The sequence below is a fragment of the Neltuma alba genome, unplaced genomic scaffold (assembly GCF_004799145.2).
Source record: "Neltuma alba isolate B1F8T4 unplaced genomic scaffold, ASM479914v2 tig00005136_pilon, whole genome shotgun sequence".
Classification (NCBI taxonomy): Eukaryota; Viridiplantae; Streptophyta; class Magnoliopsida; order Fabales; family Fabaceae; genus Neltuma; species Neltuma alba.
The window spans coordinates 145,087-217,175 of NW_021633993.1; the positions used below are offsets into that span (position 1 = coordinate 145,087).

General features: G+C 34.2%; 2 protein-coding genes and 1 pseudogene across 2 annotated transcripts in view; 1 reads left to right on the forward strand and 2 right to left on the reverse strand.

The window, feature by feature from the left end:
• Positions 1 to 199, reverse strand: part of LOC114746901 (zinc finger BED domain-containing protein RICESLEEPER 2-like) — a 1,785-nt gene extending 1,586 nt beyond the window's left edge. The window contains exon 1 of the mRNA XM_028935178.1: positions 83 to 199. Within this exon, the coding sequence (XP_028791011.1) occupies positions 83 to 199 (117 nt within the window). The remainder of the gene's footprint in view (positions 1 to 82) is intronic.
• Positions 200 to 31,568: 31,369 nt separating this feature from the next.
• LOC114746902 (subtilisin-like protease Glyma18g48580) lies at positions 31,569 to 36,263 on the reverse strand. Its single transcript, XM_028935180.1, has 11 exons — positions 36,171 to 36,263; positions 35,884 to 35,993; positions 35,134 to 35,231; positions 34,852 to 35,016; positions 34,623 to 34,746; positions 33,759 to 34,308; positions 33,151 to 33,245; positions 32,786 to 33,046; positions 32,567 to 32,681; positions 32,263 to 32,476; positions 31,569 to 32,171 (listed from the first exon to the last, which is right to left on the reverse strand). The coding sequence occupies exons 1-11, from the start codon at positions 36,261 to 36,263 to the stop codon at positions 31,612 to 31,614; spliced, it is 2,385 nt and encodes a 794-aa protein (XP_028791013.1). The 3' UTR covers positions 31,569 to 31,611.
• Positions 36,264 to 48,606: 12,343 nt separating this feature from the next.
• On the forward strand, positions 48,607 to 51,060 carry LOC114746903 (MDIS1-interacting receptor like kinase 2-like; annotated as a pseudogene).
• The last annotated feature ends 21,029 nt before the right edge of the window (positions 51,061 to 72,089 follow it).

Here is a 72,089-nt window from a genome sequence, read left to right on the forward strand (position 1 = left end):
TCATCAATCCAATGAACAGTTAGGACATATAGTTGGCATTCTGATTGGAAGTCCATGTATCCATAGTGAGGGAAACACGAACTTTTGCCTTTTTAAAATAACTTCTCAACTTTCCAGCTTCTTCAATATACAACTTATAGTAATCTCTGGCAGCAGTCATTCTAGAGGGAACTTGAAATCGAGGTTCTATGTCATTCATCATTTGTTTAAAACCCTCACTTTCCACAATTCGAAAAGGCAGTTCCTCCAATATAAGAAATTTTGCAACAGCTCTTTTGCATCGCTCTTGAGTAAATAAATAATGTGTCACTGATTTAGAGGACCCTAGTTGAGAGGCTATAAATAATGATTGTGTCATCTTGTTGGCTTTGTTTGGATTTTTGGGACATCTCCTTGCATGTTTTCGCAATCCATTTGTCCCATGTCTAGTAGGGTGACAAGCAGTTGCAGCTGGGTAATACTTGCACTTAGCTCAGTGTTCTCCCTTAGTTTGGTCCAAAGGAAGCTTGTCAAAATGCAGCATACATTAGATGTTTTCCTTCTTTTTACTGGTATCTATTCTCCCTCAACATTTGAGGCATCTGGGGCCTCTGTTTGTGTTGCTTCTTCATTAGACATTGATGCTGAATCATTGCTTTCAGTTTCAAAATCTCCTTCAACATTTCTAATGTTTTTTTCAGTAGTGGGTGTAGTGCCAATAGGGGCTATTTCAGTCTTCCTAAGCAGATTAAGTAGCATTGAACAAATTAAACACATTAAGTAGCATCAAAGCATTTAAAATGACATGAACATATCAGAGACCCAATTTTCAAACACAGTGAACCCAATTTTTAGTTTTTAAGCAGCAAACTCAATCAAAGAACGACTACTAAATTTCAGAATCAAGATTTTTATCATTTTCAGAACTCCTACTGGTTTACATGTAAAGTCAAGGAACAAAGAAGCAGCACAATATAGGGGACTGGGGATTAGACACGGGCAGACAGTAACAGGGCAAGCATCGAAGCAGTCAAGCAGGTGGGATCAGGGATGATGAACAGATGGAGAACAAAGTTACTTTCCTGCTGGTTGCTGTGAACTGCGATGGGAAGAATGATGAATGAACAGAGAGTGATCGACAGAGCAAGCGATGACAGGACCTGTGACCTGCAAGCCTGCAATTGATCGACGGTGGCACGGAGCAAGAGGCTAGAAGCTCAGATTCAGAAGCTGAGACCAACAGCGAGAGGCGAGAAGCTCAAATTCAGAAGCCGAGATGAGAGAGAGAGGCGAGAAGCTTAGATTCATTCATTCAAAAGCTGGTGAGCAACAGTGACTCATTGAGGAGGGACAGTGAACTAGTGAGGGTAAGTGACAGTGAGCAATAGTGACTCGGTGAGGAGCGACGGTGAGCGATGGTGAATGAGCGACCTTTGACACTGTGAGTCTGTGAGTGATGGTGAGGGTGCAGTCGTGGAGGTCTTAGCTCTGGACTCTGGAGGAGGAGGAAATGAGGAATCGGAACACTGAACAGTGAACACTAACAGGACTCGGGGTCTCACTCTCGGTCTCGAGCTTCAGTAATTAGACATTTAGACTACACATAAATGACATAATAACAATAAAAATTATTAAAAAAATTAAAAAAAAAAAAGGGGACGGGACAGGACGTCCCAAAGGCTAGCCTGAGTCTTGTCCTGTCCCGGGACTTTTACTATCCCGGTCCCGGTGGTGTCTCGTCCTAGCCTCACTTGGGACGGGACTGTCCCATCCCTAAAGCTCCGAGAGGGGTACGAGACAGCCGGGACGGGTTCACACTTGAGCACCCCTAGTTTATAGTTTTAATTTCAATCATAATACTATGATTATGACATTTGTATTGACTTTGCAGTTAATATATTGTGATTTTTTGAGGTAGCTTGGAATCTTGGATCATATTGTCTCTTGCTAGCTCTAATTCTGTTGTTTTGGATTTAAGAGTTCTAATTAAGCATTGGCCTTTAGCATCCTTGATCCCATTTTACTATTTTGGTTGCAATTAGTAAGTTGGGATTTTGGAAAATATTTTGTGGCAATTCGAGATGGCTTGGTTGTTGGATTAAGAATTTAATTATAATTCTTAATTCATTGTTTTAACTTCCACATCTGTTGGAGTGAGGATTGCTTGCGCTATTGAGTTGGATGATTGATTATTATTATTGTTTCTTGTGTGTTTCACTTTCATCTCTTTCACCATCATTCATGTTAATCAATTTCATATAAAAACAAAAAAAAAACAAATACTTTAATTTCAATTTAATTCATGACATTTAGTTAGCAATTCATCTAAATCAAAAATCCTTTTTATAGTTTAGGTTACTTGCATTTATTTACTAGGATTTAATTTTATTTTTGGCTTCTCAAAGTGAATACGACCCAGATTATGCACTATATTGCATTAATTCGGTTAATTCTTGAAGTAACCCCAAGACGACAAATTAAGGGCATTATTTCACTTATACTCATATTTTTCAATTTTTAATGTAAGAGATAATTAACTAATTTAAATGTATTAAAAAATCAAATAAATTATTTAATTATGACAACATGAAATGATCTTTCTAAATGTTTTTATGTAATATTAATTTATATAGAAGTTTATAAATTAGATAAATTAATTTGGGGGAAAATGATAAGTACAAGAGATAAACTAGATTAAGATGTTATAGTTAGGATTAAAATTAATTCTCTAATTAATTCCTATATTTAGAAATGAAGGAGCGTCGCATAGTTCCAGCTGTACTTATAATCTGTTTGTTGAATAAAAGTGTTGAAATTTTAAGCGATTGAAATAAATAAGTAGCATTAGATATATTGACAGAAAAAAAGAAAAGAAAGTTAAAGGAAAGGAATTGATTATCAAAAAGGAAAATTAAAGGAAGGGAATATGAATAGGACTTGACTAATGAATCACTAACTCACTGTATGTGTATATATTTTGGTAGGCACATGTATCCTTCTATTAAAGATAATCTTATTTGAGACATTGTCTAATACTAAATGTGTGTACCTCTCTTAGAGAAAATTCAAACATTGATTCACCATATTGTGAAAGATTAGTTCATTCTGTTAGCCTTAACTCCCTATTGATAACTCACTTTGTGTATGTTTCCCAACAAGAATAACTCTTAATGGTTGGGGCCAAAAAAAGGAGAAAAGAAGAAACTTTTAGTCTATTATTATCTTATCAGGTGAAGCTGTGCTCGCATGCACCCAGAACATTCTAAAGTTTGGCTTGTTGGAACGATTTTTAATGTGATCGGTAATTAACTAATTTAAATATATTAAAAAAATCAAATAAATTATTTAATTATGACAATATGAAATGATCTTTCTAAATATTTTTATGTAATATTAATTTATATAGCAGTTTATAAATGAGATAAATTAATTTGGGGGAAAATGATAAGTACACGAGATAAACTAGATTAAAATGTAACAGTTAGGCTTAAAATAATTTTCTAATTCGTTCCTATATTTAAAAATGAAGGAGTATCACGTAGTTCCAGCTGTACTTATAATCTGTTTGTTGAATAAAAATGTTGTAATTTTGAGCGATTGAAATAATTAAGTAGCATTAGATATATTGACAGAAAAAAAAAAAGAAAAAAATTAAAGGAAAGGAATTGATTATCAAAAAGGAAAATTAAAGGAAGGGAGTATGAATAGGACTTGACTCATGAGTCACCAACTCACTGTGCGTGTATATATTTTGGTAGGCACATGTATCCTTCTATTGAAGATAATTTTATTCAAGGCATTGTCTAATATTAAATGTGTGTACCTCTATTAGAGGAGATTCGAATATTGGTTCATTATATTATGAGAGATTAGCTCATTCTATTGTATTCAACTCCCTGTTGGTAACTGATCACTCTGTGTATGTTTCCCAATAAGAATAACTTTTAATGGTTGGGGCCAAAACAGGAAGAGAGAAGAAACAACTTTTAGTCTATTATTATGTTATCAGGTGAAGCTGTGCTCGGACCCAGAACATTCTAAAGTTTGGTTTGTTGCAAGGATTTTTTAATGGAAATGGAACAAGAAAGGGAATAGAAAAGGCAACATGAAAATGAATGGGAAAGAAAAAGTAGTAATGCGAAAGAGAAAAAGAAAGAGAATAGGAATGAGTGTTAAAATTATGTTTTTGATATATGACAGTTGAAATTAATGAAATGAAATCTCGAGACACACACGCACACATATACATGACTTTTATTTGGAACGTATGAATTAATTAAGCATGAAATTATAAGGGAAGCCAGAAACAATACAGACCATAATGCCCTAATGCAAAAGGAAGCAGATGGTAATCTGGCAATTTCCTCTCCCTTTCCATTTCCAAAGAACAAATTCCTTCCAACCAAGCAGGCCTAAATGATTTTCTTTTGAGGCGATATATATTTCTCTTTATTTTGTTTGATGCCAGAAACTTTCACGACAAAATCGCCTTTTTTTTAATAGTGATGGGAGGAATCACCCACGTCTAAAGAAAAAAAAAAATACTAGGAATCACTTTTTTCTTAATTCCTTGAAAAATAAAGTATGCGTAGTGCAAAACTTTGGTTAAAGAGAAGCAATGGCTCAATCAAAATGACCCTTCTTTTATTTGTTGACTATAAAAGAAGAATGGTAAGAACACATCGTGTTAAAGGTGGCAAGAATAATATCCCAATGAAAATGATGATATAACTAAGTCCATTAGACTGTAAACTATTAACTTGATTTTCATCCATGTATCAATATCAGTGATGAAATTTAAACTCCTTATAATACAAAGGAAAACATTGGCCCTACGGCGAATGCTTTTCTAACGAACTTTTTACTTTCCACTCGCTCTAATCATTATTATTATACACTATTTAATTTCCTTCGTTTCTTTTGAATATTTTCCAAAGTGAGATGATATAAGTCGAAATGAGCTGTAAAGACTAAGTATTCTTTTGATATTTTGCCTCCAATTGTCAATATCTGTAAGCACTTTTTCTAAACATACTGTAAAGATGTCTGATAACCCAAAAAAAAAAAATCCCCAGAATATCATGAAGTTATAATGTTATGATAAAAGATGAAGAAACTTCACTTTATGGGGAGGGAAAGTCATGTTTTTTTAATAGATTATATGGTAAAGCAATAAGTTTGGAAAATGAAGATCTATATGTCTAAAAGTTGAAGAAATAACGTTGTGAAAAAAAGGATAGGGTTGAATATAATAAAATGTAGCCATTTCTGGGAGCACATATTAACCTGCCTTATCCCCATAGAAGTTTCTCTTCTGCTGATCATTTTTTTATAGTTAATGTATGTATATGCGCACCTACTATATCCATATGCTTAATATTTATAAATTTGTCACATTCAGTGCATTGTGTGTCATATTATTTTTACATATATACACTTCACGGGTCTGCAACATAGCTTTAGGAAAAAAAAAACCGAACAAAACAAGAGGCAGCAACGAAATCTGAATTAGTTGATTGCTTATATACTTGGTAATATGATTTAGAGATTTAGAAAAAGTGTCGGATACACGGTAATAGTGTGTGTGTGTGTGTGTGTGTGTGTGTGTGTGTGTGTGTGTGTGTGTGTGTGTGTGTAAAGAACAAAACAGCGGGTACAGATGTAAACAAAAAAACATATTATTTGACTAGTACTTACAATTACAAAGCCAAAAATTGCAAGAAAACTTGAACATGTAATGTCCAAAACTGATGGTTATAAATCTTCAAGTGATTAAAACAAACTAGGTAAATATAATTCTTAGCTATTCATAAAAATGTCAAAAGATGGGTTGTTATAGTTCTTGACTTGGGTCTCCCCACTATAAGAATACAACTTTATATCGATTATTAAGCAACTTGACATAGAATTCAATAATGTGGGATTTTTACTGGAGCAGAGCCCTTCACTTTAAGAAAAGTCACACTTCGCCCAAAGAAAAGGAATCAAGGAAGGAGACAAGAAGTTAGTCGTATTTTTCTTCATATATGACTAATTAAAGCATGCATACAATGCATTTCTCTTGTCTCGAGGGAGGGAAATAAAGCTGTTGATGCTGTACTAGTAGGTGCCACAGTGTGATTGGCTGGTCTGAACGCCGTCCTCCTTATGTATGATTTTGACTCGTGACTCTGTGCCTGTTTGGATCAGCGATTGGAAAAGTAGCTTATAGAAAAAGTAGCTTATGAGGTGTAGGGAATCCAACGAAGGCACCAGGACAAGTTTCATGAAAGAAGGTATTGGTCAAGAGTTTCTTGTTTTATGTGGTCGTTAGGTTGTTTTTTTTTTTTTTGCTTCTTTCTTGTGTTTTTTGAAGTTAGGAGTAAGGTGTGTGATGGGTTGTAATGATAGGATTTTTTTGAGAGTTGCGAACTAATTATTTGGGATATTAATAAAATTGACTTTTTTGGCCAAAAAAAATCAATTGATGACCACATCTTAGGATATTATCATAAGAGCACATCGAATAAAGACGACAAGAATAACGTAGTAACAAATATAATAACACAACTCTGCTTAGGGGTGAGCAACAAACCTATTACCTGCTAGCCCATCCGTAACCCATGAAATTTTTACTGTTTAAACCCACCCAATTAGTCTAAATAAGAGATTATAAACAGACAGACTTAAATGGACGGGGTAGCCTATTAAATGAGTTGGGCTATGGGCACGGTATTGGGCTGCCCATACCCGCTAATTTAAGTTTTAATTTTTTTAAAAATATTTTTATTCTTCATTGATATTGTTTCTCATGATAAAATATATTTATATATATATATATATATATATATAATAACACAACTGAGTCCATGCATTAATAATCAGCTTTAAAAGAGGACGTTAGTGCATTCACACGTGGAATATTTCTTTATTTTTCTCTGTCTTATCACTATAGCAATGAAATGCCGAATGGAGACTGATGTCTTGTAATTATTTTGTGCTTGTGTCTGACCGTCACAAAATACTGATATACTCCCTTGGTCTTTTTTTTTTTTTTTAATAAGCAATAATCATCATTCCCTTTGTTTCGAAATATAAACAGTATTTATAAATTATCTCAAATTTTTGTAGCAAATTTCATATTTTGCCTCTATTAAAGATTTATTTTAATAGTTAAGATATTTATTTTTTTCTCAAAACATCATTTTTCAGATAATAAATGTTCTATAAATTATATTATAATATAATCTCTCTTCATCATACACTCTTTTTCTTTTACAATTCTCTTTATGCTCACTCCCAATAAATAAGAATATTTTGAAGGAATTTTTTTTTAATTTTTACATATTTATTATCTTTAATTAACTTTAATTAAAATTTTCATCTACATGATTTAGTTGCTTATAGAAAGGGGACGGAGGGAGCATGTATATTGTTGGCCAATTTCAATTTTTCACTTCATCTTCGCAAAGTAAATATATGACAGAATTGGAAAAATTGCATGAAACCTGATAATTAGGACTCGTATAATGCTTGTGCGTTACGAACCTTTATAGATTTTATTTTCTGTTGAATTTTACTTTCATTATTTTTATTTTACTTTTACTCCTTCAGTCCTTAGTATAAGACCTAATTGTTGAGTTGATTTTGGTTCTAAATATAAGACTTATTTCTCATATTTATCAAATTTTTTCAAATTATCCTTATAGATACTTCTTCAACCATAATCAAGTAGAGGAAGGAGAAAAGATATTGAAGAAGATGATTATAGTATTTTAGAAAAAACATGTCATATTTCTTATAATTAATTAACTTACATAAATTTTTTAATTTAATCAAATTAATTAAATAAATCTTATATTAAGAATTGGAACGGTGATTTTTATATTCTTTCGGAGGGAACATGCCCGCCTACGGAACTTCCAATCTTTTAGCAAAGCAATCTCTCTCTGAAAGCAAGCGGGATCAATTTTTCATGAGTATCACATCATCCCAAGTATGCTTTTTTAAAACAAACAAAAAATTCATTTTGTAAAGATTTCTTATGATCGGAGTTTTTTTTTTTTTTGCCCCCTTAAGAAATCCACTAACAAAGAATGCTTGGCACATGTATTGTAATACTTTTCTGATTCTATTTATATTTATAAGGTAGAAAGAAAAGATTTTTTTAAAATTCTATTAAAAAATCATTTCATTAAATTTTTGACATGAATTTATTATTTTGTCTTTTATTTATTATGGGATAAATAATTTTTTTAAAAAAATATATAATAAATAGAGATAAAATTAAAAAATTATTATATTTTAATAAAAAATTAACGTTGTTCAATGTTTTTCTTGAGATATGTCAACATGGCAGAAGTGTTATAAATGGGACCATTATCATCAATCATGGGGTACACATTAGGGGTGTTCAAATTGTCCCGTCCCGGTAGGTCCGTCCCGGTCCCGGTAACTTTGGAACGGGATGGGACGGGACAAAAAAATTTACGGGACGGGACAATACCGGGACGAGACAAAATGTACCCCGGGACGGGACGGGACACGGGACAGGGTTGTCCCGTCCCGGGGTATATATTATAAAAAAAAATTACAATTTTCAATTTATCCGGTCCTCCCTTCATCTCCTGACTCCTGAGCCCTGAATTTCTAGTTTATACTTAATTACTCAGAGGTTTAGTTCACTTCATACTAGCCATCGCTGCGCCTCGTCTTACCGCTCTCGCCCCTCAGAATCTCTCAGTCTGTGAGTCTTTGCTTCTGCTGGCTTCAGAAATCAGAGCTGCTGAAATCCGTCTCTTTCGTCGTTCTGCGACTGAAGGTCTGTCACTCTTTTCCCGACTCTCGCGCACAAGGAGATAGCTGAAGCCAAAGCCACATTTGGATCTTGAATCCGGACCACCGTCTCTCTAGCGTTCTTCGTCAGATTTTTTATCTTGCGCTCGCACTCTGTAGTCTGTACTGAACTCTCCCGCGACCTTGACAGCTTTGGCACCTCTGCCTTCAGGCACTCCTCTTCCTCGTCGTTCCTTCCCCGCAGCTGGCGCTTTGTTACTCCTGCTCCTGCGATCGCGACTCTCGCACACGATAGTGACCACCGAAGAGCTAGCGTGCCCGATTGCCCTCTCTTCCTCGGATTTTTTGCACTCTGAGTCTCTGACACCGGTGAGTACTCTCCCGCCTCTTCTTCTTTGAGTCTCCACTAATTCTCTGCCATTGACAATCACTGAAAAGTATAAAATTACCCATGATTGCATAATCCTGGAGCTGACTGAAAAATTGCATCGCCCTGAATTAAAATTCTCGCCGTGTCTCTCCCTGCGCCAGCTCTGTAGTGCCCGTGGCGCCGTGCCTTTGCTGTGAAGTGTGAACACACCCTGAAATTCAATTCATCTGTGAGGTAACTGTCTCTGCTATTTTTTTTTTTAAAATTTTGGACAACTTTGCTGTGATTCTGTGAAGTGTGGTTTGACTGGCTGTGAGGATATATATTGAATTCGAACTGAGGATATATTGTCATTTAATGGAAGTGTCATCCATGCATGATTCGAATTGAGCTTAGTTAAATGATATATATTGTATTTGATGTCAGATTGTTGTCTGTGTTGTGAGGATATATATTGAATTCGAACTGGGGATATTGATTACTGATTAGTTAGTTAGCAATTTCAGTTGTAAATTATTTGTGCTTTTTTTTTTCTATTTATGCAGAAAAGAAGTTTAATTTATTTTAAAGATGTCGAATGCACAAATTGGTCAAGAAGATTATGGTGAAAATGAAAGTAGAACTATAGAAACACCTGTTAATGAAAAGGAAAAAGACACTGGTTTGACAAGTATTGAGGGTGAGGAAGGAGATGAACCGAGAGCAAAGAGACAGAAATCTGCGGTTTGGGATCATTTTGACAAGCTTCCTTTAAGCCAGACAAATGGGCAACTTCGAGCAAAGTGCAAGTATTGTCCAACAACAATTGCTTGTCACTCTTCGTATGGGACAAGTGGATTAAAAAAACATATAGAGAGGTGTGTCTTAAATCCAAACCGAATTAATAAGAAGACACAATCTTTGTTGTCAAGCTCTCAATTAGGTTCTTCTAAAACATTGGGTCATCATGTATTCAATCAAGAAGAATGTAGAAAAGGTGTTGCATTATTTGTTATATTGGATGAAATGCCTTTTCGAGTTGTGGAAGGTGATGGGTTTAAAGAAATGATGACTAGGATAGAACCCCGTTTTCAAGTCCCATCAAGAGCGACTGTCACTAGGGATTGTTTGGGTTTGTATCTTGAAGAAGCGAGGAAGTTGAAAATGTATTTTAAAAGAACCAAAGTTCGTGTTTGCCTCACTACAGATACATGGACTTCTTGTCAGAATTCTAACTTTATGTGCTTGACTACTCACTGGATTGATGAGGAATGGATATATCAAAAGAGAATCTTGAATTTTTGTGTAGTTGAAAATCATAGGGGTGATACAATTGCATCAGAAATAGAGAAATGTTTATTAGCTTGGGGCATTGAGAAAGTGTTTACTATCACAGTTGATAATGCGTCTTCAAATGATAATGCAGTGGCAAAATTAAAAGATGTTTTGAGCCATTGGAATGGTTTGGTATGTAATGAGGACTTCTTGCACTTGAGGTGTTGTGCACATATTTTGAATTTAATTGTTTGTGATGGTGTGAAGGACATGCACAAATCTATTGAAGGCATTCGCAATGCCATTAAATATGTGAGGTCTTCTCCAGGAAGTTTGCTTAAATTCAAAGAGCATGTTGAGAAAATGAAAATTGACTCTAAGAGCCTCCTAACCATGGATTGTCCAACTAGGTGGAATTCAACTTACATTATGTTGGAGAATGCTATTAAATTCAGTAGCGTCTTTGAAAGAATGGAGAAAGAGGATAATGATTACACAAACTATTTTGTGGAGAAAACATTAATTGGTCCTCCTGATGCTTCCAATTGGAAAGATGCTAAAGAATTTGTTGTCTTTTTAAAAGTGTTCTATGACATCACTTTGCAATTTTCAGGATCACTTTATGTTACCTCAAATGTATGCTTTCAACATATGACTGATGTGTTTGTTATCCTGCATACAAGGGCAAATAATCCTAATTTTCTGGTGTCTGATATGGCTAAGAGGATGAAAGTTAAGTATAAAAAGTATTGGGGAAAGTTGGAGAATCTCAATCCTTTGTTGGTAATAGCAATGGTTCTTGACCCTAGGTATAAAATGAAGTTTTTGAAGCTTGCTTTTCATGAGATGTTCCCTGATTCTACACAACATGATGCCATGACAAATAGAGTCACAAATGCCTTGTATTGTTTGTATGACTTCTATTTAAGTGGGCATGAAACAAACACATCTGAATCTCAAAATCAAAGTCAGACACAAGCATCAAGTGAACCTGCTGGCTTAAGTCAACTTTAGATGGCAATGTTGGAATCTAGGCCTCTACTGCAACTATTTGTTGCCCAAAACGAGGTTGAAGTTGAAACAGAAAAATATGCAGAAGTGGAGAGGTATTTTCAAGCTGAGTTAGTTGATGTTCTTCATCCTAACTTTGATATTTTGGCATGGTGGAAAGTGAATAGTTCTAAATACAAAATCCTTTCATTGATTGCACGTGATGTCTTGGCCATGCCTGTATCCACTGTATCTTCAGAATCTGCATTTAGTACGGGAGGTCGTGTCATTGATGAATTCAGAAGTTCCCTATCATCAAATATGGCTGAGGCACTAATTTGTGCACAGAATTGGTTATCTCCATCCACATCAAAAGTAAAGGGATTTGATATTGATAACTTCAATGATACTGATATTGGTAATTTTTATTTTTTATTTTATTTAATTTATTTTTTCAGTTTTGTTTAAATACTTTATAACACTAAGGCACTAACAAATTGTTCTTTTTATGGTGTTTTTTTTGCAGAAGAGCAATTAACAGCTTCAATTTCAAATCTCTTGGAAAGTTAAATTGCTTTGTAGTTGGCTCATGGTTAGTTGTTTTGATTTATCTTTAATGTCATGGATTGAAATTTTTATATTATTATGTCTTGCTTGTTTTGGTTTGAACTGATTGTGTTATGATTGTCTTGAAAATGAATTATGGTGGATTGTTCTGCTTGGATTGCAGATTTATTATTGTGTTCTTGATTGCTAAAAAGTGATTCAAAATATTAAAGACCTTGAGGATGCAAGACTTGCATTGCTTGCCTTGTTTCTTACTTATTAGCGTCAATTTTTTCTCCCTATTACATATTAACATCAAATTAATACATGCATTAAGTTTTTATGCTTCTCATGTCCCCTCAACTACAGCACATGAATTAAGATAGGATCGATGGTATATATGGTCATTGAATGGATATTAATTCATATTTTGTAAATCAAGTATATGTTAGTATATCTCTTTTAATGAGTTTAATTTTCTTTACATGTTAATAATTATATTTTTAGGAAAAAAATAAATTGACATACTTATTTGCTTGATATTTGTGCCATTTCAAAATGGACAAGATGAAAAAGGGCAAAACATGAACGTGTTTGTGTTGTAAGAAAGTTTGATATCATCAATCAAGTGTCCTGTGTAGAGATAGCAATCATAGAGTGAAGACAAGTACTGGTTTGGAGTTTTGTATTCGGATGATACGAACACATCCAAGAATCATGCAATATATATATATAAGCCCTCCATATGTATGTGTGTGTTCTCAATTGCTATATAATTTAACAGATCTTTCTATTATTAATGTAGGAGAATGTGCTTCAGTGGCGACTCCATGACCTTCAGGAACAAAAAAAAGAATGGTGGCCTGCAAGATTTTTAATGTTACAGTTTATAGAGGTGCAGGATTAATTTCAGATGCTGTTGGAATTCTCATGTGCATAAATTTAACAATGATAAGACATGTGCATTTTGTTGTAATTCTCATTAAACGGACGCCTGTTGCATGGTATGTTAATTTGAGTACGGTGTTTTTCATTATTTAGGTAGTCTTTGATTTAATTTCTGTAATATATAAAGAGTGACTGCAGTCTTTGAGGAGTTTTTGTTAAAAAAGCAAGCAAAGGCCCAAAATTAACTTGAATATTACGGTTGCTCCAAAAAAAAAAAAAGAAAGCATCAGGCCCAATTCAAAAAAGTCCAGAACAGAAATTTTAGGGAGCAAAAAAAATGGGACGAAAAAAAAAGAAGAGGAAAGCAATCTCAAGCCCAATTCAAAAAAGGTCCAGAACTGAAATTTAGGGGGCCAAAAAAAATAGAACGAAAAAAAAAGAGAAAAACATGAGGCCTAATTCAAAAAAGGTCCAGAATTGATTGGGGGCAAAAAAAAAAAAAAGGACGGGACACGGGACAAAAATCTCGTCCCGTCCCTGTTCACCGGGACGGGCCTGTCTCGGTCCCGTCTCGTCCCGTCCTGTGAACACTCCTAGTACACATCACACGTGGAACATGGTGCGCTTTCCTTCATGATTTGATAAATCTCTTTTCATTCTTTTATTTCTCTCGTATGTCAAATAGATAATTGAAAAAGTATATGCTTATATTTCTATTCATACCCTGCAAAATATATAATTCATTTCATCCCTCCCATCCCTTGAATTTCATTGTTTCTTTTTCTTTGTCATTTATAACTTCAATTATTCTCCATCCCACCGACACACCAGCAGTACCATATACAGAGAGCTTTGAGAAACGAGCTTTGTTATTTACAATTTACAACATGTGAATAGTATGACATATTATATACAAATATCATATTCTACATTAATTAATAATTAAGTTTTAGATTATATATCAACGGTATATTAATGCATATTATAATTCACAGAAATACATAACCTGTCATTTTCAACTATTTTGTTTCTCTTCTCTAATACACAATGCAAGTTTTATACCCCAAGTCCTCTTCCGCAACTCAAGGTTTTAGAAGTTGAATGAAGGTGCGATGTCTAAGGTTTGGTAGGATTTATTGCAGAAATGTTATAATCATTGTAATTATGCGATCCATTTTATTAGAAAAGCAACAAATTTTTGAAGACCGAGCTCAAGGAGGAAGCAAAATTATAAATTATAAGTATAAAATATAAAATCAGAAGTTGAGAAAGTTGTGAGAGGAACTCTCGAGTAGACCCGTCGTTTTGTTATTGTAATAAGACAAAGATCAGTACATACACACCGCTCACATCTGAGCACACACTAATTAACATTCCTGCCTCTGACAAACTACTACACAAACAAAGTGGATTATCACTACAAAAAAAAAAAAAAGTTCATTACCGACGGAACCGTTGCTAATTTCTGATGGATTACTAACAGAAATTTAGTGACAGATTAGCAACAAAATTTCTATCTATTGCTAATCCGTCAATAACTATTTAACTATGAAATTAGCAACGGAATTTTTTCTATCAGAAATTTCGGTTGCTAATTTTAATTATAAAATTTTTAGTGACAGAAAATTCTCATTGCTTTTCGTCACTAAATTGTTTGTCACATAAGTTTTCGTCACTAATTCCATCGCTAATTCTATTTCGTCACAATTCCGTCACTCATCTGTCACTAATTTTAAATTTTATCATTTTAGATTATAATCTCACAACAATTTATATAATAAAATAATTAAGAATATTAATGATTTAAATATATTTTCAATTGTAAAATAAATTGACATATTTGTGAAGTTGGTGTTAATGAAGATATCGTTATCTTTCATTTCATCATTAGATACATACCGAGAATAGGAAAACAATTTCTCAAAAAACTTGTTTATATTTCGTTAAAATTAATTCCTCTTGATTATTAATAATAATTAATAAATATAATAAGAATATTAATAACTTTCTTATACAAACTGATATAAGAAAGAAATAATTTCATCATATATACAATATATTGAAAGATATATTATATGATAAAATTCAAAACCAAAAAATGAATTTATATGAACACAAACTAATATTGAAGTGAATTTTGAATTTCAATCATTAAACAATAAAATCTAATTATGATGTAATTAATACCCATAATATAAATTGATTTTGGTCTTCAATGCAAAAACAAATGGTATATACAAAGAATTTTAAGAAAATAAATTACATAGGATACATATACAAGTAGGAGAATATTGTTTATCATGATATGTTCAAATAATTTAATTTTTTATATAGAATAATTTATTAGATTTTATTATAGTAGCTATATTTTGAATAACAAGATTTTTTTTGTAAATGGTTTTCATCAAATATATAAAACACATATAGATAATATAATATAATACATATATAATGAAATTGTATATCTTATCAATGTTAATTAAAAATAAATTTTAAAAAAATATTTATGAAAAATTATTTATAAGTTAAAATTCAAAATTAGTGTCAATGGAAATTAAAATTATATACAAATATTTTTTTAAAAATAAAACATTATAAAATAAATTGTAAAACAAATATTTAAAAATTATTTTGTCATTAAAATAGTTATGATTAAAATTATCATATAGTTTATTTTTAGTTTTTGATAATATATGTATATATAATTGTTTGTGTAAAAGAATATTTTATATATATATATATATAATTTTGCATGATAACTCAACATGTTCATTGCAACTCAGCTGGTAAAACTGTAGGCGCACACAGACAAAGTCTCAGGTTTGAGCTATGGAGAAGTCACTTTGAGGAGGAGTTATGTGGTGATAACGCGTGGCATCACAAAGTGACACGGAAGGTGGCCGCACATGTGGCAGGTAGAGGTGAGGTGACAGCGTTGTCCTTTGATCTTTCATATTGGTGTAGTATTTATGTTAGACATAGTCTTGATGTGATGCATATAGATAAAAACGTGTGATCCATGGCTTGATTAGTACTATTTGCGCAATGATCTTAATCCGTGCCTGCTTCTTTTCTTTTCTTTTGATACAGCGCCTATTTCATTCTCTCTATGGAACTATTACAAAATCTGATTGTGCTATTGGCCCAAGAAAATCTAATTAGGCTTCATGGGCTTGACACTTATTCTAATTGATTCTTAAGCTCATCTACCTTCAATTAGGAAGGTCAACCTTTTAGGACCTGTTAGTTGAACCGTAATTAACACCAAATAAAAAAACATGATTTTGAGCAAGTTATTATACAAGAGAATTGTTGAGAGAATCTTAAATTAAACAATATGTGTGTTTGAAAAAAATGTTTTCAACTTCGATAAATTAATCAAAATCACTTATCAAAACAAGTTGAAAATGTTTTCTTCTTATAACCCTCGTGTTCAGAGTAAGGTACTTCCAATAAATTTTTATGTATATTAATCAAAATGGCCTTTTTGTTAAGTTTAAGCCAATAGGTCCAATGCGATTGGAATCGGCTCCAACGTTACTGAGCACCAAAATAACATACAAGGGATGCCAACTACACAATGGTTAGCATTTTAGCTCCCTCATGTTTTTACGTATAATCTCTTATAGTCATACTCCTCCGATTTTTATATGAGAGCGACTTAATTAATTTAGGTGGATTAAAAAACTAAATAAATAAATAAATAAATAAATAAATTATAACATATGTAGCGTGACCTTCTTAAAATACTATCATATAACATTAGATTATATATATCAGTTTATAAGTAAGATGAATTATTTTAGGAGAAAATAGTAAATATAAGAGATAAAATGGTTTAATATCTTATACATTTAAAATCAAAACCAACTCTTAACTAATGTGTATATTAAGGATTAGGGGAGTATATCACATAGCTCTAGCTCAGCTTATAATTTGTTCGTTGAATATAGCAAGTGTTGTAATACATAAAAGAAGAAAAGAAAAGGAAGGGAATTGATTATCAGAAAAGAAAGTTAAAGGGAACTATGATAGGACTTGACTTGTGAGTCACTAACTCAATGTTTATATGTTTCCCAATAGGAATAACTTTTGAGGCGGAAAAAGGAAAAGAGAAGAACAACTTTTATTCTATCATTATATTATCACGTAAAGCTGGACCTTTGATGAGCATATTTCACAATGATATCCGGCGGAGCTTTTATGCGTAACAAATCTATCCCCATTGCATGTCCTAGAAAATTCCAAAGTTTGGTTTGTTGGCAGGATTTTTCATGGAAATGGAACAGGAAACGGAATAGAAAAGGCGACATGAAAATGCGTGGGAAAGAAAAAGAATGCGAAAGGGAACAAGAAAGAGAATAGGATTGACTTATATATATATATATATATATCCATATATATATGCATGTTTGATATATGACAGAAAAAATTAATGAAATCAAATCTCGATATATATGACTTTATTTGGGACATATGAATTAAGCATGAAAAAGGAAGCATGAAGCATTGAACAGACCATCCATAATGCCGTAATACAAATGGAACCAGATGGGAATCTGGCAATTATATTCCCCCTCCCTTTCCATTTCAAAAGAACAAATTCCTTCCAGCCAAACAGGCCTCAATGAATTTTGTTTGTGACAATTATATTTTTACTAGAAATTATATTTCTCTTCATTTTGTTTAATGTCAGAAGCTTTCACGATCACGCCGAAATCACTTTTTTCCTTTTGATAGTGATGGGAGAAATAATCGTTATATTGTCAAAACACCCCAAAAAAAAAGAAGAAAACTAGTAATTAACCACTTTTTCTTAATTCCTTGAAAAATAAAGTATGCGTAGTGCAAAACATTAGTTAGAGAAAGAATGACTTAATTAAAATGACCCTTCTTTAATTTGTTGACTATAAAGGAGCTAGAATGAAATTATCAGAGCACATTGTGTAAAGACAAGAATAATATCGTAATGAAAATAATAACTTAACGAAGTCCACCACGAATCCAATCTTTGAATTACTAAAGATAAGATGTTTGTGCTTTTTCTCATGGAAAAGTAATATTCCCAAAATTCATAAATGATTATTCTTGAATTTATAGAAGTTCATGCATAAATTCATGAGATACCTTTTCACGATTGACTCCATCGTCACTATCAAGTGTTAATGATTACCTTCGATGCGTCAATGTTAATAATAAAATTTATAACTGTTAGATTTTGGGCTTGGGATCCGCCCTTGATGGGCCGGATTATTTGACTGGGTATAAAGAGAATATATCAGTCAAATATCCAAGCGATATTGTGATATGTTTGACTTGATCAAACACCCTGAATCATATCCAATCGGTTATGATATAAATTTAATTAATTTATATTGTGTAGATTAAATATATATTAAGTATATATATTTAGAATTAATTGTGATTGATTCTGGATTTAAATTCAAATCATGATATTATGAGATAAGGATATATTATATCTTATCTCAGATTTTATCTGATGGGCTCAGTGGATATTTTTATGCTACCCAAAATATCTTTGACAAAAGCTATAAATAGAGGCTTCCCCCCATCAGTTCAAATTACTTCAGTAGTAGAGCTTTCCTACTATATATATCTCTCTCTCTTATTTTCTTTCTTGCAAAAGGGTGCTCTGCTGTGCACTTAAAAGCTTAGACTTTTATAGTCTAGCTTAAGCGTGAGCTAAGAAGATCCGACCCGACCCGACCCGAGATCCGACCCGGTATGTTTTCGATCAATTGTATTATATTTTTCTTACATTGGCATCAAAGCCGAGATGTTCTTGAGGCTCTCAATATATGTGTGCATATATTATTCACGCTCATTTTTTTTCCGCTGCATCATGAATATGCCGTATATCATTCGAACTCAATATGCTTGTGTTTTAAATTCAAATACACACTCCGTATATATAAGTGAAGTTCAAAAACATTACCTGTTATTCCGTAAGGTTCAAAAACGTGATCGAAATCTTCTTTTTCAAAAGCTCCAACGTCGGCCGTACGAACCAGTTTTTGAATCTTCAAAAATGATGTTTTTTAAAGAAAATGAACCCATAGAGTTGTAGAGCATGAAAATACGAGTTCATAGACACCTAAAATGCATAAAATGGAGCTCGGAGGAGGAAGAAATCAAGGTTCGAAAATGGCGGGTCGCGACAGACCCACCGGAGCTCCAGCCGAATCTGGGGCGACCCGGCTGAAGGTTAGGGACGACCTGACCAGCCGAAAACGGCGTCGTTTTGGGCTGGCCAGGATGCAAGTGAAACACTGCGTTTCGGGTCTGTGGATCCGGATCCTCCTTGGAAGTCGGGTCGGTCTACCGACCCGACCCAAAAAAATATTTTTTTTAAATTTTTTTTCTTAAATTAAAAAAAAAATATTTCTCGGAAATTTTTTTTTGGAAGGTCTACCTAGGGATCCTTTTGTCATAAAAAGCACATATATAGATTCCTTAAGACGTGAGGAATCAGATGGAATAGGTCAGGTAACGACAAGAGGCCGGATAGGCGGCATGTGTGTGACACGCGCCGGTCCTGAGAGTGGGCGAACCTACCCTTTATTTAAAAAAAAAAAATTGGAATGTTTATTGGGGCCCATAAGGGCGCGTGAGGGGCTATTTTTGAGCCCTGTTTAACCTGAAATATTTCTAAAATCATGAGTTATAAATTAATATATTATGTGCCGTTTTTTTATGACTTTTTGGGTGCGAAAAATAGCAAATAAATATTTTGAATGTTTATTTTTATATTTTTCTTAACCTCTTCTTTTTGGGTTTAAGAAATGGCCAACTCAAACTCAAATTCTAACCACTCTTTTGGAAAATATCCAACTTATTCTCCTCTTTCTGATGCTCCAAAATCTTCAAATTATTATGCTGAAGAAAGTACAAATAAAAGAAAAGCGCCTCAATCACAAGTAAACTCTAATGTACCTGAGGGGAGTAGTGGTAAAAGGAAATGTGTTCCTAACCAACAAGAGGAAGAAGTCTGCAGACCCAAGGACATAAATTTAATAGAACAAATAGCAAAAAAGCATGCTGATGAATACAAGCATAAAAAATGCCTATTTTCAAAATTGAGTTATTATGCTAAACAAATTGTCAATGAGCAAGACGCACTCTTTTTCTCAAACATTACAATCCAATACAGAGAGGAACTGGCAAGAAGAGGCCACATGTTTAGTGAAGGATTTTTTTAAACAAAGTCTTTGTTCACATTTATTTTCCCTTTTCATTTAATGTTTACTCTTGAGACTTTATTTTTGGGATTATCCAAATTTTTGTAAACATTTATGCTTCAATAAATAAAGTTTTCTTTTTATTTTAAAATGCTTTATTTGAGTAGGAGTTTCATGAGGAAAACTCAAATTGGGGATATGTTCAAGGAAAGTCAAAGATAAGAAAGGTAAGAGACTAACCATGAGTAATGGGATGGGAGCCAACCGAGTTGTCTCTTGATCATGAAACTGGTGAGACTCTTACCCGGACAACCTGTGACCTACTTGAATAAAGTGTATGTTGCATACCGTACTAAAATGCATTGTTGTCTATGTGATAGCATGATGTCTCAAAGAGGAATCAAGTCCATTATAGCTGACCTCGTAGGAGGTGACAAGCTGAATGGAGACAATTACAGCATGTGGCGTCGTAAGATATCATATGTCCTTGAAGAACAAGAAGTCACTGATGTGTTGACTACTTTTCTTCCAGAGCCTGAGGCAAATGCATCGCGAAGGGACCAGGACGGCTACGCGGCCTGGAAAAGAAGGGACACTATCGCCAGAATTACCATGCTGAGTGCCATGACTGACGATGTGTTGGTGCAATTCGAAACACACCCTTCAGCCTCTGCCATGTGGGCAGCACTGAAATCTGAATTTGATGGTACCTCTGCTGCGAGGCTTAGGAGACTCACCATTAAACTTGATAATTTCAAGCTGGGTCCTAACACTCCCATAAGGCATCACCTAAGGGCAATGCAGAACTTAATCAGGGAGCTTAAGGAAGCCGGAGGCGCCTTATCTGATGAACAACAGATTCAAGCTGTCATGAGATCTTTCCCAGCAAGTTGGGATACCATGAAGCACACCATTACTCATAACGAGAGTATAAAAACCTTTGCTGATGTAGCTCGCCACCTCCAACTGGAGGATGATCGGATGGAAACTGTGAAGCCTATCAGTAAGGCATATTTAATTGAAGGAAAGGGAGGGGAAACCTCCCAAAACTAGTCCAAGAGAAGCAAAGGCTCTCAAAATAAGAAAGACGGCCCTAAAGTAAAGAAGGGAAAGAGTTCCTTCAAGAAAGGCAAGAAACCTGCAAAGAAGCGGAACATAGCAACCATCAAATGCTATGCTTGCCAATAAAAGGGACATTATGCCAAGGACTACCCTGAGTAAAAAAAGGTATTGGATTCAGATTCAATACATTTCTCTTATGTTTCTAGCACTGCATTTATTGCTGAAACTAATCCTGTTTGGGTTATAGACTCAGGGGCCACAGACCACGTGAGCAAGGATCGTGGTAACTTCACAGAATTTCGTCGGTTACCAGCAAGAAGCAGATGGCTTTATGTTGGGAACAACACGAGAGTAGAAGTCAAAGGGATCGGTACTTGTGAGCTGACCCTACATGAAGGAAGGACCCTAGTCCTGCAAAATGTCCTCTACGCTCCGGAAATCTGACGAAATCTTGTATCTGTTATTTCCTTAGTTAAATTTTATTTCAAAGTCTTTTTCCATGATTTCACAGTAGACATTTCGTATGGGACCAACTTTTCAGTTCCTGGTTATGTTTCGGATGGTTTCTTTGTTTTAGAAAATTTCAATGATAATTTTTCTAGTTCTTGCTATGCACTTTCTTCCGATGTCAATTACGATATATGGCACGCTAGATTAGGACATATTGGTCAAGAACGCATGACCAAACTGGCAAAAGAGGGTTTGCTAGGAAACATGTCCAAAAAGGAAATGTCTCTGTATGAACATTGCCTTGCTGGCAAGAGCACAAGGAAGCCTTTGAAAGGCAACCAGGGCTAACCATCCTCTTGAATTGGTACACTCTGATATTTGCGGACCAATGAGTGTTAGGGCACGTCATGAAGCATGGTATTTTATTACCTTCATCGATGATTCTTCCCGATATGGCTATACTTACCTGATTTCCCACAAATCTGAGGCATTAGAGTGCTTTAGAAAATATTTCAATCTAGTGGAAAATCAGCTAGGTTCAAGAATCAAAGCCTTAAGAACTGACCGAGATCGAGAATACCTCTCTGATTAGTTCAAGGAGCTCTGTGAAGAAAGGGGTATTGTTAGGCAACTAACAATCCCTGGCACTCCTCAACAAAACGGAGTTGCTGAAAGGAGAAATAGAACTCTCCTCGATATGGTTAGATCAATGATGGCACAAGCTGAGCTTCCAACCTCATATTGGGGAGATGCTCTTTTAACTACTACATTCATACTTAACCGAGTGCCTTCTAAATCAGTCACCACAACCCCTTATGAATCATGGACAAACCGCAAACCGGATCTAAGCATCCTAAGACCATGGGGGTCAGCGGCCTATATTCGTGATTCTTCCCATAAATATGACAAGCTAGAACCGAGGGGCAAAAAGTGTATCTTCATAAGATACTCTGAGAACTCTAAGGGGTATGTCTTCATTGGTGAAAATGATGACGGCTCAGTGACTGAGATAGAGTCAAGGGATGCAACATTCATAGAAACCGAATATCCTAGCAGAGGGAGTATTGATCAAACAAGCCGTCTTTATGAGGATGATGGCAATGAGGTACAACAAAGTGTTCCTCAGTCTACTGATCCGAGTGGGAGGGTTGAGCCATTTTCACAACAAGGTTTAACCCAGCCGTAAGAAGAAAGTCCTACAGCAACCCCACTTAGGAGAAGTAACAGAGACAAAACTCCTAAGAGACGCTTCTCAATTGAAGGAGCAACCTTCATCGTTAGTCCAGAAAATGATGAAGAAGACCCTGTAAGTGTTAAAGAAGCACTAACAGGACCTGCTAAGGAAAAATGGCAGAAGGCCTTACAAGAGGAAATGGATTCCATGGAATCCAACCAAGTATGGGAATTTGTTGATCTACCACCTGGCCGAAAGGCAATTGGGAGCAAGTGGGTTCTCAAGTACAAACGTAAGGCTGATGGATCAATTGATAAACCCAAAGCAAGGTTAGTTGCCAAAGGGTATACGTAACGGGAAGGAGTGGATTACGCAGACACATTCTCACCTGTTGTATGTTTCAACTTGATACGACTGATATTGGCTTTAGTAGCAAGTTTAGACTTAGAGTTACATCAGATGGATGTAAAAACCGCCTTCTTGAATGGAGAACTAGATGAAGAAATCTATATGGAACAGCCTGAGGGCTTCATACAGAAAGGGAACAAACAAAAGGTTTGTAAACTCTTGAGATCCATTTATGGACTCAAACAATCATCTAGGCAGTGATACTTAAGGTTCCACAAAGCTATAAGCTCCTATGACTTTGAAATGATCGAGGAAGATCACTGCGTTTATATCAAGCGGTTTGGAGACAACTTTGTCATTCTATCCCTCTATGTCAACGACATACTACTAGCTGGTACCAATCTGAAACTAATAAAGATGATCAAAGAGTGGTTATCCTTGAACTTCGAGATGAAAGACATGGACAAAGCAGAATATATCTTAGGCGTTAAGATAAAAAGAGATCGTTCTAGAAAATTACTGTCATTGTCACAAAAGGCATACATAGTAAAGATTCTTGAGCGTTTTAATATGAGAGACTGCAAGCCTCTGGATACTCCTGTGGTTAAAGGACATAACCTAAGTGAGGAAATGCGCCCTACAAAACAATGCGATATAGAACGCATGAAGAGAGTCCCATACTCAAGTGCCGTTGGCAGCCTAATGTACGCCATATTGTGTACCAGGCCAGACATATGCTTCGCAGTCGGACTTGTGAGTCGATTCCAATCTAATCCAGGAGTCAAACACTGGGAAGCTGTAAAGAGGATTATGAGATATCTAAAAGGAACCATGGACTATGAGCTATGCTATCAAGGAAATGGCCTTCGTGCGGAGGGTTATTCCGATGCTGATTGGGCAGGAGACCTGGATGAGCGACACTCGACGTCAGGCTATGCTTTCCTACTGAATAACGGAGCAATCTCCTGGAGCAGCAAGAAACAAACATGTGTGTCTCTTTCATCCATGGAAGCAGAATATGTAGCTTGTTCTGCAGCTGTCTAAGAAGCTGTGTGGCTCAAAAGATTCTTAGTACGATTGGGAATCCATGGTGGGAGTGAGGGACCAACTCTGATTCACTGCGATAGTCAAGTAGCAATAGCCTATGCAAAGGACCCTAAGTACCACAATCGTACTAAGCATATAGACATAAAATATCACTTTGTAAGGGATATGATCGCTAAGAAACAAGTGACAGTTCTGTTAGAAACAATCTCACCCAAGAGGGGGGTGAATTGGGTGAGTTACAAAAATTTAAGAATTAAATGCGTGCAAGTATTGAATGAAACAGAGAGTCAGAGTAAGGAGAAATTTAACCGCAGAGAAGAGACACAAGATTTATACTGGTTCGGTCTCAACCACGTGACCTACTTCCAGTCCCCAGAACACCTCTGAGTATTTCACTATCTTCCAAGATCGACAGGGCTCTTGGTGCCTCGGTACAGTAATTGAATCGCTCAATCACTCCCCCTTACTCCCGTAAGGATACAACCCCTCTCAAGAGTCCACACTCTTGAGTGTCTCTCAAGTTTTTAATGAAAGTAGTGAATGGCTCTCTTACAGAGTGAATTCAATGATAAACACTGATGCTCAGTAGTAAAGTGAAAAACAGAGTATTGAATGCGTAACTAAATAATAGCAGATGGTAGCTCCGGTATTCAATTCTGTTCATTAATGCCTCTTCGCGCCTTTTATAGTTGATATCGTTAAATAGCCGTTAGACGGAAGGCTTCTAGCCGTTGTGACTTCGTTTGCGTGTTTCACTGGTTTTAACAGCTCCGCCATTAATGCGTCTGAGTTTCTGACACTGTAGGTCGCAGTCTACGTAATCCCATTGAAGAGCCGTTGCACTCGTTTTCATTAATCTGCATATTTTAAACTTAGAACAAGTGAGAATTTTGTGGTGAGTGCTTTAACCTTGAATACAGAAGGAAGGCTAATTTATCATTCAAGATTTGTGACGAGATCATTTATCAGTAACAAGAACAGAGTGTCATTCCGGTTTGGTTTGATCGAAAAGATGATCGATTACTTGATGATAGATCAAGTTATCGATAAACGGAATGAAGACTTTTCGAAATAGATCACTAAAGTTATCGATCAAGTGTTGGATCATCGGCTCCAAGAATTTTCATAGAAAGAGGAAATCATTGCATGATCGAACAAGTGATCGATCATATAATTGACCGAACAGATTATCGATAATTTAGATGTTATCAAAATGAAGCTTCAGTCATTGATGATCGAACATCTTATCGATAAATATATGATAGATAATATTATCGATAAAACATGGTTATGTAAATAATCAAAGGAAGACACATGCTATTTGAAATGATCGAACAGCTGATCGATCATTAACTATTCGAACAAGTGATCGATAATAGTGAAGAAAGAAGTTTGATCCTGTAAGGTAAGGAAAATGATTATCGATCACGTTTTGTGAAAACATGAAGTTCGGGGAATTGAATGATCGATCATTTTATCGAAAATCCAGTGATCGATAACTTGATCGAAAATTAGTTCATCATAACTTAATGCTAATATGTCAATTCTCAGACTCTTTATCGAACACGTTATGTGAAAAACTTATTTAAGCAAACAAGTTAAAATTATCGATAATGTTATCGATAATTTAGCTGTAGCAAAACTGAGTAAGAGTTAAAAAGAACATTGATTATCGATCATGTAATCGATAATTTTGTGATCAATAAAATTATCGATCTATCAGTGAATTTGATCTCCTGCATTCAGAGAGTTAGAGCATAAAGTTCGAGTACGTAATCGATAAACAAATGATCGAAAATATGATCGATAAATTTGTAACTGAACTAATGTGCAGAACAAGTAGAGAGTGTTACCTTTTATCGAAGTCGTTATTGATGACTGATTTATCGATAACTTGATCGATAAATGCACTCGGTTTCTTATCAGTAACTCGATTGCTTACCTGATATTATCGATCAGCTTATCGATAATTTCCATACTCTTATGTGATTTTTACACTAGCGATTATCGATCCCTTTATCGATAAACTATTCATCGAATAGTTCTTCGATCAAAAAGACTACTATAGACCTGATTTACACTTGATCATTTATCTGAAATCTTAGCGATAACTGATTGTTCGATTAGTTGATCGATCAAAATACTTAACCCTGATATTCTGACTTGTTATCATCAAAACTATAATCCTAACAAGTTCAATACTTGTCCACTCATAAGATGTTGGCAGATCCCCTAACTAAGCCTATAGCTAGAGATCCTTTCGTTAAGCATGTAAAGGCCTTGGGCATGCATAAAGCATGATGTATTGAACTCCTTTTTTCTTTTTGATCCTTTTTTTTGTTTAAATACGCAAGCACAAGCATGTTGTACTGAACCTTTTCCTTTTACTTAATAATTCAATGCATTTTATCCAGTTCAAAGAAATTTTTCTTGTATATACATTTGTGTGTTTATACATGCATAGGCATAAGGTATGCAATACAAATATGTCGTACAGGTCACAAGGTTGGCTCACTCATACGAGCAACTGCCTCACTATGTTCTCATGGGATATAGAAGGTTTGACAACAGATGATCACCATGAGATGGTAGAGAAGAATCACTGCATAAATGTCACCTCAGCTAGACTGAGATGAGACCCATAAAAGTTTGGGCCGAATCATGGATAATGTGTCATCCATGAGACCTGTAGCCAGACAAGGAACTCTTCACTAGTAAGGCGTCATATATAGTTGTGATGAAAGAACTCCTGGTTCACATGTTGGAGTGCATTTGGAACTTAAGTCTGTACGGTGCTATTAAAACCAAAAGCGACATACTCCACTTGGTGGATTGAGCACCGTAGCATGCAATTCATACTGCATGAGCTCACTCAAATCCGCAACAAGGGACGTAGATGGAAGATCCCTGATCCATCACGGTGTGAGTCCCAGAAAGGAAATAAACATTTCATAATGCCCTTAAGACTTAGACCACATCACAAGGTTTTGGTTTAGTGGCAGCTACTCTAGCCTAAACCCCATGGTCAAGAATGATGCGATCTAACGGGTCAAGACTGAGAAAGCGACTATGCCAAATCTAAATGATGAATAGTCAGAAGGAAGATTTATCCTGAAATACACATCTACGTTGGTGTCTGTGACATGTCCCTTGTAGGTTGAACAGAACAACTAAGCAAGTGTGGATACCATACGTATGAGAAGGCAATCTGAGTAAACAAAATAACTCGAGAGGGATTAGATATGCCATAAGTAAAGTGTATGGATAAAACTAGGGCATTCGAGGCAACAAGCATACAATTTGCAGGTACACCAAGGGTGTTCTTCTGTGCTGGTCCTGCATAAAGGATTCCTAGTGCACAGGCGCCCGAATCGATGACGTCATGCCCATGCTGTCACGGCAGACACCTAGTATGAAGCAATGAAAGATTTAGCTATCGCACGATGGGCAGCCCATCAAGTGCGAGTGGGATATGTTAGATTTTGGGCTTGGGATCCGCCCTTGATGGGCGGATTATTTGACCGAGCATAAAGAGAATATATCAGTCAAATATCCAAGCGATATTGTGATATGTTTGACTTGGTCAAACACCCTGAATCATATCCAATCGGTTACGATATAAATCTAATTAATTTATATTAAATTAATTAATTTATATTGTGTAGATTAAATATATATTAAGTATATATATTTAGAATTAATTGTGATTGATTCTGGATTTAAATTCAAATATCATGATATTATGAGATAAGGATATATTATATCTTATCTCAGATTTTATCTGATGGGCTCAGTGGATATTTTTATGCTATCCAAAATATCCCTGACAAAAGCTATAAATAGAGGCTTCCCCCCATCAGTTCAAATTACTCCAGTAGTAGAGCTTTCCTACTATATATCTCTCTCTCTTATTTTCTTTCTTGCAAAAGGGTGCTTTGCTGTGCACTTAAAAGCTTAGACTTTTATAGTCTAGCTTAAGCGTGAGCTAAGAAGATCTGACCGACCCGACCCGAGGTCCGACCCGGTATGTTTTCAATCCATTGTATTATATTTTTCTTACAATAACAAATTATATTATTTATAAATTTTAAATAATGCAACTCATTTATACTACCTTCGATCCTTAATATAAAAACTAATTTGACATTCAATTTGACTCTAAATATAATACTCCAATTCACTTTGTCTCTCATATTTTTTTTTTAATGTGGTCCTTGTAGTAGTTACAAATATTAAAAGTTTTATCAATTGATAGTTCTAACTAATACATATGATTAACAAAGGTATTTTAAAAAAGACAACACATATTTATTACAAATAATTAATTTAACTAATTTTTTTAATTTATTCAAATTAGTCAATTAGCTCTTATATTAACCAGAATTAGTAGATAAAAAATATTGGCCCTACAGCGAATGCTCTTGTAAGTTCCAACAATTTTTTCCCTTACCACTCCGTCTAATCAATACATATTATACACTATTTAATTTCCTTAGTTTCTTTTGAATATTTTAAAAAGTGAGATGACACAAGTGTGGTTAATGAGCTGTAAAGGCCAACTATTCTTTGATCTTTTGTCCCCAAATGTCAATATCTGTAAGCAGTTCTTCTAAAATCTATTAATACTATAAAGATATCTATATTAAAAAAAAAAAACACATTATTCCTAGAATATCGTGAAGTCATAATGTGGTGATAAAGGATGAAGAAACTTCACTTTATGGGGAGTGAAAATCATGTTTTTTTTAAATAGATTATATGGCCCCGTTTTCTCATTTAAAGCAATCCAGTTTGAAAAATGAAGATGTGAATGTCTAAAGGATGAAGAAATAACAGTGTGATAAAGGAAGGGTTGAATAAAATGCAGCCGATTCTTGGAGCACATATTACCCCTCCTTATCTCCAAACAAAATTCTTTTCTGATCATCATTTTCCAAGAATTAATCATCTCAAATATATATATATATATATATATATATGTATATATGTGCGCGCGCGTGCTCCCTCTCTTAAAATTCATAAATTTGTCATCCGTTTCGTATGAGGGAAATGAAGGGAAGGAAATGGGAGAAAAAAATTTTAATAAGCTCAATTTAAAAAAAATTAGAGAAGTGGGGTCAAAAAATTTTGATAAGGAGATGTTAGATAAAAAAGTTTTTTTAAAAAATCAATTCAAAGTTTTTAACCGACACTTCTTAATTTATTTTTTTTAAAATCAAGCTCATTAAAATTTTCTTTCCCCTCCAATTTCCTCATACCAAACATAGTCTAAACATAGTCTTAGGGGATTGTGTATCATACCTATTATTTCCGTTTAATACGCTTCTTCATTTCTCTGCAACATAGCTTTGGTACAAACTGAACAAAGCGAGAAGGTAAACATGTAAACAACGCACTTGACTAGTATTACAATAACAAAACAAAAAATTTGCAAGAAAGGAAACTTGAACATCTCCAATGATGATATATGGTTATAAATCTTCAAATGACTAGAACAAAATAGGTAGATATAATTCTTAGGTATTGATTACAAAAATGTGAAGAGATGGGTTGTTATGGTTCTTGAATTGTGGGTCTCCCCACTAAGCATATAATTATATATCCATTATTAAGCAACTTGACATACAATTCAATAATGGGGGACTTTTACTGTAACAAAACACTCCACTTTTGGAAGAGTCATCATTATTTCGTTAAAAGAAAGGAATGAAGGAAGGAAACAAGCCAGTCATAATTTTTTTTATTCATATGATTATTGAAGAATGCATAATGCATTATCTTAGATAAAGAAAAAAGTGACTCAATCAATTCATGACCATACCTTAGGATTATAATTAAATTGAGAATCGTAAGAGGACATCGAATAAAGACGACAAGAATAACATAGTAACAAATATAATAATATAACTCAGTCCATGCATTATTAATCATCTTTAAAATAGGACGCTAGTGTGTTCACACGTGGAAAGTTTCTTTATCTTTCTTTTTCGCGTTACTATAGCAATCAAATGCCAAGGAGAGGACAAAACTGATGTCTTATACTCCCCTACTTATTATAAGTTTCAAATAACTATTTTATGTAAAAAAAATAATTAGTTAAATAAGTTAGAAATATAATTTTGTTTTCAAATGTGCTCTTATAATAGATAAGATAAAGGATGAAAAAGAATGTATGGGAAAATGTAGTAAGAGAATATGATAAAGGAGAGAATAAATAATTAAGAACAAATTTGAAAAAAAATACATTAAATATTTAGATAAACTACAAATTAAAACTTATCTCCAAATTTAAAGTTTATAAGTAGAACTGGAAGGAGTAAATATTATGTGCACATATGATCATAACAACAAATGACAAGTTGTTCCAGTGGTAATGTCACTTGTTATTGGAGACCATGCATAAATCCTAATATCTGGGACTAGCACAATATATATACATACACATATATATTAATTATGACTCTTAATAAACTTCATATTTTTATATTGATTTTATGAATTTTACGTTCATTATTTTTTATTTTATATTCTTTTGAAAAATAGAATATGCCCGCCTACGAAATTTCCAATCTTTTGGAAAAGCAATCTCTTTCTGAAAGCAACCGAGGGTTTTTGTGCCCATGGATCATCGTGCATGAGGGTACCACAGTATTATTCCTAGAATGCTTTTTTTTTTTTTAATAAAAAAGGAATCATTTTGTAAAGATATCTTATATGCTACGACTGTGACCATCATGTTTGGCATCTCCCTAGAAAAGTAAAAGGAAAAAGCATCGGAATCCATTAACAAAGAATGTTTGGCACATATATTGCAATATAATCAAGCGTGGGATGTGGAATATAGTGTGCTTTTCCTCATGATCTGATAAATCTCTTTTCTAGTACATGCTTTTATTTCTTTTCATACCATGCAAGACATAATAATGCTTGAGAAATAAGAGCTTTGCCTTTTACAACATGTGAATACTACGATATATGTTGTACATAGGCATTGTATTCTACATTAACGACTAATTTTTATAATGTTATCATCGGTATATCAATATATATGATGAAACTTATTATGTTATAAATCATGAGCTGCGTGACTTCAACGCGCACACACTTCAGATAATATAATAATTTCCCAATTATAATACAGTCTTATTCATTTGCAACTCAAGTTTTGTTCCCCAAGGTCTCCACTTCTGCAACTCAGTTTTAGATGTTGAATGAAGGTTTCATGTCAAATTTTTGGTAAGATTTCATACGGAAATATTATAATTATTGTGCGCTCATCCATTTTCTCTGGAAAAGTAACAAATTTTTCAAGACTGATCTCGAGGAGCTACCAAAAATAGATAAAATATAAAATATAAAATCAGAAGTTGAGAAAGTTGCAAGAGTAACTCTCGAGTAGACTGATCGCTTTATTATTGTAAGAAGACATAGATGAGTACATCCACACACATCTGAGCACACACTAATTAAAACTACTACCTCTCACAAACTATTACACAAACAAAGGGGATTATTGGTAACACTGAAATCTACATAGCCATTTTCTCATGTTGAGGGATTACTATAGGACTTCTCACTCTGTGCTTGCCATCAGTCCATGTCAACTCTCCAAATGAAGGCTCTGAAGTTTTGGCTGAACGTGTTGCCTGCAAAATAACCATATAGCTCTTCTTCTGGTTTGTCCTCTGAAAGGTTAAAGTTGTTGGAAGAACAACAACCTTAAATCCTCTTGGGGCTTTAATATTTACAGTATATGTGCTTGGAGGCCCAACATTTGTTACTGTACGAGTAACATTGACAGGTTTCACACCCAGAAAAGGCAATGTGATGGTAGGATAGTTGAAATCTTGTAGTCTGTAAGACCTTGGACATTTGTATGGCCTATTATAATTGATGGCTTCAATTATTCTTTCCTCGTAAAAAGAGAAGCATAACAAGTTGAGGTAATCGGAAGTTTTGAGATCATAAACAAGTCCAGGGTCAATTGCAAGGTTGGGTTTCACGTATCCTGTGCCATAATGAAATGGAGTTGCTATGCTACTATCTTGTTCATCCTTAATCGGTCTATTGGTGTTGTCCAGAGTGCTTGCTATAACAACATATAGTTTTTTATACTTGTTAGAGAAAGAGAGAAATCAGATTGTGAACATGGCAACAGATTGTAAATGTATGTCATGTACCTGTGGTCATGATTGCAGACTTGATCATTGCAGGACTCCAATTAGGATGGCGATTTTTAACAAGACCAGCAATGCCAGAAACATGAGGACATGCCATGGAAGTTCCGGTTTGAACAGTATAGTTAAAGCGACGTTGATCTGAATCTAGGTTGTTGGGACTTGCAGCAAATGAATAAGCAGCAATTATAGCCTGACCTGGTGCAGCTACATCGGGCTATGAAAATTAAAAAGAAAAAGAAGTTAAGAATTACAATATGTAATTGATGACGGGGGGAGTTGATTAGACGGTGTGAGAATGGACAACCTTGAGGATTGAGGGCAGAATTAAGTTGGGTCCCCTTGATGAGAATGCAGAAATCATTGGAGCTGGCCTCATTGGTATAAATGTTTTTGCATTATTCATGAATGCAAGGGGGTTCCTGCAATATATGCATATATAGAAATGTAGCACTTTCACCAAAATTATTTTCAGAGCAATCCCAAAAGGATTGGCGGATGAGAAAGGTGTATAATAAGTACTTACTTGTTTTTGTCGAAATACGATTCGCTTGTTTGGTTACTCATCTTCTCACCTGCATCTTGAGGAAGATTGGAGGTGTCAACAGGCTGAACATCAGCTGTACGTGTGTTCAACTCCTTATCATTTCGTAAAATCATTTGCAATGCGCCTACACGCTTTGCTTCTTGGCCCTTGTCCACAGGCAATAGACTCCTTCCTCTTCGGCATATTAATATGCGACCCTTAACTTTGTTAGGATCGAGGGTTCCAGTTTTGCAAAGCTGACTGGAATAATATTCGCACTTTAATTAGGATCAAGCTAGTGGGGAGGGAAACATTTGACAGTTTAACAAGCAGAGAGCATCGTGAATTGTGGAATTCATTCTTACGCATCTTGAAATGTTGCATTAGGAAGCCTGGCATTCCCAGCAACGACCACAGGAATTAACCTCTGAGATGTCGAGTTTATGGCAAGACTTGTGCCCTGATTACACCCATGGACAGATCATTTTACTGATGGAAAACTAACAAAATCAATATATAATTAGTATTGGGTTAAATCCAATCCAAGTCCCTATACATTTAGGGGTGTTTGAGAATCCTCAAAATTGCTCGAAAAAAATTACTTTTATGCAAAGTAAGACAAAACTCTTGTTACAAACTTATTTCAAACTCCGTAGAATCACTTCTTAAAAGTTATTCCAAACACCCCTTTAACGAGTTTTGGTTATGGTTCATATGCTTTTTTGTGGTTGTTTCTCGTCCCTATACTTCATACAATCCAAAATGTTGGTCCCTATAATTTCACGATAACTTGAACCCGAGCTTAACAGTGTTAACTTCGTTGATGCAGCATTAACACCATTTAGTAGGCTACCACAGACTGACGCAGCTCAGGTATAGGAACTAGAACTAAAACTCGTTGAAAGTACAAGATCAGAGCCAAAACTGGTTAAAAGCATTAGACTTATGTGCTTAAAAGAGAAGTGCTACGAACCTGAATGATTTGGCCATTACCAAGGGTAATATTATTGCTGAATTCCCTGTCTATGGAGCCAGCAGCAACAGTGAAGATCCAAGGCGCTACATTGCCCACAGTATGAGGTCGTGGTCCGTTATTTCCAGCAGAGGCAACGACTAGGATTCCCCTGGAAACTGCATGGAAGGATCCTATGAATATCCCATTGGTCAACATGTCATTAATATCAGGCACGACACTCCGACCAATTGAAACGGAGATAATATCAACGCCGTCGTCGATGGCTCGATCAAATGCACGAAGCATGTCTTCATCAGTGCACTCTTTAGCACTATGAGTACTCCAGCAAACCTTGTACACTGCTAGACGAGCTCTGGGAGATCCTCCCTTGGCTGTTCCATTGCCGTTGTTCAGAACGCTGACGTTTCGCACGAAGTTGCCACCTGCTGTCGACAAAGTGTGGGTCCCATGCCCCACCACGTCACGAGCGGTGACTTCACTTCTAGGGCCAAGGCTCCCATGTTTTATCTCAAAGCTTTGATAGAACGTTTTTGCTCCAATCAGCTTCCTATTTCATGCACATAGATATCTCAACCTTCTAGTTTTGTTCAGCTTAGACTTTACACATTATAATGTCATATTTTAATTATGGTTAAATGTCTTTTTTGTCTCGAAAGTATTCACGAAATTTTTTTTTGAGCTCAATGATGCCCCAAAAATGTAATTAAACAAAGAAGCAATTTAGTCCTTTCCGTTAAAGAACTTCCGAAGCACACTGAGTAACAAAATAAACTTGCGCGTACCCAGAGCTCATCCGCAATACTTCCAGGTAAAAATATCCCTAAACTCTTTTGATTATAAAAATTCAAGTCTTGATGGAACCTGTTGCAAAGAGTTCTGTTGGGACCAGACAGACTGTAAAGCTCGCATTTTGATCCTCCACGCCACTTCTTAGGAACGGGACCGTAGCCATCATCCCGGAAGCTTTTGGATTCTGGCCAAACACCTATATATATCCAATGAAACAATTCAGTGTATGAGGATGAAAAAAGAATATTAATCTTGTTGCAAATGTTTACAGATTTATACAAACTTTGATAGCTTTAGTTACCGGTGTCAAGACTGCCAATAATCACATTTTGACCAAATCTTCCTTTGACCCAAGCTGAGTCAGCTCTGACTCTTCCATTTCTTTCTTGTCCTAGAAACCCCCATGACCTGGTTGTATGCAACTCATGCGATTTGCCCAAGAACACCGACACTACTCTTGGATTTTCTGCGTCCATTTCCCAACCATTTTGCGTCAATCATCGCTATCAACATTTAATTTATAATATAAAATATAGAATTTACTTAAATTTATGATAGACATATAAGGGTGCGAGTCTCTCACTTCTGATCTCTGCTGCCTGATCATCTTCTAGTAATGCAGCAAAGCCATTGATGTGTCGGTTATATGAGTAATAGATGGCTTCTTTGGCCTTTCCACGGCTGCCAAATCAAACGTGTAACTACTCACGTAAGTACTGTAAACATAGGATTCTTTGAAGAAAGAGGAAGGTTAATTATACCATTCAAAAGAATTGAGTTAGAGGTTGCTTTGAAATAAGAGAGTAAGGATCCAAAAAGGTAGCCACGTAACAACCCATTAAGGAAAACAAGGGATGGGGGGTGGAGAATGAATAATAAAACAATTTTAAACACATTTTAGTTGTAATAATATTACTTGTTTCTCTTTATTGGAAAAACATGGGCAGGATCTGTCGGTTGCACCTTTTTTGTCATCCTTGACCCTAATTTTGCTTTTATTCTCTGCTTTTTAAATTAAATCTTATAACCAAAATTAGATATTTTGGAGTGATTCCCCGGGGGGGGGGATTTACATTCATGTGACACATGACTTATACAATACAACTCCTAATGTCCCAATTACTCCCTCTATTTTTTATCATAATTAACCTGTTATATATTTACCTTATATACATAGATATAGAAAGAAAAATACTTAAAATTACTAAAAAATAAAAAATTTCTCATAATTCTTTACAATTACCTACAACGATTTAAGGGGGAAAACACAGAAGAAAAAGAGAGAGGGTATAATTGAAGATGGGTCACAAAGATCCATGAAACATGCATGTACCTTCCTAAGACGGGGGCAAGCAAATCGTGATGAGAATTTGTGGCAGCCTCCATATCAGCAGAGGAAGGCTTTGGACCATGAGAATGTGATCCCAAGTATACAATGTACGACTGCAAGATGAAATTAAGGTGGTTGACGACCACCACGACGACAAGAATAATACTACTATTAACTACTACCTCTGGTTCTAGATATGAGGATTTAGTTTGTAGTACAATTTATTCTACAAATTATATTTTACATTTAGGACTAGAGGTAGTAATTACGAGCAAATGATGCCAGCTTACCTGTTTAACGGCATAGGCAGGTTGCTGCAGCTGTACGAAGCAGCAGAGCAGAAATGACGAAAGAAGAAGGTGAAGCACAGTTGAGCCTCTCATTTTGCTTCAACTGAATGTGCGAGAATGGCGACTCTAACTCGCCTCTTTATATAAATCCATTCTCACGTGTTTTGTGGACGAATTTGACTTTTTTCTTCTTCTTCTCTTCTTCTTTTTTCCCTGTTGTTTAAAAAAAAAAAAAAGTAAACAAACTTGGCCTATCGCGACTTTGATTCAATTATTCCCATAATCTTGTCGGCATGTATTATATCTCTAATGTAACGATGGAGTGGAGCTTGAGTGTGAATTTCTTGAAAGTTTTACGAGATGGAACTAAAAGATCACCAAAGACAATTTCCTAGTTAACTTTACAATTAAGAGCAAATTAAGAATGTCAATATAAAATACGTAGAATAGACATAGATGTAGCTTTTATATTTTTATTACTCGCACACTTTTGACTAGACTATATTCTTTCCAGTCGATAGAAGAAAATTTTATGGAGTTATTCAATATAGAATATAAAAAGATACATGGAATTATAGATTCATAAGAATGAACAGTGCGATTTTATCATAAGTTTTGTGTCAAAAACATGAAAATAAATTATTATATAATTTTTTAGAAAGTCAAGGGCTTCACTGTGAATATGGATGGTTCCAACGTAAATTTTGTCTTTGTTAGGGCCTTCACTTTGAATATGCCCCGTTTACAAGCCTTAATTACCTCATCGATTCAATCTTTTTTTTTTCCCCCACTCTATACCGTGTCGCTTGCTAGCAATGCAAAGTTCAGCTAAAATTGTTTCATTAACAATCAGTCTTGATCATGCATTAGTATAGGGTGACGTTGAACTATTTTTGAAACACTATGAGCTACATTACGCCTAGCGACAGTTTAATATATCAATTGTTTCTCGACAAAAAATTTTCGGAGGCAAAATTGCTCTTTAACCTCCCTTTTTACCAATTGCATACTGTCGGGTTTTTTTTTTATTTATAGAAAAGAAAGTTTCATGAGTTTGATCTTTGACACTTAGTAAACTAAGTCAGGTAGGTCTTAAGGTTCAAAGAATATACATTTATAGCAGTAACGATTTAAAACGTGGAAGGGGAAAAGGGAAAGAGAGGAGGAGGGAGATTAGATATTGAGAGGATTAGAGAAAAGATAGAGTACTCAAAGGGAAGGAAAATTAATATGTAGTTATTTTTGAAGCAAGATGTATAAATTTGATGTGTTTAGGTCTATTTATGGTTTTAATCCTAACCCAAACATCAAAGCAAATATTCTAGAATAATCTAAAAGGTAATAACAATAATAATAATAAACAAAAATAATACAATAATTAACATATTCAAATATTCTCCGTCTTCTTTTTTTCTGATTTCATCAAATAGTTATAATCCTTTGCTAATTAGATCCGCACAATAACAAAGTATGAGTTGCCTTCTCATGGATTGGACCAAAAATTATCTGTATTATTATTATTATTATTATTATTATTATTATTATTATTATTGTCGTTCTAAGAAGTGGAATCCAAATTTCTTTCGTTTGCTTTTCCAAATGAACATGTCATTGGTCATTCATAGTGCGTTATAAAGTATAATGCTCCTTTCTCAAAAGAAAAGCAAATTCTCCAAATGACTGTCCATACGCATAAAACAACATTTGATATCATTAGCTGCCTTCCATGTTCATGATCTATAAACCAAATAACGTGAATTAATTAATTCTTATAAACTTCATATTACGCGCGCGCGCGCGTATGATATTGTAGGAAGTGATATGCATATGAAGAAGGTAGATCTAGAGATACCCCATTTCATGAATCTTTATATTATCTCCAAATTGAAGAAGTTTAATTTTACCAATAAAAGTTGGTCTAATTAATAGAAATTTGGTCCATAACCCGTAATATTGCAGGTTCAAATTCCATTATTGATGTGAGTATTTTATTGATATGGGATATACAGATACATAAAAAAAAAATTGCTCTTTAAATTCCAAGGCAGATATACTCTGGTCCTGATGATCACCTAGCACCAACTTACCTAGCCTTTTGTTATAAAAAATGTGAAGATGCTTGTTATTTTTACTTGGTCTCAAAGTAAATGCTATTTTCATGATTAACAAAAAAAAGAGAAAATTATAATGAGGTCCCAAACAAGGAAAACAATTGAAAAACAAATCCCAGAAGTTGTTATTTTCACTATAGAACTTGTCATTATAGGGTGTTAAGGTTATTATTGAGACTTTTTGGTGATTATTTCTCTTCTGTAGAACTTAATTGTAATTCTTCCAAAAAAAAAAAGGTAACACTGCTTGTGACTATCATTATGATTTATGATGTTATGCATCGATCGTCATTGCAATTATTGCCAACTAATTATTCATGTGACTATTTTATTCATTTCCTTCCCATAAAGCTGTTATGTTCTTCAACTTTTTCATTAATTAATTGAAAGATAATATTTTTGCTATACGCCTCACCTTATTGTCTCTTCTTTTACGGCCTTTCTATTTGCTTAATTGCTTTCCTTTTTCTTAGACTATTTTTCTTTAAATAAATGTGCTTCACTACAAATCTTTATTAAAGCAGCCATTATAACAAATTTGCCGTACTTAAACCAAATATTTAAATAAATCTACTGCTCTTCTTTTAAGATGAAAGAAATTCGGTCACACTATTAAGATAGTTTGAAAAGTCTAACCAAAATACTTAAAATTTTTAATAAGACTGTTATATTATTAAAAGGAAAATGACACATGAACTTAAAAAAGTCAAAATGGTCACTTGAATTTGTAAAATCCCAATTTAGTCACAAATGATCAATTTGACTTTTATAAATTTGCTGAAATGACTATATTGTCCTTTATTTTGTTTATTGTTTTTTTAAAAACCAAATGCTCCCACTAGCTGGCCGGTCGCCAAAGCTCTGGTGCCACTGGCGGCCACCGGAGCTTAGGTGACCACCATCACCGGAGCTCCAGCGGCCCTGCCAATTGGTCACCTGAGCTCCGGCGGCCAGCAATAATATTTTTGAAAATTTTTACAACTTCGATAAAATGGTTAACAGCTTTTGTAACATTATTAACAAGTTCGGTATAGTAATTAACAATAGGTTTTCTAGAAAATTTAAAAAGTAGTATTTTCATAACTTCAATAATGCCATTAATAAGTTTTGTAGCTCTATTAACAACTTCGATATAGTATTTAACAATAGGTTTTCTAGAAGATTCAAAAAAATGATACTTTTACAACTATAGTAACTATTTTTTTTGAAAATTTTTACAACTTCAGCAAAACGATTAACAAATTTAATAACGTTATTAACAATTTCAATGGTCCAGACGGCTTGTCAACTTTTGCTTTTGTCGAAAGGGTTGAAGCTTTGAGCATGTAATCATTTTGAGTGTGTGAACTAGTTAGTCATTTTGAGGATAAAATCATTATTTTTTTTGTGTGAAATATACACATTAAAAATGAATTATATAAAATAATTATATGTATCATATGTACATCTCACAATTAGTTTAATTTTATTATTTTTTAAATACTGATTAGATCCTCATTTTTAGTAATAATTGTGCCTTCTTTCAAGCTAACTAGTGAGTTTTATGTTTCAATTATTTAGGTTAATATTCTTACCTATTTTATCATTACTTGTAAATACTATCCCTGATCCTGAATATAAGAAGTAGTTTGTAGTATTTAGAAGCGAAGGTAGTATTTGATATTGATTTATCTCATAGTTCTTATTGTGGTTTTTGTCTTCATTTAGTGTTATATTACTTTTTCATAGGGCCTTGGAGAAGATTAGATGGATATAAATGAAGGAAATAATTTACGAAAAGAAGAAAACATAGTTTAAGGCACCCGCTATGGTGGGTATACTAAAGCTTTAATGTAAAAATTAGGGGCACAACCATCATGTAATGACCGTTCTTCTAGAACCAAATTAAATCAAATCAAATAATTTAGCTGAAAGATGAAGCATGATAGAAAAGAGGAAACATTAAAAATTATGAAACTACTATCATGGTTAAAAAGAATAAACTTATATTACCAGCAATATCAATCATTAACTTGAGTCTTGGACTTTTGAAGTCCAGAAATAACTGTTGACCATCAGCTCAATCAAATCTCATACTTTCAAACATACAAACTTATAAATCTTTTTAAAATAAGTTAGGAAGCTCCATTAATCAAAAGACAACATTTATAAAAGAGTGTCACATGCCAGTCTTAGAGACCTCTGGCCTTCTGACAGCATTCCCAGTAATTAGCAAATCAAAAGTATTAGTTTACAAAATTAGAGTGAATGAGCCCTACATGGTAATATATAATAAATCAGCACATAAAATAACATGAGGGAAGCTATACAAGCTATAGTAGTATACTAAACCTCCAGAGCCTTCCCTAATGGACCAACACCACAACTATCACCTGAAAATATTAGAAACCATGAGGTGAGATAAAAGTCTTAGTAGCTAATTTTTCAACTCATCATACTTACTAACATGTGCTCATGAGGTGTCACGTGGGATAGTTATCAAATCTCAAAAGATATAGATATCAATGGATTTATAAAAATGTATGTAAGGATATTCTCAATTATACAAACCCTCACTATGGGGGCTAATATACAAGCCACATTAGTTTATCCCTCATTATGGGAGATTAATCAGACATATGGGCCTATCCCTCACTCCAGGAGATGAATAAGGAGCCACAAGGGCCTATCCCCACTATGGGGGACGAAGGAAGCCAACCAATGTGCATAAATGACGGTCTTACCACGTGATAGAACAGGACCCAACTCAAAATTCAAATAACAACCAATCAATCACAATATAACTAGAAATATGTCAATCTTTTCTCAACATAATCCATGAGATATAAATCATATGTTAAATATTTCTTTCAAACTTCTTAATCACAATTCCAAAATATTCCACAAAACAATTTTCGTAGCCTAAAAGGTATAACATATATCATTAAATTTCAAATAACATATCATTGTTCAAAATAGCAAAAATACTCACAAACAATATATTAGCAAATATAATAAGTGGAAAGTGGTTATCTTTCGCCAAAGCGATAAAAAAGATCACCACAAGGTCAACCTTGTACTCAAATTGATAACTAGTCCACACAATTAATATAATCACATATTAATATAAGCTATTTAATTAATTAACTACGCTTATATATATATATTTGTTGAGGTTTCTAAATTTTCAAAACTCTCAAAGCCCAAAATTAAAAATTTTTAGCCCTAACTTATAATTTTCTAACAACTAAATTACTCATTTACATCCTTCAAATACTTTAATAAAAGAAATTTTTTCAAAATTATAAAATCTGAAATTATTATATTTTAAATTCGAAAACCTCATTTCAAATTTAAACTTTCAAACTAAACCACCAAAAAATTCTATAGTACCTCAAATATATACTTGCTTTGTATCTTAGACCCAAAAGTTTTTTTCTAAGTAGCACAAAATCATTCTCATTATATAGATATAAATAAGTAGAATAACTTTAATAAAGTGAGTTCAAAAAAAAAAAAGAAATTGTTTTGCTTAACAAAAATATCTGTAAAGTTAAACTATATACTGAAAAGAGAGGAAGATGTTCCATGAAGAAGAAGAACAAAGAAGACGAGACGGGGGCCGAAGAGGCGTTATATAAGGAGATTAGAGCAAACTACCCTAATGGGCCTAAGGCCCAAACTTGCAGATATACCCTTTTCTTTTCCTCTTTTCTCTTTTATAAATCATTTCAATTCTAATTATCTCTTTTTTTAATACCTAATATTTATATTATTTTATAATCTCTTTCATTTTTATAAATCATATTTTAGGTAAAACTCTCTTTACCCAATTAATTATAAAGTAAAATTATATTTACTATAAAACAATTCTTCTTTCTAAATATTTAAATCTTGAGACTAAAAACTAGGATGTTACACATCATGGCTTTGAAAGCTTTAATCTTAATCATAGAGTGATTTAAATTGAAAATTTGAGACTTCAAAAAAGGGGGTTTCTAAGCATTGAAAACATTTTGGGAAAAAATTGGAGTTGATTTGTGCGTAAACAAAAAGCATTATTAGACGACTAAATGCCGAACTTTAGTTCGAATTATCAAATTCGACCAATTAAACTTTTGGTCAAATTGAAATATTATGAAAAAGCTTTAAATTCAAACTACGTTACGTCTTTGTAAAATTCCACTTGGAAGCCAGATTTATTGTGAAGATGCTTCTGTCTAATTTCAATTGAACTTAACTTCATCTTGTCACTCGAATGGATTTGTTGGCATGCTCTCTGCGAATTTGACTCAACTTACGTTTGACCGTATTTTAACACTACAACGAAGTCCTCTTGATTCACTTATACAATTGCCATTTCTTCATTCCTAAACTCTTGAACTCAGGAATGAGATTGATTTCTCTTGTTCAAGAGAGTGCAAAAACTTAGGTGTGAGGAAATTTAATGTATCTCTATATTTCAAAGCTTCATGTGCATATTCTTAAGCTTTTGACACTTTAATTGGACTCAATTGATTTAGTTGTGCCTAATTATGTCCAAGGGGATTCTAGGAATTTTATTGCTTAATTATTGAATTTTAATTCCTAACTATTTTTGTCTTAGAAATATATAATATTACATTGCCGCAATTTCTTGTGCAAGTGATATTAGCACAGTTGGTGGCTAATGCAGCCTTTATCAATTGGTCAAAAAGAAGTGATTGAGTTTCCTTTCCTTCCACTCTTTTCTGTCGTCGACTTGGGTTGTTTTTTTGGGGACATTCTCTGTCATCATCTCTTCCATTCTGAAATCTCCGTTTGTGACGGCATGTCCTCTCTGATCTCCATTATCATCATCTTCTCTCACTTTTTCTCTTCATCTTCTTCTCCATCATTTTCTTCATTCTTCCTCTGTCCGCGGTCTTCACACACCAAATTCACCTCAAAACTCCATATATGCACCGCTCTTCTCCTTGGAACTTCGTTTAACATGCCTGGGAATATTCTGGATTGTTGAGTAATTTCTCAAGTGTTAGAGTTGCCATGGCCATTGACATTGAGTTTGTGACGCTTGATGGAGCTGAATGCGCAGCTGAATTCCTTCAACTTCTAGGAGTGGAGCACGGCCGCAGTTCATAAGCTTCAAAAGGGGGAGTTAGTTTCTTTAATTCATTCCATCTTGTTTCAGATTTATGATTCTGTTTCTTAGGTTGGGTAAGTTCAATTGTAATTCTGAAATTAGAAATGCTCGGCTTAATATTTATTAGATGAGAATGAATTTTCGTAATTGAAATTTAGAATATGTGGCCTTTGTGCCGTGAATTTGAATAATATTTTTTTGAATGAATTGGATTGCTTACCCATGCCAGCCATGGTATTGCATTATATTGATGATTAAGTAAGGACTAGCCTACAAATATGATTCTTGATTCACTCAGTAATGTATAATGATGTTAGTTAGACAATGTTTGTTGGCTATTTCACTTTAAGTAATAACAACTTTAACATGTAAGTGATAACTATTATTTTGAAAAGTTAAGTTGGGTTTTAAAGTGTCAGTGCTAATTTAGAGACCAATGACTGTTTCACTTTAAATAATAACAACTTCAATTATATGAAACGACAATAAAACTTTAATTAGCAGCATAACTGCGTTTATGGGAGAATAACACAAGTAAAGTTATCATCGCTCAAGGTTTTTTTTTTTGGGTGAAATTTATTGTTAAAGTTTTTGTTGTCATTTTATATAATCAAAATTGTTATTTCTTAAAGTGAAGTAACCATTAATCTTCAAATCATCTTTGACATTTGAAACTTCAAAATACTAACGAATTTTTTTTTGGTGCTACATATAGGTATTCTTTTATTATAGACAATCATATTTAAGGCACTATCAAACATTAAATGTGGATATTTCTCCCAGTGGGGATTTGAATAGACTGGCAATGAATGGGCTAGATTATAAAATGGGCTGAGACTATGAACCAGACATTAATGGGCCAAAAGAGATGATAATTGGGCTTGTGCAAGGTGGACTGATATGGTACAAGCAATTAAGGTATTTAGAAGGGAGAATATGATGGCTTGGAGGCATTAAAAACTTATTTCAGAATAATTTTTCTTTCTCGAAACCTAACTAATCTATTTTTTTTTGTAATAAAAAAAATTTCCCCCTTGCTTGTTTTCCTTTCTCCACGAAAATTTCTTTCAACTGTTGTTGGTCTCTGAATACCACTTTTAATTGTATTGCTGCTTTATTTCTAGACCTGTAGCTGATACATATATGACTAAATATGCTGAGTGAATATCCATGATGTTTTGCAGTTTCCTTGTCAATAGGGCTCAATCACTATTATTTTTTAGCTGTTTCTTCTATTTTACGGAGGATGTTCATTAAATTGCCATTGCTTAATTTTTTGATGTAATTTAATATAATAAAAGTTATTTAATTTTTTACACAAAATAACCATTATTTTTCAGGTCATCCTTTTTTTCAATAATTTTCTAACAGCCAACTGCTGGAGCCTTTTCGTTTCTAAAAACTTAAAACGACTTAGGTTTTTCAGATACATTCCCAAAGAGGCCAGTTTAACAGCTTTTTGGATTGTTAAAGCTTTACTGGTTGGGTTTTGCTCGTTTAAATGATACTCGCGGAGTTGCTTTGTATTTGTTTCTTTATATAGTTTGTTTTAGGTTTTAGTTTGCTTTGGTTAGTATCCCATAGTGCTTTCTGAAATCTCTCTAAGACGTTGTTGTGAGTTTTTTATATTTTAATGAATTTTCAGTTGGCAATACATGTAGAGTTAGCAATATATATAGGGTAATATGCATCAAGCACCCTAAAATATTTAGTGCGATTTTTAAAGTATGTTTTAGTGCAATTGTAGACTTAGTAATTTAGGAAACTGGATGCACACAGACAAAAAAAAACTTTAATATGTTAGATGCACTTAAACATATACTTTAGATGCTACAAGTATCAAAATATAACTTAAGATTTTGAACGCACTTGAAAAAATATTTCAAGATGTTGAATGTGTCATAAAATACTATACAATACTGAATATATGCACCTAAAACTTTTTTTTTCGTAATATTGGATGCACCTTATCCTATGTATATTCAGGTGCCTTTCTAGTGTCATCCCCCCTAAATTGTAACAACCTGTCGTATTCCCCACAAAAAATTTTGGCTGCCAATAGAAATTTGCCTATGTGCATGCTTTTGACCGGGATACCTAGTGGCACCACACTCATAAGTCATAGTCCATTTACTTTTCCAATTTTTTATTGAGGGGAAAAAGGGAGCAAACGTTACTTTAGACACGATTAATGCTTCGTAATCTGATTTATATTGCACAAGAAAAAACATGTAGCTTATAAAATTGATTTATAAGCATAATTAATTTTAGGCTAAAATGTATATTTAGTCTTTTAACTTGGTATAAGATTTCAATTTGGTCATTTAACTTTTAAAAACATACATTTGGTCCTTTAACCCTAGAATGATTAGGCTTCAGTGATGATTTTTTATACCAATTATGGATGTTTTGAAAATTAAATTTAATATGTTAACATTTAAGAATATTTTATCAACGTTTAAGATTTTAATGTCATTTTTTTAAAAAAAATTTTAGAGTTAAAAGACTAAAAGTATACTTTTTAAAGTTAAAAAACTAAATTGAAACCTTGTACAAAATTAAATGACCAAATGTACAATTTAGCCTTAATTTTAAACTAGGTTGTTTGGATAATTTTTATAAAATTGTCATTGAAAAACAGATAATAGTAACTTATGAGATAATCATGATTTCAAGTTGATAATTGATTTTTTAGTCATCCGTTTTGCATTAGACGTGTGGCCTCGTCCCTCGTGGGCAATGAATTCCATCTTCATTATTTAACTATATATGTTTATACATTTTTAACGAAATGAGTTCTCAGTTTCTCATTGTCTTTCAAAATTAGCTTTTCAATAATTCCAATGTAAAAGACAAGGAAATATTAAGTTTTATATATTTATTTGATCCTAGTGGCCAATATGATGAATCTACTTAATGGGTTGAGTGTCTGCTTGTTAGAGATAAGGCGCAACAAATGTGGGCTTTATCATACAGAGCACTTTAATGAGGACCACCACTTATGCTTAAGCAGTACTCTTTTGAAACTTAATATCCACTTGGATATGTTACTTTAATCTTTAATATAAGATCCAGTTGAGGTAACTATTTTTTGTCAAAAAAAATTGATATAATTATAGCATATGTTGCATATGATATTTTTAAAATACTTATATATATCATTAGATTATGTATCAATTTATAAGTAAGACAAATTAGTTTTATAAAAAATAAGCATACATACTTTAAAATAATTTAGTAACTTTCTTAATCTTTCCAAATTAATCAAATGGGTCTTATATTAATAACCCAAGCTAGTATATCTTTTCAACTTCACCCTTTATTAAAATTAATATCCACAATAAAGGGTTCTACTATAATTAAAATATTGCAGTGCAATAAAATAGGGCAACACTATTAAATTTTTGTATGTTCTATATTCACTACAAAAAAATTGACTTTCAGCGGCGACTTAGTACAAAAGTTGCCGCCGAAAGTTTTTTGCGGCGACAAGTCGCCGCTGAAAAGTCATTGCCATAGCAACCGTGGCTGAAAACTTTCAGTGGCGATTAAAAAGGTCGCCGCTAAAAGATACTTTCCGCAGCGACTTTTAGAAGTTTCGGCAGCGACTAGTGTCGCCGTTGAAAACACTTTTAGCGGCAACATTTGTCGCTGCCAAAAAGTCTTTCAGCGGTGACAAACAAGTCGCCGCAAAAAACACTTTCGGCGGCGACACTCTTGTCGCCACTGAAAGACTTTTTAGCGGCGACAAATGTCGCCGCCGAAAGTGTTTTCTGCGGCGACTTTTTTGTCGCCGCTGAAAGTAATGCCTAAGAAGAATTGGCTTTACCAATGCCACGTTATTGTCTCCGGCCGCCACGTCATCACCGTCGACCTCCACGTCATCGCCATCGGTGGCCACATCATCACTGCCGACCGCCACATCATTACTAGCCACCTCCACGTCATTGCCACATCACTCCTCCTCGCCACGTCATCGTCCAAATATTTTCACCTTAAATGTGTCTTCTTCCAGGTTCAAACTCGTGGCCGCCTCCTTTCGTGTCCAACCTTCTTGCCGCTGAGCCAGATTGAATTTGTTTATTAATATTGTAAAATAAAATATATATTATTATATTATACTTTCAGCGGTGACAAAAAAAGTCGCCGCTGAAAGTCTTGGTTTCAATGGTGAACTTTCGGCGGCGACAAAAAAAGTCGCCGCTGAAAGTCTTGGTTTTAATGGTGAACTTTCAGTGGCGACAAAAAAAGTCGCCGCTGAAGGTCCACTTTCGGCGGCGACAAAAAAAGTCATCGTTGAAAGTCTTGGTTTCAATGGCGAACTTTCAGCGGCAACAAAAAAAGTCACCACTGAAGGTCCACTTTCAGAGGCGACACTTTTGTCGCCGCTGAAAGTCTTGGTTTCAATGGCGAACTTTTAGCGGCGACTAAAAAGTGGCCGCTGAAAGTCCACTTTCGGCGGCAACAAAAAAAGTCACCGCTGAAGGTCCATTTTCGGCGGCGACACTTTTGTCGCTGCTGAAAGTCTTGGTTTCAATGGCGAACTTTCAGCGGCGACATTTTTGTCGCCGCTGAAAGTCTTAGTTTCAGCGGCGACTTTTTTAGTCGCCGCTGAAAGTCGTTGCCTAAAGTCTGTTTTTTTGTAGTGATTTTAGATCAAGTAGAGCTTTATAACTTTGCCTTATAATTAAAATATGAGAGACTATTAATTAATTATTGTCATTCTCAATAGTTATAGTATATTTTAAATTTGATTAATAGATATATAAAGATAAAACCCTAACAGATCTTCTTAATCATCAAGTTGTTTAAGTTCATGAAGTGTTGGGAAAACAATAATGATGAGTTCCTGTTGCTGTTGAAAGTTAAGCAACAAAAAAAAACAAAAAAGAAAAGAAAAGAAAAAGAAGTGAAACACCGTCAATTTTAAAAACAAAAAATTTAACAGGTCCAAGCATCATACTTTATATCCCTTGAAGCAATATTGGTTAGGTTTGTGCATGTCTATCGCAAAATATTATTATTGTATACTGACAAATTATTGCCTGCAAGGCCAACCCATGCTATAAGAAGGCCTGTATCATCAACCAGAACATACCAAGCCTCAGATAGTCTCCATTTACAGCCACCAACTCAACCGCCGAGCTAATATTCCGTCTTTGAACATATTCCTAGCTGATTCAAAACTTCAACCAACAACATGTTTGAAAGAGATTCCGCTAAGATGCCAGCATTATTCTTCTGTGTAGCTTTATTTGCATCTGCTGCTGCTGGAGATAGCGAAGCAGAAGCTCTGTTGAAGTGGAGAGATGGCTTTAAAAGCAAAGACACCTTGTCGTCTTGGAAGAATGATACCAATCCTTGCAGAGATTTGTGGAGGGGAGTTTCTTGTGATGAATCCATGTCTGTGATCAACATAAGTCTCTCAAATCATAGCCTTCAAGGTACACTTTTCGGTCTCAACTTCACTGCCTTTCCTAATCTCCTCTATTTCAACATAAGTTACAACCAATTTTATGGATCCATTCCCCCCAAAATTGGTAATTTGTCCAGAATTTTGATGTCGAGTGTGTCAGATAATCCATTAATTAGGGGTCCCATTCCTCTTGAAATCTGGAACCTAACCACTCTAAATCGTCTTGATCTTAGTGCATGTAGTATCACAGCACCAATTCCCCAAGAAATTGGGAATTTGAGAAATTTGAGCCTCCTATATCTTGGAAGAAGTTCCTTTTCTGGTCCCATTCCTGAAGAGATTGGAATGCTAAGCAATCTTGTAGACCTTCGTTTGCAAAACAACTCTCTATTAGGGAGAATCCCATCATCAATTGGAAATTTGACCAAGTTACAAACACTTTTTCTTTACGGGAACAATCTCTGGGGTCCTATTCCTACTGAATTATGGAGTCTCTATTCTCTCATTAGTATTCAATTATATAGCAATGGATTTTTTGGGCCAATCTCTCCCTTTATTGGAAACCTAACAAATCTTGGAGACTTAGTCTTAGCTGATTACAGACTTTCTGGTGTAATTCCTCCATCCATTGGTAACATGATCAATTTAAAGCAACTCTTTCTACAAAATAACAGTCTTTCAAGACATATTCCTTCCACCATAGGAAACATGACAGAGCTCGACACTCTGGGATTGATGATGAATAATCTTGGTGGTCAACTTCCACAAGAAATGAATAACTTAAGTTGGTATAATTTACAACTGGGTGGTAATCATTTCCATGGCCATTTGCCACAACAGATTTGTCAAGATAAGAGATTATATAGGTTTGTTGCCAGAGGTAACCAATTCACTGGTCCTATTCCAACTAGTTTGAAGAATTGTCCAAGTCTAGAAAGACTCATGCTTCAGAATAACCAATTAATTGATAATATCACAGATGCTTTTGGAGTATATCCTCGTTTGGACTATATTGATCTAAGTGGAAATCAATTGTACGGCCACCTTTCATTTAGGTGGGGAGAGTGTCTAAATCTCACGCAATTGGTTATTCACAGTAACAAGCTTTCTGGCAATATACCACCAAAACTAGGAGAGGTAACTAAGCTTGGTTTACTTAATCTGTCTTCAAATCTTTTGTCTAGACAAATTCCAAAACAACTTGGGAAGTTGACCATGTTGACAAAACTATCTTTGACCCACAATAACTTCTCTGGTAGCATCCCCTCAAATATAAGACCACTTAATCGGCTTGAAACTTTGGAGCTGGCAGCAAATAATTTCAATGGCACAATCACAAAAGAGCTTGGGGAATTAAAACGCTTAAAGTTCTTGAACTTGAGCAAAAACAAATTTGATAAAAGCATTCCCCTTGAGTTTGGTCAACTCTAACATCTTGAACAACTTGATCTCAGTGACAATTTGTTAGCTGGAAAAATACCAGCAAGACTTGGAATGTTACCTGCATTGCAAGTATTGAACCTCTCACATAATAATCTCAATGGCACCATTCCTTCCACTTTCAGTGGATCAATGTCAGCTTTGTCTACAGTTGACATATCATACAATCAATTAGAAGGCCTCATTCCAAATAACCCATCCTTTCACAACATTGATGCATTGAGAAATAATAAAGCCTTGTGTGGTAATGTCAGTGGTTTAAGTCCCTGTGATAATTTTCAAACAAATGGATGTGGCGATAAGATTAAAAAGTTCCTGACAATATTCCTTCCATTGGCCATACTCCTATTATTAATTGTTAGAGCATCTTTCATTTTTGCTCGAATAGCAAGAAAAGCCGAAAGCAAAGACAGAGAAGGTTCACCAAAAGATGTTTATTTTGTATGGAGTCTTGATAGAGAAATAATGTATGAAAATATTATTGAAGCCACAAACGGATTTGATGAAAAATATCTGGTCGGGAGAGGGGGCCAAGGAAGTGTTTATAGGGTTGAGTTGCCTACAGGTGACGTTGTTGCTGTAAAGAAGCTTCATTCAATGCCAAGTGGGGAAATTTCAAACAAGAAAGCTTTCACAAGTGAGATTCGAGCTTTGACAGAAATCAAGCATCGTAACATTGTGAAACTGTATGGGTTTTATTCCAATTCACAATTCTCTATTTTGGTTTATGAGTTCTTGGAAGGTGGCAGCTTGGATATCATACTAAAGAATCTGAAACAAGCCACTAAGTTTCAGTGGAATAAGAGGATGAATCACTACTAGAAAAAAGACTTTTAATATTGCAAACTAACAGTGGTTCAGCAGAAAAACGAAGTGGTAAAAAATGCAATGGCATTTTTGTAAATAAGCTGAAGAGGGAATGACTTTCCACGGCGGTTTTCCTAAAAACCGCCGTGGAAAGTGTGTTCAAACCCCCGTGGCCGCTCGACTCTCTTCACTTTCTTTTGCTTTCTTTCTCATTTCTTCAGTGCGCCGTGGTCCCCCTCTGCCCCACCACCGTGAAACTGCCATTACCGGCCATTCCCGCCACTATCCCACCGTTTAAACTCCTCCATTGAGCTCTGGGAGCCTTGCCGCCGTGCGCCGTAGTCCGCCGTGGTCGACCACCTGCCATTTCCGTCCATTCTTGCTCAGCCGTGGCCGACCGCCTGCCATTTCTGTCCGTTCTTGCTCAGCCGTGGTCCACCACCGAAAACCGGTCCTACCCCCCACTATCTAACCGAAAACCGGTGCGTTGCCGCTGTCCGCCGCTGTCCGTCACTGCCTCACTTCGTGTTTGAAGCTTCTCTGCTCTGTGAGTATCCTCTTCTTTCATTCTTTTCAATTTTTCTTGGTTTGTTGAATGTTTTAGCCATGAAAATCTGTTATATATGAAATGGGGTTGTTAGTTTTACATTGTGGTTGGCTTGTATTGTTCATTTTGCATTTTTTATGTGGTTGAACCATTGATTGGTGTTAATTGGTAGGCATTAGATGTGAGAAAACCTTAATTCCTTTTTATATACTGTATTAGAAATATGTTTAAATGTTTAGAGTTGATTAGTTGTGAAGTTTTTAAATTTTTTTATAATTTTTTGATATTTATTTCGAATTTTTGATAATTTTTTTGTAATAAATATAAGAATTTAGTGATAAATAATCTGTTAGTTATTTTGTGTTTTTTTCCTTCGTTATGAATGTTGATTGATAGTAAAGTATTGTTTAAATAATCTGTAGAACAATGGATCATAGTTGGATGAAAGCTAAGAGAATTAGCAAGGAATATGAGGATGGGGTTGAAAAGTTTCTTGAGTTTGCTCAGAGAAATGCCCCTAGTAAAGGAGATGGATTGTACTATTGTCCTTGTGTCAAATGTTTAAACAATAGTCGACGGAGTATTTCTGAGATAAAAGAGCATCTTATCTGTGATGGGATAAATTTGAGGTATACAAATTGGATATGGCATGGAGAAATTAGAAAGACTACACTGTCTGTAAATGAGAAGGTTGTGAATGAAGACTTTGGTGATCGAATTTCGGATATGTTTCATGATATAAGGTTTGAATCCTCTACACAGTTTTCTTCCACCTTTGAAACTTTGTGTAGTGATACAGAGACACCTTTATACCCGGGGTGCAAAGATGATTACACAAGATTGACAACCGTATTGAAACTGATGAATTTGAAGGCAAGAAATGGTTGGACCGATGCTAGTTTTACGGAATTGCTTGAATTGCTGAGTGATATTCTTCCCAAAGGGAATTCACTTCCGAAATGAATGTATGAGGCAAAAAAGATTTTGTGTCCGATGGGTTTGGAATATGAGAAGATACATGCGTGTCCTAATGACTGCATATTATTCAGAAATGATTATGAAGAGTTGAATAAGTGCCCTAAATGTGGGACTTCAAGATACAAAATGAAGAAAGATGATGGTGATTATAATGAGATGACCAAAGGTTCTCCTTTAAAGGTTCTGTGGTATCTTCCAATAATACCACGATTTAAGCGTCTATTTGCTAATGCCACAGATGCAAAGAACTTGAGATGGCATTTTGATGAGAAAATATGTGATGGAAAGCTTCGTCACCTAGCAGATTCTCTTCAGTGGAAAACAATAGATCAAAAATTTCCTCAATTTGGTGGCGAGCCAAGAAACCTTCGGCTAGGACTTTGTACGGATGGAATTAACCCATATGGTAATCTTAGTAGCACACACAGTGCTTGGCCAGTGCTCCTCGTAATTTACAACTTGCCTCCTTGGTTATGTATGAAAAGAAAGTATATCATGCTATCTTTGATGATCTCGGGGCCAAAACAACCGGGAAACGATATTGATGTGTATTTGGCACCTTTGATTGAGGATCTGAAGAAATTATGGGAGGAAGGTGTTGATGTGTTTGATGCATATAAACAAGAGACCTTCAATTTACGTGCCATGATCTTCACCATGATAAATGACTTTCCAGCATATGGAAATTTGTCTGGATACAGTGTTAAGAGGCATAAAGCATGCCCGATATGTGAAGAAGGCACCCACTATATGCAACTTAAACATGGCAGGAAGACAGTATATCTTGGTCACAGAAGGTTTCTTAGTCGGTATCACCCTTACCGTAGATTGAAAAAGGCATTTAATGGCTCACAAGGATATGAAATGGCTCCAAGACCATTAACTGGAGAAGAAGTTTATCAGCGGGTGGAGGGAATTAATGTGGTCTTCGGTAAGAAGAAGAAGAAGAAGACTGCCAGTGAGAGAAATATATGGAAAAAAAGATCTGTCTTTTTTGATCTTCCATATTGGCGAAGTCTTGATGTGAGGCATAGTCTAGACGTGATGCATGTGGAGAAGAATGTATGTGAGAGTCTTGTTGGTACACTTTTGCATATAAGTGGAAAGACTAAAGATGGAATCAATACAAGACGAGACTTAGTCGAAATTGGAATAAGAAATGTCCTTCACCCACAAGAAAGAGATGGTAAGAGGGCTTATTTACATCCAGCTGCGCACACATTATCAAAAGAAGAGAAAAGAAGTTTCTGTGGTTTTGTCAATACTATTAAGGTGCCACAAGGTTATTCTTCTAATTTAAGCAAACTTGTTTCAATGCAAGATTTGAAGATAACGGGAATGAAGTCTCATGATTGTCATGTGTTGATGTAACAATTACTTCCACTTGCTATTCGAGGCATTATGAAAACCGATGTGAGAAATACTATTACAAGACTTTGTATGTTTTTTAGTGCCATTTGCAGCAAAGTCATTGATCCTGCTAAGTTGGATGAATTAGAAAATGAAGGTTATGTGATCCTCTCTCAATTGGAAATGCATTTTCCTCCATCATTTTTTGATATTATGGTCCACTTGATAGCTCATCTTGTGCGAGAGATAAGACTTTGTGGCCCTGTGTGTTTAAGATGGATGTATCCTTTTGAGAGATACATGAAAATCCTAAAAGGGTACTCTAAGAATCCTTATCGGCCTAAGGCATCAATTGTTGAGAGATATGTAGCTGAGGAGGCAGCTGAGTTTTGTAACGCATATCTTGACAGGGTAAAGGCAGTTGGTCTTCCTCAATCTTGACATGATCAAGGGAGAAGAAGCAAGGGAACACGGGGTGTCATAGTGAGGTCTATGTCAAGAGAAGTTGTAATGCAGGCACATCTATACATTTTAAACAACACGGATGAAGTTTTGCCGTACTTAAATGCTCACAAGAATATGCTGAGGAACTTGAATCCAAGAAAGAGTGACATGCAACTAGCTAATGAACATAATAAGTCATTTGCAGAGTGGTTCAAGCGAGAAGTGTTAAAAGATGGCAATCCTTCTGAGACAATACAAAGGCTAGCTGCAGGGCCTTCTTTTGAGGTTTTGTCTTGGGGTGGATATGATATAAATGGTTATTCTTTTTACACAAAAACCCAAGACGATAAGAGTACTATGCAAAATAGTAGGGTGATGGTAGTAGCGGAAGCCATGCATTTTGCTAGTTCTAAAGACAGAAACCCAATGTTGGCGGCAATGTCCTATTATGGAATAATAGAAGAGATATGGGAGGTTAGTTATACCAAGTTTAAAGTTCCCGTCTTCAAATGTAAGTGGGTTAATAGTAATGCTGTGCAAGTGGATGAAGAATTTGGATTTGTTTCGGTCGATCTTGAGAGGTTTGGATACGGAGACGAGCTATTTATTTTGGCAAGTCAAGCAAAACAAGTGTTCTTCGTTTCCGATCTAGCAAAAAAGAAATTGTCTATCGTGCTTCAAGGTAAAAGGCAAGGAGTTGGTGGAGATGATGGTGACTTAGAGCTTAATCTTGATGAAACCCTGCCTTTCACAGCTACTCGACCTAAAGCAGTTGAATTAGATTTGGTAGATGATGACTATGCTGTTAGAGATGATCATTGTGAAGGAATTTGGGAGGATAATCGTTGTAAGCCTCAAATGAATTTTTTGATATTTTTTTTGCTAAATATACTTAATAATATAATATTTTATATTAACTTGATATTTTTTATTCTTACATTTATTAATTCCTTGTTCTTTAAACAGGAAATGGACGGATCCGGTCAACAGGGTTCTGGTGATGACAACTCTTCTTTTACTAGCCAGAGAAAGGGTAGAGGGCCAACCCATATGAGGCATTTAGCTTTACGTGATGAGAGCACACAGCCTATGAGGATTACAGTGGAGTTTGATGATGATCTGAAGCCTATAGGAAAGGATGGGGCTCAATTTACTAGTTATGTGGGTTATCTCGCACGCAGTAAAATTAGCATTGATATTCCTAACTGGAAGAAGGTGGACAAAGATTTGAAGAAAAACCTTTGGGAGGATATATTGGTATATTGTGCATTGTTTTCTCTACTTGTTTCAATTATAGTTATTTATTTACTTTATAACTCTATGCTATTATTGTATTGCATGCAGCTGACATTTGATATTCCTACCACTAAACAAATGAGAGACCGTCTGTTGAAGCAAATTGCTGAACGGTGGAGGGATTTTAAGTCTATGCTTACAACACATTATATTAATGGAAAAAGAAAGGGTGAGCATCCTAAGGAACGATATGTATTTATTAGTGAAGAGGCATGGGAGAATTTTGTGAAGCAATGTGAAGACCCTGCATTTCAGGTTTGGTTTCTTCAAACTTATTTTTTAATCAGGTCATATTTTATTTAACTAAACTAATTTTGTCGATTTGGTTTCATTGTCATAGGCATTGAGTCAGAAGAACAAACAAATATCTAAGCAGAATGTATACCCATATACCATGTCTCGTGCAGGGTATAGTGGGTTGGAAAGAAGTATGATGGAGGACCGACTGAAGAATGCACAGATGGCTGCTGCTTCAGATCCTACTGGCTACATGCCATCTATTGAGCGTCCTTCTCGCCAAGAAAAATGGAAGGCGGCGAGGATTAAAAAGGGTTAATACATTACTCCACAGTCTGCTGCTGTTGCTGAGAGGATTGTAAGTAATATTTAAGAATTATGCTTCATTAATTGTTTTTTTCAATTATCTTAAATTGAATTTATTGTTGTAATGATATAAGATACACTTGAGGAGCAATTATCTCAAGGTACATTCATCCCTCAAGGACGGATGGATATCTTGGCCACTGCTATTGGAAAGGCTAACCATCCCGGAAGAGTCCGAGGGGCCCCTAAAGGGATTGGTATTAAAGAATTTTTTGGCTCTGTTTCACGAAGAAGCACCAGATTATCCTCCGCTAACATGGTATCTAAAGAGGAGCTCGACCAACGACTACAAGAAGAAACAGAGAGAGTTCGAGCTGAACTAAGTCAACAACACATGGCAGAGATGCAAAAGATACGTGATGAATTCGATGCCAAGTTTCAACAGACTTTGATGATGATGGGTATGAGCGGATTCCAAATGCCCCGAGTATCTGAACCTTCCCAGGTAATAATCACACATCTTTTTAAATCTTCTAAAGATTCATTTAATCCATTTAAACTTATTTAATGTTTCTTAACTAATTTCATATTATGTTTCAGGGTTCACCTGTGATAAAAAGCGGAAAAGGCAGTAATAATCAGACACAGCCACTGACAGTGTCTGACCCTGACCCTAGCCCTGACCCTGTCGAAGACAATGGGATGCCGTGTTCTCTCTATGTGGATTATGAAAATTCACCTGTTCATGTTGCTAGTGGTCGAGCATTCATGGGCACAACGATTCACGGCAACAAAATTCCGAGCAATCAAGCAAGGGTGATAGTGGAGAGGATTGTTCGTGGTGTTTTCCTTACCTTTCAACGTCGCCTTTAACAACTTCGCCTTCAAAACCGCCGTTAAAAGCCACTTTTAACCTCCGTTAAAAGCCTTTTTTCTGGTAGTGAATGTTATTAGAGGTGTGGCCAATGCATGATTCCATATGCATCACGGTTGTTCAATTCCTATTGTTCATCGTGACATATCAAGCAAGAATATTCTTCTAAGTTCTGACTATGAAGAAGCTTGCATCATTGACTTTGGAACAGCAAAGTTTTTGAATCCTAGCTCAAACAATATGACCACATTTGCTGGCACATTTGGGTACGCTGCACCAGGTAAGACTACCTTTTTGCCTCTTCTTTCCAAAGTATTAATCTTTGCTATATTATGGTTATGTATAACATTAAATCTTATTGCAGAGGTTGCTTTCATTATGAAAGCAAACGAGAAATGTGATGTTTATAGCTTTGGAGTGTTGACTTTAGAAATCATTATGGGTACACATCCTGCGGAGCTTATTTCATCTTTGGCAGAAAATTCAACCAATAATGATTTGTTGTTAAGTAATATGTTGGACCCCCGACTTTCTCCACTCACAAAACCAATCCTAGATGATGTGATCTTAGCTGCAAAAATAGCTCTTTCTTGCTTGAAAGAGACTCCTGAATCTCGTCCAACCATGGAACAAGTGGCTAGGGAGCTTGCAAGGACACCAAAATCCTATTCAGAGGATCAATTTCACACCATCACAATTGTACAACTAATGAGGGATTGAACATGATTTGGAAGTGTGTCTGCTTGCATAAAGTGTTGTTCTTGACGTTTTAACGTAAATTTTCTAAGCTTGTGATGATTTTTGTATCACATGTATGATCGGTTTGGAACTTGTATAAAACTGAAGTGAATGTTTGGTTTCAGCATTATCGTTTCAACTCTTGTAACGTAATATAATGAGTAGCTATGATCATTTTATGCCAGATTTATGTCTTTTATTACTTCAATCAAAAGTTAAAAAGTAAAATCACTTACATGGACTAATACATCGCATGCTTTTTTTTTTTTTTTTAACAGGGAATATAAAGTTTTTGAAATATTACACTCAACTGGAGAAGCAGTACAGTAATATAGCACGATGAATGTTCAGCTTCTTATTTTAATATACATATCTATTATGTATATTTCACTGGATGAGTTGTGTTTTGACATTAACTCTTAAATAAAATATATGAAAAGTTAATCATTTGGTCCTTCAATTTTCAACTCATTTAAAACTCAGTTCTTATTTTTGCTATTAATTTAATATTCAACTTAATTAATCGGTAAAATCCATCGAAATTAATCCAAACCCTCTCTTATAATGTGCTAAAATATTTACTCAAGTAACATTCACATTTCCTATCATACTTGAAATCATTTGCATTAATCACACTAAATTGAGTTATCATGAATTGTAAATAACATGAATATAATTTTATCTGAGGGTTTGTTTGATGCCCAGAATGAAAGATGTGAATGAAAATGGAAAAGAAACAATGAAAGGAAAGGGATGGAATAAATTATATTTTGCTCACAGTATGAAAGGAAATACAAATATGTACTTTTTCATTTTTTAATTTAACATAATGAATGAAAAGAGATAAGTATTAATTGAGTCACTTCTTCTCTTGAAGTTATGCATGCTTTAATCATCAAGAGGAAAAATAAAAAGTTATGTTTAACTTCTTCTCTCCCTCCTTTCCTTATTTTCAATGAAGTAGTGGAACTCTTCCAAAAGATAAGAGCTGTGTTGCAGGAGCTGTGTTGCAGGAAAAGTAGTCGTCATTATTGAATTGCCAAGTTGCTTAACAGTGGACATATACACACAAACGCACACGTATGATTATATGCTTAGTGGGGAGACCCACAACTTATCGAGTTAAGAACCATAACAACCCACCTTTTGATTCCATTTTTATTTATCAAGATCGATCTGAGGATTATCTTTACCTAGTTTGTTTTTATCTCTCCAAGATTTATAACCATCACTACTGGACATGTTCAATTTTTTTTTTCTTGCAATTTTTTGTTTTGTATTTGTAATGCTAGTCAATAGTTTACCTGTTTACCTTCTTGTTTTGTTCTGTTTTTATCAAAGCTACATATATGTGTGTGTGAGCGTGCGTGTCTCTATATATATATATATATATATATATATTGCAGAGAGATGAAGTGTATTTAAGTGGAAATAATAGGTATGATACCCATTACCCAATACACTAAATGTGACAAAATTTATAGATTTAAGCATACGGATATAACATACTCCTCTGGTTCTATTTATAGGATGTTTTCAGGATGTTTCATATAGACTAAAAAAAATCTTAATAACTCTCCCTTAAAATAAAATAGCTTTCTAAATTTATCTTTATTTAATATACACACATTTAAAGAAATAACTATCTATCCTATAATAAACAAAAAATAAAATAATATATTCAAGCTAAAAATTTAGTGAGGTGTGACTTATAAGTAGAACCAAGAAAAACCTTGTATTTTATAAATAGGATCAGAGTATAGCATAAGTTAACTCTTGAAAAATGATCAGCAGCATAAAAGAACACTGAATTTTAGACTATCATTTTCCGCAATGAAGAGCACCTTCTTTTGAGATAAGGTGGTGGGGTAATTTTGCTCCAAGAATGGGCTACATCTTATTCATCCTTGTCCATTTCAAACGGTTATTTCTTCATCTTTAGACGTTTAGATCTTTACTTTTCAAACTAGATTGCTTTAGAAAGGAAAAACGGAACAATATAAGCGACGGAAAAAAAAAAAAATCCCAAGTTTCACACTCCCCGTAAAGCGATTTTTCTTCATCTTTTATCACAACATTATGACTTCATGATATTCTGGAAACAATTTTTTGTTTTTTTGTTTTTTTTTTTTGTGTTTTTTGCTTTTTGGCCTTTTTTTTTTGGTTTTTTGCTTTTAGACATGCTGGGCGTATTAGACTTTAGGATTTATAAGTGATTACAGATATTGACAGAGAAAGAAATTATCAAAATTAAAGCAAATTAGACTTTTCCAGCTCATTGACATGACTTATGTCATCTCAATTTGGAAAATATTCAAAAGGAGTAAAAGAAATTAAATACTGTCTACCAATGACGTAATGGGTGGGGGTGATGAGTGTTGAAACCTAATATGAACAGAAAAAAATCATGTTCGAAGAGCTTTCTCAATAATTGGACCGGCGGGACTCAAATTGGGTTTGTTCGGTAACGAATAATTTATTGTCACTAAAAAAAATGAAATTAAATCATGTGTATATATATAATTATTATTATTATTTAGCTCTTCCCTGCCAACAACCAGAGACTGGAAGAGAAAGATCTAGCGAGAGAAACAATGAAGTGCGAATCGCTCATAAGTCATATCAAAGAAATTCATTGAGTCATATTTTTATAAAAATTAATTAGAGCGCCATCAATGTAGTTTATGTTCATTTTGGGTGTTTAATTAGGTTTAGATATATGTGCCATTAGATGTAAATATTGGTTTTATTGATTTAACGAGAGATTGTATGTACACGTTTTGTCTGCTTATTAAACCTGAGCACTGAGGATCTGAACTGAGGCATTTTATTTTATACGATTTTGTGCTTATGATTTATCTTTTAAAATGTAAACAGAGATTACGGTGAAAAACTCTAAGTGAAAATCATTGAAAGAGGTGTCGGATATTTTCTAAAGTGGAAAATACGACAAAAATAGATTTGTTACGCCCAAAAGCTCCACCGACGCTAACTCAATGTGAATTATGTTCGGTGGTACAACTTCACGTGACTCAAAAGTCCTTTCTTAGCTTTTTTTTTTTTGGCCGCCACTCATATATATATATAGATATATAAAAATTTATATATAGTGTGTTGGTGTCTCATGACTCAAAGACCTCCTATAAATTAATAATTCCCTTCTTTATCAAAAGCTTTAGTTGTTTATTTAGTTGGCTTTTTTTTTATTCAACAAACGTACCTGGAACAAGGCAATGGACGATGGGGCTGCAAATCCCTCATTTATACTCTAAAACAATGTCTGATTCGTCCAAAATGTACCCCCTCCCAAAAAAAAAAAAAAAAAGAGAGAAGGAAACGAAAAAGCGCACTGTACCTTATGATCGTGTTCATTTTAAGGCAATACGTTTTCATATTTTCTTTTGATCATGAAGCACTGTTATGCGTGCTAAACATTGCTCTGCTATTTCGTAAATGCTAGTACATAAGTGATGGCACAATATTTTGAAACATTAAAAACCCAAATTTAAGGAAAAATTTCTACTAAGGATCATAGTTGGCAATTAATTTCAGTCAGTCTCCAAAAAATTCTTAAATTTCACTGAAAGATTCTAAAATTTCATTGAAAGACCCAGGGGATAAATTGAAATTAATTGCACAACCTATTTTACAGAAATGCTTTGCAAAATGTCAGCTGCTAAAAATGAAGAAGAAAGAGGGAAAAAGGAGAATTTGGTGTGTGAGGTAAACTGTTTTTCCCAAAATTTTCATTCTGTTGAATTGACTTATTAAGTATAGTTGGGTTGTGATAGTTGAATAATATAAAAATGAGTGTTTAAATGCATGGATAAGTAGGTAGTGAGGGAGAAAAAAATATGATATTGCTTTTAAGTTTAGAGAGATATTATTATCTTCTTCTTCTTTGAAGTTAATAAACATGAGGTGTTAGTGATTTTTGAAAAGAGGGTGAGAACGGGTGAACACTGATTGAAATACGTTGTTGAAGGAACTTATAGAGGGAGAACTGAAAGGAAAATGGGTGAATGTGCTGAAATGGGTGATATGAAAGCTAAATGTGCAAAGAAATGGTAACTTGCAGTTGTGAAAATACATATTCAGATTGTAAATTTGCAAGTTAGAATTGTGTAGGAAAATGGCAATTTAATGTTATGAAAACCTGTATTTTTGTGGTAAAACTACAAATTTCTGTTGTTAAAGTATACTGTCTATTATTATTGAAAGTTGATTGAAATTGATAGTTGAATTATGTGCAGCAACGGATTATAAATGGCTATTGGTGGTGAGAAACAATTATTTTGCATCTTCCATATGGGAGGGGAATTTGTAAAGACTTTAGAAGGAAAATTGGTATATGAAGGGAGTATTATAGGTGGAAGATTGATCAGAGAATGGATGATATATGAAGAACCACAAAGCATAATAGCAAATAATGTTTGGCCAGGCAATGATCAATATAAAATGAAGTATACAGTTAGTTTGGACAGGAAAACATTTTTAGACCTTGTCGATGATATTGAAGCATGACAATTAATTGAGTATAATGACAACAGTGGGCATGTTTATATTTGCAACAATGAGAAAGACTTGACACAAGCGTCACAGTTGGACAGTGCACAAAAGTAAATGGGCAACTTTATTTAGATTTTTTTGTATATGATAAGAGATTGTATAATTTTCATAAATTGAATTGTAAAACTCAGAACTTGTATTTGTAGTAATATATATGCGTATATGGATGATTGGTTTTTACTCTTAGCTCAAGAAAAAATTTATGGTACACTTATGATTCCAGTTGAGACACATGACATTCTTAGGCTAAATTCCATTCGATATGAAGAATACTCGTCAACTATCTTTCTACAACCACCATTGACTACTCGCCATCCTGGAAGGCCTAAAGTTAGGAGGATTGAAACACAATTTCAGGACAAGAAAATGTATTGCTCAAGACTGGGTAAAGGTGGTCACATGAGAAAAAAACTTGTAGTAACTTGAACGATGTGTGACTTGATTGTTGACAATAGTATTTTTTTTGGTTTAATATACAGCTACTTTTATACATGAATAAACACCAATATGTATTTTTTTAGATAGGTTGGGAAAGTAGCTATGACAACCCATTTAGTATATTTGGTGGTGAGTTGTAATCTTTTTTGTATAGTGAATTGATAGTTGAAATATTTCATGACAGTACATGATGACAGGCTATCCCAAGTACTGTGCTGAAATTAGCTGGTAATACTATAAACGTATGAAAGACTTTGTCCACTTGTGAATGGACGTATTTCTGTTGTTAATTAATATATTGATTTTGCAAATTTCCTAATTCCAGTTATAATGCACATATCATTTCCTGTTGCCAATTACGTAAGTCCACTTACGAATACATGAGTTCCTGTTCTAAATTTCCCAACACCTGTTGTAAACTGTCTAAACCTAGTTGTGAACACACTTGACAGACTAACGTGATGGTTAAGTTATACTTGAAAATTTGCACTTGTGAAAACACTTATTCCTCTTATGAATTTCCTAATGCCTGTTGCAAATTGTCTAAGCCTAGTTGTCAACACATTTAACAAACACTAGCATGATGGTTAACAGTACATTGTGAAAATTTGCACTTGCAAAAATGCTAGTTCCTCTTGTGAATTCCCCAACACCTGTTACAAATTGTCTAAACCCAGTTGTGAATATACTTGACAGACTCTAGCATGATGGTTAAGTTATATTTGAAAAATACCACTTGCAAAAACATGAGCCCCTGTTGCAAACTCTGCTATTATTGTTGCAAATTCCCTAATTCCAGTAGTCAACATTTGCAGTCAAAGTATGAAATTTGTGGGGGAAAATATATTGCCATTACTGGACATGTAATAAATATATAATATATAGTTCATTGCACTAAAAATGAAATTGTGGGTAATCTTTATGTATAGAAGTTGACACATCCTTTGCTAATATAAAAGACATCTTGAGCTGATAGATCCCTCTTCAATTTTCTCTTGGTTGTGTCTGTATCTTTGCAAGTAGTTGTACAACAGCTACCGACTATATATTTCTTACATGAGTAATGAGCCACCACAGCAAGTCTGACCTTAGAGAACTGAGTTCTTCCTATTGCACAACATTAAGAACCATCAAACAAGAGACACAGTGGAGTACAAGATTGAAATCTAAAAATAATGCATTCATAGATAAACACTTAATCAACTCATGCTTCTATAAAATAGTTGTTTCCTGCCACTAGTAGCCATTTATAATCTGTTACTGCACATAATTCAACTATCAATTTCAATCAACTTTCAATAATAATAGACAGTATACTTTAACAACAGGAATTTGCAGTTTTACCACAGAAATACGGGTTTTCATAACATTAAATTATCATTTTCCTGCACAATTCCAATTTGTAAACTTACAATCTGAATACGTATTTTCACAACTACAAGTTACTATTTCTCTACAAATTTAGCTATCATATCACCCATTTCAGCACATTCATCCATTTTCCTTTCAGTTGTCCCTCCATAAGTTCCTTCAACAACGTATTACGGTCAGTATTCACCCGTTCTCACCCTCTTTTCAAAAATTACTAACACCTCATGTTTATTAACTTCAAAGAAAGATAATATCTCTCTCTAAACTTAAAAGCAATATCAGATTTTTTTCCCTCCCTCACTACCTACTTATGCATGCATTTAAACACTCATTTCTACATTATTCAACTATCACAACCCAACGATACTCAACAAGTCAGCTCAACAGAACAAAAATTTTGAAAAAAATAGGTTATCTCACACACCAAGTTCTCCTTTTTCTGTCTTTCTTCTTCCTTTTCAACAGATCACATTTTGCAGGGCATTTCTATAAAATGGGTTGTGTAATTAATTTCAGTTTGCCTCCTAGGTCCTTAAGTAAAATTTTTTGGAAGTTATCTGAAATTAATTGCCAACTGTGGTCCTTAGTTAAAAATTTCCCCAAATTTAATTGGGTCTTATAGTACAGAAAATTAGGGAGAAGGACCTACAAGAAGTGATATTTATTAGGAAGGATCTTAAAAAGTGCAATTATTTAGGAGGACCAAATATTAAAATATAATTTTAAAAATACTAAGGTGTTCTTAACCAAATCTCTTATCTTTCGTCTAACCACTAATTTTGAATTTTAAATTAAATCCTTAATTTAATTATTAAATCTTTAATAGCTCATACCGGCACATCTCTCATTCGCATTCCTGTCATTCCTCAACATGGATCCACACCACTAATACTCTTTATTGCCCTATACCAACCGTTGTTAATACATAGTTTGTGTGATTATAAGATCATTAATAATGATAGTAATATTGTGTAGGCTTTTCTGATTGATGCAACGAGTCTTATTACATTTGGAGAATATTTGGAGATTAATTTTGAGATTCCTTAAGTTAATGTGTTAGATAATATTAGTGTCTCAAACATTGGATGATCTATGTGATTTATTAATATTTTTTGTTGTTATTAGTATGTTGTCTTTTTTTGCTATTTCAATTTTTAAACTTCATACTTACAATTATTTGGTTTATAAATTTTTTTTGGGGTTTACAATCAATTGAGCATAGATGGAGTGAGGTTATAGTTTTAGCTAAATGTATTTTATTTGAATAATATTAAATTATGTATTGTTATTAGACTTGAAAATTGAGATCATAAAAATATGGATATAAAAGTAAAATAACAGTGCAAAAATATTTTTATTAATGAAAAATAGGTTGTAAAGTTAGTGGTTAGAGAAAATGTAGGAGATTTAGTTGGGGGTATTTTAGTATTTCTAAAAATGTATATATTGATATTTGGTCCTCCTAAATTATTACACTTTTTCAGATCCTCCCCAATAAATATCATCTTTTCTTGGTCCTTCTCTCTAATTTTCCCTTTATAGTATTATTGCTTAATTAAAGAATAACAAGGAGAATTTAATTATCATCTATTTCAAGCTTATCACAAAATATTAAAGAAATTGAGGAGTTAAAATTTGAATCAAGTTGAAGTAATCAAAAATAGTTATCTTATGCGTAGGATTATATACTTAAATAACTAAACTGAAAGATAAAATAAAATTGTAAATAAGTGTATAGGTATTTGAAAATAAAAGTAGGGAAAAAATGATGATGATAATATGAAATAGATTGAAATTCGAATTTCAAATCTGTCATGTGAAGTTTAACCCAAAATATATATATATATATATATATATATATAAACAAGAGAGATTGAGTTTAACTTTTAAAAACTTTTTGATTGATTCCGGTAAATTTCATATAAATCGGTTATATGTTTAAGTTTAATGGAACTTCAAATAATAATAACAATAAGATAAATTAATTAATTAAATGAAGATTTATTAACTTTAAAGATACAGTAACTTAACCCCTACTTCCTATCCACTAATTCTTTATCCTTTAGCCGCCTCTCAGTTTCTTATTTAGCTTTCCCACTACTATGAACTTGTGACTTTTCAGAAAGCATTACTCTTTCTTCTATTCTAAATATTCCATCCTCATAAATCAAAATAAATTTATGGTAAACTTTGCTGTTCTTGTTTTTTTCTCTTTTTTATTTATTTCCCTTCTCATAATTTCTCTTTACCTCATTCTACCCGTAGGTCTCCTTGTCATCACCTTCTCCAAGATATACATATATTTATTAAGGTGTGCACCTACTTTTCTCTTCTTCTTTTCTTCTCCCTTTCCTCACGTCTAACAACTACAATCATGAATATACACATGTATACATTAATAGGAAAAAGGATGAGAATGATTTGACACCATTGACTACCGTTTTAATACTTAATGTCTTTCTTCATTGATTCCTCTTTCTTCCCTTGCCCTCTTCCTTGCATGTGTGTTTTTTTTTAAATTAGATTTTGCCTCTTCTTATGACTGTCTATATATATGCTTGATAGAAATATGAATAAATATATATACCTCTATATATCATCACCCTTTATTTCGTCTTGGTGCTCCTCCGTTTTAATAATAGGTGCGTATACTTTTATATATACATATATATATATATATATAAAAGAAATTCAGCGATATATAAAGAAATTTACCATTTTGTTAGTGTTGAAACATGGGATAAAGGCTTAAAAAAAATATTCTTCAACTTTACATAAAGTAAAGTTAACATTTTACTAATACTTACAAAAAGTTAACTAGAAGAAATTAATAATATGTGTTGTGGGCTTTAGGATAACTTTAAAGTTTTCGAGTAACTTTCACGTAACATTAAAATAAGCATATGATATAATTTTTAGTCTCAAATTGTAAGTTAATATTTTATTATGTTGACTTTGTAGACTCTCTTTGAGAGCCGTCTTGATTGAAATTGTTGTTGTGGTTGCTGGAGAGCTAGAAGAAAATAGGTAAATGATAAACTCTCGAAATTCCTACCAATTCAACTTGTTTTAACACTTTTTTCTGGGTTTTGGAAGTTAATTATGCAAGGTTATTTCCTTAAAGCTATAAAATATGGCTTGAAAAAGTAAAATTTGATTTATGCTAACAATTGGGAATTATTTGTGCAATGCTTCTAAGATTCTTGTTGTAGGAAATAGCAAGAGTTGGAAGATGAACGACAAGGAAAAAGATTAACCAATTTTGGTTGATCAGAGGAAGATCAAGGATCCAGAGCGAGCAAAGATGGAAGACCAAAGGTAGAGAGGCTAAAAAAGCACCATCTATCACGGCCCCTGAAGCAATCTGTCGTGGCATCTCCAACAAAAAGGAAGGAGAGGCATTTTATATAAGGCACTGCAGTGCCTATCTATATCTGCCACAGCGCCTAGTCCTTCCTGAGGAGCTTGCCATTCTGTAATAGGCACCACAATGCCTCTCTATCTCTGTCGCGGTGCCCAGTCCTTCCAAGAAGTTCCCATTTTGTATTATCCGCTACGTGGATGAGCATATCCACGGTGGCTTCTATTCCCACACAGTTGTGCGTTTTGCATTTATAACTTAAAAATTAAGACATCTAAGAGGGAGAACTCGTGATTTTTGACATTCTTTGACTTGGGGGCTTATTTGGAGGTGTTTTCTGCTAGGGTTTGGTGGTTTTGAAGCTTGGGAACATTGGGCTTGAAGTTGCAAGAGATTGGTAGCTTCTTCTATCATCTTCCTTGATTTTCTTCTCCTCTTCTGCTTTGTTTCTGCAATGGCTATGAAATGGCTATGTATTTGTAGCTCTTTGCTCAACATTTGTAGCTAGAGTAGTCATTCTAGAGTTGTTTTGATCTATGGTATGGATTAAGACTTGTTTTAACTCTCTCTTCAGTGTTAATGATAATGTTATGTTGTTTTTATCTTGAGTTTAATACTTCCTTGTGATTGGCCACTATTTGGAATGATTTGTTGATTGGTTGAAACTTAAGAACGTTAAATCGATCTTTGAACTTGGATAAAAATGTGCTAGACCAGAAATTTATCCTATTAAATGAATGGTTTGTTGGATAGAATAGAGATATATCTATTAACCTAGCATTGTCCAAAAAGGATTTTGGTTTTCAAAGTGTAATCTTTTTAAACAAAATCAAGAGATTGTGAAGTTTTACTAAGATTGCAAAACTTGATTTTGAGTTGAAAAAGATTAATCAATATTTGTGAACATTGGGCTAACTTAACTTATCATTAAGCACCAAATGAGAAGTTACTAATCAAGTTTTATGAAGTACAATAGTGAGAAGTAACCTTAGATCCTTATTTGTCTCAAAGTCAAGTTTATTTTATTTTGAGTTTAATCTTTGTTTTCAAAGTACATTAAACAATTTTATTTACAACAGTTATTTCACTTAACCGAATCAAGAGCACAATTATGATTTTTAAATCATTTGGCCTTAGTCTCTGAGGGAACTATACTTTTTATATTATTTGCGACCTATCCGCTTGCAGTTAAGCTAATCAGCTAATAGTACGTAACTCAAGATTTGTCCATATGTGTGCAATCTTTATCTATCATGATTAAATTTGTTTTGACAGTAATAGATATATAACTTTATTAGCTTAATTAATACAAATAAATAAATAAGACTGAAAAGGTGAGGGGATATAATTGTATTCTTTTTTTAATTATTATTGTAAAAATCTAATATTTTTTTAAAATTTGTTTTGTAAAGGTGCCTTCGTGCCATTCGCTAAATATAAATGTATAATGATATTTTGTGATGATCTTGTATTATACGTTCCTTTATTTTAACACATTTTTCTGTTCTCCAATCTTTAACAACGAATCTTAAAACTGATAAAAATATCTGTATTTTGCTAACTAGTTAAAAAAAAACAGAGAAGAACTGTTAACGATTAACATTTAAAATTTATACCGGTTATCTTGTGTTCAATGTAAAATGAGTTTTTAACATTGGTTTCTATGTCAATCAGTGTTAAAATTTTGCCCTAGCTATAAATACTGCCCTTCTGCCCTCAATTTTGCAGTCTCTGTAACATCCCGAATTTTCTCACTCAGGATGAGTAGAAAAGAAAAAATTCATTAAGATTATTTAATAGCCCAATTACAATTGGGGAAAATTACGGAATATTTATTTGCAAGGTCTAGAAATATTTTGAAAAAGTGCATTCCCAAAACGTGGCTTAAATAATTTTAAAGTTATTTTCATAGCAAAATGGGTTATTTCTTAGAAAATTCTAAGAAAAATATTTAGAGGTCTCTAATTAACTAGGAAATTTTAGGAAAATTATTTTATGAGGTAAAGAAGTTATTTGAGGCATAAAATCCTTAAAATGGGTTAGGGATTAATATCTGGAATTAAGAGTTATTTTCTTGGAAAATTCAACGAAAATAGTTATGAGTTAATTTTTGACCCAAAATTTTTAGAGAAATTATTTTAAGGGTCATAAAAGCTAATGGATAAGGAAAATCCATATAAAACATGGTGGAATAACTTCTGTGTTTATTCTCTAGGTTCAGAAAAATATAGAAAGGATCAAAGTGAAGACAAGGTTTATTGTGAAAGGCAAAATGGTCAAGACAATCAGCCACACGCACACCCACGTGTTGCTCCATCCTTATAACCATCAGAATTCATTTTCTTCCCTATTTCATTACTGCCCAAGTCTTGAAACAAAGAGAGAAGGAGGGCGAGAGAAGCAGAGCATGGCGGAGCTAGAGAAGTGATCGGAGGTGTTTGAGTTACATGAAAGCCGATAAATCAAGCAAGGTGAGTCTTCTAATCCCTCTTCCATGGTTGTTTTCTACATTTGGTGGATGAATATGAAGTTGATGATGAAAGAAGTTTGGGTTGGGTCGCTGGTTTAGGATGATAATGAGTTATAGTTAAAGTCTATGTCATATGCGAACAGGATTTGCTGTTGCATGTAGGTTTTGTGGGTGCATGTTGTTCAAAATCTCTGTTCTGGTTCGGCCGAAATAGAGACCAATATTTCTTGGTCTGTGTTGTATTGATGTTGGGTTGGTTTTGGTTGAAAAAGGAAGCTTAAGATGTATAGGAGTAAGAATTGCCACTGCATGTGGTTTTTGGTTTCGGCATGTTGAAGTTCGATGGATTTGATGAGATGTTTACAAATAGGATTTGTGTCTTCTTATCTTGGTAAGTTGGCGTCGGGTTTCACAACAAAGAAGTAGGGAACACAGCTGTATAAAGTTTCTAGATTGCATGTGCTGTTTGCTCTAGTTTGTAGGTATCGAAACAGGGGCTGTTGTCTTCTTGAAGCTGCTGTTTTAGTTTTAGGATAATTGAGGGAAATGGAATGCTTAAATGCTAGAATAATTAAGCTATACAAAAAGAGATACATATGTTTATACCTGCTCGGATGCCATGGTTGTTCAAAATGAGGTTTTGGAAAGTATATATATAAAGGAACATATATGTACTCGATTGTTGTGGGTGTTGACTAGTGGATGTTGGGAGTAGCAAACTTTAAGTCTGAAATTGTTGTTCATGAGGAGTTAAGCCGTGGGGTCTAATGGAAGGATGATTAAAATATAATTATTATGTCCCTCTCTATCTCTATATATATATCCATATATGTTTGTTATATGTACATTGTAGCTGTCAAGAGAGGCCGAATTGGTTCATGAAATATTAAAATAATGAGGTTGGTTGGATGTATTTGAGTTTCTGTTTTATGACTCACAAAGCAAGAATTTCTATCTATGAAAGAATGAGTTTAGCTTCTAAACATGGGAACTGAAATTTTGGGATGTTAGGAAGAACTTAAAGTGATTAAGTTTTGAATTAAGGATGTTTTAAGTTATATTTAGAAGCAGTAAAATGAAGATTTAATTATTGTTGTAAGGTGAAAAATTTCCAGATTTGAATAAGGAGCTGAATAGATAAAGTATATTTGAGTTTCATAGGGATTGTCGTTGAAACAGGGGGTGATTAAATCCTATTAAATATGTGTGTGAATCTGGAAAATTTCCAGATTTGTTTCTAAGTGATGTTTAAGGATTGTTGGATTAAACAAAATGAATTTGGGAGTTAAATGAGGATTTTGAAAGTACGTGTGTATACACACACACACACACGCATATTATCTTGGACCAAGATGACCAAGTTACTAAGTAAAATAGTTGTATGTGTTGAGATAAGGAAGGAAGCCTTCCCAAGAGAATAGTTTGAATAAGAAAAATTGTCCACGATGACCAACTATTATGTGAGGGTAGAGACTAAAGAAGATTTGGGATTTAGAGAGAGTTATTTAATTTATGAATTACAGTTGGATCAAGTGTTAGTATACCTTTACCAAGATGATAGGTTTTTTATATCTACTCAAGCCCACCAAGAAGCAGAAAGAAAGGAGAATGGTAAGGTTTGATTTGGAGGGAGGCAGACCAGGTAGTAGTTCCTTCCTACGTTACACTTGTGTATAATTGCTGCATATTTGTTTGTGTCATATTACTGTTTAAAGCATGAGAACATGTAACCCTTATTTCCTTGCATGAAGTATTTAGCCATGATCACATGTAGTTGATAGACATGGGGCAGTATCTGCCAATTATTTGCGCATTATTTATTCAACTGGTCTATCTGTCATTACGCATAAATGCTTCATTGTATTAGCTTGCAAGGTTATGTTCCACTTTGGCTTGTTTTGCATACTTTGTGTAATTTGCACGTTTGATGGAAATTACTACTACAGGGATTCTTTAGAATCTCACCCTCCTATTCATGATGAACAACGAAGGCTAGTAGCTCGAAGGATAAGGAGGTTGTTTAAGAAGAAGGTGAGTTGGCTGAAGAGCAGAAATGCCTGTTATA

Coding starts and splice junctions, on each gene's coding strand:
- LOC114746902 (XM_028935180.1), bottom strand. CDS start 36,263: ATGAGAGGCTCAACTGTGCTTCACCTTCTTCTTTCGTCATTTCTGCTC. Junction 34,309..34,622: donor AACAGAACTCTTTGCAACAG/GTTCCATCAAGA, acceptor TGCATGAAATAG/GAAGCTGATTGGAGCAAAAA. Junction 33,246..33,758: donor GTAATGGCCAAATCATTCAG/GTTCGTAGCACT, acceptor GGGTGTAATCAG/GGCACAAGTCTTGCCATAAA.